At 38.2% G+C, this 71697-nt stretch overlaps 8 protein-coding genes across 8 annotated transcripts; 4 read left to right on the top strand and 4 right to left on the bottom strand.

Moving 5' to 3' along the window:
- Positions 1-2546: 2546 nt before the first annotated feature.
- Positions 2547-7641, top strand: LOC147497625 (UDP-galactose/UDP-glucose transporter 5-like). The gene is made up of 6 exons (XM_086562949.1): positions 2547-2582; positions 2666-2758; positions 2831-2896; positions 4815-4913; positions 6619-6698; positions 7560-7641. Exons 1-6 carry the CDS (start codon positions 2547-2549, stop codon positions 7639-7641), a joined length of 456 nt encoding a protein of 151 aa, XP_086419075.1.
- Positions 7642-19484: 11843 nt separating this feature from the next.
- LOC147497624 (UDP-galactose/UDP-glucose transporter 5-like) lies at positions 19485-22204 on the top strand. Its single transcript, XM_086562948.1, has 5 exons — positions 19485-19628; positions 19721-19834; positions 19918-20010; positions 20095-20160; positions 22079-22204. The coding sequence occupies exons 1-5, from the start codon at positions 19485-19487 to the stop codon at positions 22202-22204; spliced, it is 543 nt and encodes a 180-aa protein (XP_086419074.1).
- A 3861-nt stretch (positions 22205-26065) lies between these two features.
- LOC147497623 (uncharacterized) lies at positions 26066-26749 on the bottom strand. The gene has a single exon (XM_086562947.1). The coding sequence runs from the start codon at positions 26747-26749 to the stop codon at positions 26066-26068; it is 684 nt and encodes a 227-aa protein (XP_086419073.1).
- Positions 26750-29211: 2462 nt separating this feature from the next.
- Positions 29212-32376, bottom strand: LOC147497622 (UDP-galactose/UDP-glucose transporter 5-like). Its single transcript, XM_086562946.1, has 6 exons — positions 32236-32376; positions 32046-32147; positions 31858-31950; positions 31712-31777; positions 29729-29827; positions 29212-29274 (listed from the first exon to the last, which is right to left on the bottom strand). Exons 1-6 carry the CDS (start codon positions 32374-32376, stop codon positions 29212-29214), a joined length of 564 nt encoding a protein of 187 aa, XP_086419072.1.
- A 605-nt stretch (positions 32377-32981) lies between these two features.
- LOC147497621 (cation/H(+) antiporter 15-like) lies at positions 32982-42875 on the bottom strand. The gene is given in 8 exon segments (XM_086562945.1): positions 32982-33552; positions 33709-33863; positions 34142-34360; positions 34527-34748; positions 34750-34968; positions 42532-42597; positions 42680-42772; positions 42840-42875. Coding segments are annotated over 8 exon segments (1581 nt in total).
- Positions 42876-43175: 300 nt separating this feature from the next.
- On the top strand, positions 43176-43946 carry LOC147497620 (uncharacterized). The gene is made up of 2 exons (XM_086562944.1): positions 43176-43479; positions 43576-43946. Exons 1-2 carry the CDS (start codon positions 43176-43178, stop codon positions 43944-43946), a joined length of 675 nt encoding a protein of 224 aa, XP_086419070.1.
- A 1245-nt stretch (positions 43947-45191) lies between these two features.
- Positions 45192-48258, bottom strand: LOC147497619 (cation/H(+) antiporter 15-like). The gene is made up of 5 exons (XM_086562943.1): positions 48196-48258; positions 46927-47353; positions 46435-46817; positions 45875-46117; positions 45192-45761 (listed from the first exon to the last, which is right to left on the bottom strand). The coding sequence occupies exons 1-5, from the start codon at positions 48256-48258 to the stop codon at positions 45192-45194; spliced, it is 1686 nt and encodes a 561-aa protein (XP_086419069.1).
- Positions 48259-67410: 19152 nt separating this feature from the next.
- Positions 67411-68109, top strand: LOC147497618 (uncharacterized). The gene has a single exon (XM_086562942.1). It carries the CDS (start codon positions 67411-67413, stop codon positions 68107-68109), a length of 699 nt encoding a protein of 232 aa, XP_086419068.1.
- Positions 68110-71697: the final 3588 nt, after the last annotated feature.

Raw genomic sequence — 71697 nt, 5'->3', positions numbered from 1 at the left:
TTTTCTATTATATATTTTGTGATGTTCTTTTTTGTATAATTTAATTTTCCACATATAATTTGTTTTGGTTTGGTATATAATTTATTTAAGCCCAACGTCCACTTTAACTAAATCCATAGTTACAAAATCCAAGCATCCTAAATATAGCTATATATGGGTGTCTCACTATAGCCATAGTAGTTGTGGTAGTTATGTTTGCACTGCGGCCAGCGATAAATTGGATGATTACTCGGATACCAGATGAAAAGACAGCGCAGGAAGGATATCGGTTTGTGGTGTTCGCAGCAGTAGGCTTGAAATTTTCAATAAATGGTTGATCATGCCAATTTTCTACACCACGAATGGGATGGCGATGAATGTATATCTGATCGACTTATCTACCGCTGTCATTGTTGGAATGGTTGTTCTCGTTAGTTGCACTGGAAAGTTCTTAGGAGCATTTTTACCTGCTCTTTACTACAACATGTCATCCAAGGATGCTATTTTACTTGGCCTCACGATGAACGCCCAAGGCTTTACGGATCTTTCCTTTTTCCAAGTATTGACGGTCGTTCAGGTATAATATATTACAGGAAATCATGCTCCATATATAATACCTCTTATTATTGGCTTAATGTGTTTATGTTCATGTAACTACGACTACTGGTTCATTTTTTTTTTTTGGTTTCTGTTTTTTTTTAAATGGCAGCTAGTCAATTACGACTACTTTCAAATCATGGTATTGTCGATGGTCATAACGGGGTTTCGCACCCCTAGTAAGATATCTCCACAAGTCGTCAATGAAATATAAGCTACTCAACAGAAGAACCATTGCACACTCTGAACTTAACACTCCACTGTGAATTCTTGCTTGCATCCACAATGAGCCGAATGTACTATCTGCGATCTATCTCATGATGGCCACCAATCCAACAAAAACTAGCCCCATCAACTTGAACATCATTCATTTTGTTGAGATTGTTGGCCACGAAACTCCCCAAATCATTTCTCACAGATCGTACGAAAGATCTTCTTCTTCTCCTAATACAGCATCCCAAAGAATCGTCAGTGTGTTCAGGTCTTATGAAGAAAAAAACAAAAGGAGAGTTTCAGTTGCGCCCTACACTGTGGTAACATCATACACATCTATACACAATGACACGTGTAAGCTTGCGATCGAAAAAATGATTTCTCTCATAATTCTCCCCTTCCACAAACATTTGAATATTGGCTTCGCCCATAGTGGGATAAGGACAATGAACAAGAATCAAGAATGTCCTTGAAAATGCACCTTGCTCTCTTGGCATCATTATTGACCGGGGTGCTTGGTGGTGTTTTAGATAACTCATCATCTTATCATGTGGCAGTGGTTTTCTTGGGCGGCGCGGACGAACGTGAGGCACTAGCATATGCCAAAAGAATGTCCGAACACCCAAACATTAAGGTCACTGTAATTCAATTGCTGAAGAAGAGTTGTGAATATAACTTGAAGAAAATGTCAGCTGAGAACAGATTTGGCGAGGAAACATTAATGGATTTTAAGTTGAGAACTACATACAACAAAAGAGTCACGTATATACAAGAGGAGGTAAACATTAATGGATTTTAAGTTGAGAACTACATACAACAAAAGAGTCACGTATATACAAGAGGAGGTAAACAACGGGGTAGGTGTAGTCAGTGTGATTCGTGAAATAGGAGATAAATACGAATTGATTATACTAGGTAGACGCCATGATGAAAATTCACTGCTTATCATCGAGCTTACAAATTTCGACAAATGCTCAGAATTAGGTACAATTGGTGACATATTCGAGACATCAAATTATGGTGGCAAGGCAACACTCTTGTTAATGCAATAGCAATCAAAATAAAACTAGCGTGCTCAAATTTAGCTTTTAACTTAGTCAATACAGATATTTCACCTAATTTGGATGTTGTAAAATCTAATCTTGTGGATATGCATTTGTTGTCTTTCAAAGTGTTTTAATTTTTTAAGCGTAAAAACATTGGGTAACCGCTGCGGCTGTAGAAGCCCAACCCCGTGGGCCTGTGCTGTGTAAAGCCCAAGCCTCTTTGGAAATGAACCAGTTGGTCCAATAATATTTATATTTATTTCTGTTGTAGGCACAGCAGCAGCATAAGTAAGGTTGACAGTCCGTCCTCGCAAAACAAAAACTAAAATATACAAAAGCCACCACCCGCGCTCTTCTAATACACATTTCCGCCTCTCCACTCACCACGTGTCGGTCTAATAATTAGCATAACGTCTCCTCCTCCATCGAGTGGCTTATTATTATTACAAGAGAATAATAATAATAATAAATTATTATGGAAAGGCATTTTCGCTGTCTCTGGGATCATGACCACTCTCGTCATTTACGGCGTTTTACAGGTTTTTTTTTAAAAAAAATTCAATTCTCGTCTCAAGAGTTTTGTCTTGTGTATATTTTTGACAAAGAAAAGGGAAATTTAATGATGCAGGAAAAGATAATGAGAGTTCCGTATGGGGAAAAGAAAGAGTATTTTAAGTACTCGTTATTTCTTGTTTTCTCGCAAAACCGATTATGACGTTTCTTTGTCTCTGGTACCGCTTTCTTTCGGTACTCAACTATATATGTAACCTTATTATTATTATTTTTTCTTTTCGGAGATGGTGTCATTGCCTAACCAATATCTTTTTTAGGCATGTAAAAAAGCCTTGGACCCTGTTGCTCCAATCTATAAGTATTGCCTCATCTCAGTATCAAACATACTCACAACAACTTGCCAATATGAGGCATGTACCATTTTTTTTTTATAATTAATTTCGCCTGTATATTAACGATGTCACCTGTTTTTTTTTCTCTAGGCCCTCAAGTATGTTAGTTTTCCAGTTCAGACACTTGCAAAATGTGCTAAGATGATACCCGTTATGGTAAGTGACTTATTTATTCTCATCTTTCCAAACTCGTTTTCCGTGATGTTGCTTCCAAAGGTTTTTTAGGTCTTAAGTTTCTTTAATCCTCACTGAACATTGCAAAATAACTTTTAGCTCTATTGGATTTGATAGATGTTTGACTGAATTCAAAATTTTAGTATCCTGCATATATTCCCGCCATAACTTACCTATTGAAGTGTTACCTATAGTAAACAAAAACTTTAAGGGTTAGCTCCGTAGAATTATTTATGTACGTCTTGTATGTTTCCTTGTGGAATTTGCAAGGAGCGATATGTTGTTCCTTAACAATCGCCTGTTTTACTTCAGTGATCTAGTATGTATGCAAGACAGAGTTAAGTATCATTTCCACAGAGAACAGAACTGAGTGACATGGTGGTCGATTGACTCCAAAAGTATGCTCCTACGGTTTTAGGAGCAGACTTTCCAAGCATTAGCTTTTTGCTCCAAAGAAACAACACCTGCTACAATTTTTATTTTATTTTTGGATACATAAAAGAAAATGTAATAATATTAATGAATGGAATTAAATTAACAGTTGAATTATTAGACAGTAGCTAATTTTCAAGCCCAAAACCTGCCCCATAACCCCTAAGACACCAACCCCGATTACAAGAAAGGAAAGAAAAATAGAATGGAAAATAACAAGCAGGTGACCAGTTGGTAATCAAGAACAAAAGCACCCAAAAACACCACCATAACCTAGTTCCTACACCAGATGACCACTATCACTTGACTTAGATGGTCTCTTGTTCCTCGTCCTCTGTTCGTCTTCTCCTTCCACCTCCCTGCTGTAGTATTCCTTCAATAATTCGAGATCCAACATCTCATCCTCAGTGTCATATAGGTCGTCAAAATTATCTTCAACAGACTCTTCTTCCTCCGACAGTATGCTATTCTTTGTCCTGCTACAAGATTTAGAAGTGATCTGACGCTATTAGTGGTCACAACCAAAAGTATTAGCCAATACAATAAATGCATTGGATAGATAATGAATGAAGTATTGTGGTAGTTATTTTGTACAACAACAATTTAAAGAAAATAACCTCTAAAAAATTAGCTTCCTGACTTCATTTGCACGATTACTTGCTGTATGTATGTACATAATATATGTAATATGTTTTCTAGTGTTATGTTTTTGTTGAAAGCTAATATGTAACCATCTTTTTTTTTGATTGGTAAGCCTGTTTTAAATGAGATCAGTAACTCTTTTTATGCTGGCGGGGTTCGAGCCCCAGACCTCTGGTATCATCACCCAAAGGTTTTACCGACTTTGCTAGTCGGCACCTGCAATATGCAACCATCTTTGTAGACAATAGCTTTATTCTTAAGTTTAGCAGTTTATCTTAAGTACTATGCATATTGTAAATGCAATCACAGTTGATAATAGATGTAATACCACTTTAAGGATTGCACTTATTTCTAGAATAATTTTTATTTGCAATATACTATCTAGTGTCTCAGTTTCAGAAGGAATTAAATAATTCATAAGTGTGTGGGCAATAGACGTAAGCACAAAAGGATACGGGGTAGTCGTTCAAGAAGTACCCATGTAAGTGTCGATCGTCGGTGTCCTCGTGTTGGTTTCGGTGTTGGATAACGTGGATACGCATAAGTTGTGTTTATTGAAGTATTACGGTATCATAGATAAATGTTCTAAAGTAAATATTGGCATCGTTTTGAGTTCGGCTCTCCTGTACTCTCATTCTGAACCAAGCTTAGTTGCTTGGAATCCTCCATCCTCATGTTGTGTAATTGTCTACTTTTTTTAATATTGATTGTATAACTTAGTTTAGGATGAAAAAATATTCTACCATTCATCTTAAGCAAGGTTCTGAATCTTCATGTCAAGTGATTATATTTTGTCTCTCAAAAAGATTTCCTTTCTTATTTGCAGGTTTGGGGCACATTAATTATGCAGAAGAGATATAGGGGCCGAGACTACTTGATTGCTGTAGTAGTGACTATAGGATGCTCGGTATTTGTCCTATATCCGGTAATTCTTTCGCTAAGTAGATTCCTATCTTATTTACGGGTGTCAGTACGACTACTATAATTTCTTTGTTTTCAAATCAGATTTACTACTCTTTCGTGGAATGGGCATATTATCCACTAAATGAATGTGTAAAACCGTAAAAGAAGGATCACAAACTATATTACTGGCTATCTTGTACATGAATAGCCACTATAATATTGGAAAGAATAGTTGAACATTATTATCCCTTGTTTTGTCTCCTTTCTCTTGTATAACATGACATTTTGACCATTTGTATTCACTGAAAATATATTTTGTCTCCCACAAAATGAATTTAGAAATGTTTCCATTTGTTACCTGCTTGGCTTTGCCTAAATGTGAGGGGTTTCGTTGGATACACAAGCAAGATCTGTCACTTAGTATCACTTAAGAACTATACGTAAATCGTAAACTAGAGTGTAAAGTATACCAATTTGGAATAGAGTTGAGACCTTTTACCTCGTTTGCTGATAGTATTGGTTGGGGTACTGATGAGAATTTTATAAGGCAAATTAACCAATTGGTTTTAAGGCTTTAAGGTTGGAAAATAGGCATTGACATTTCTCTCCCACAATTCATGGATGACACCGTTGTCGTCGAGGGGAGTTAGGCTGTTAAGTAAGACACCTCGCGACTTGTTACTTTTATTTATAATTTTTTGGTTTGACTTTTTCCTTGAGATCACTTCTTCTAAAAATGTTTTTTGTGGGAACAATAATTTGGGTACTCGACTGGGTGGATACCTCGTCTATTTTTGAAAATTCTTTGAGATCATATCGAGAGATTTGATAGAAACCCAGTGGGTTGAAGAGGTTGGTATGCTTTTGAAGAGTGGTTCTTTCCCTTATTAAGAGCTTCCTTCAAAGTTTTAGAAGTTCTTTTCTCTTATCCTAGTTTATTTGAGTGTTTGACCATTATGTTATTCACTGTCGTGAGGAATTTTATGTGTGAAGCATTTGTGGAACCTAACATGAATGAATACCTTCTATAAAATGTCAACAAAAGGGGCATAGGGCTGCAATGATCATATGTAAAGAACTAGGTACTAGAAAACTGGGTATGAGATGTGGCGGAATAGGAGTACAATCAGATGCTGGTATGGAATAGGAGGTTGAGAAAACATACTACCCAATGTGTTTAAATCTCATTGTTGTAGGGTCTGGAGGTTTACTTGCTCAAACTTGTACACTAAGCCTACTAAGATTGAGATTCTATAATCAATTTTCTCATCTGCATTTAGGATTTTATCTAAAAACAACCCCCCTCCCCCCTCTCTCTGGGGAATCCAAAAACATCATAGTGTCTTGATACTGGAAAGTTTTAAAAGGTTTAGAAGCTGCCAACGCCTGCTATGCTAAATCAAAATTAGAATATTTAGCTATCAATTATATAAGGAGCATGTTGTTTTACTCTTTGGTTGGACCTATCGTAGGAAGACTAGGAACTTAATGGGTTGTCTTTGGAATTACTCGTTTTGTTTATAGGTACCTCAAGTCCTATTTATGTATATTGTTTCATTGTCTATTAGAATTTGTCTTTCTTGTCTAAGATCTACATTATTTACTTCTAAAATATATAATAAAGCAAAATTTGAATATACTTTTGTGGACTTTCATGAAACTTGTGAGATGGAAGTTGATGAATCTACTTTTCTTTTTTCTTTTTTTTTTTGAACTGGTGAAATTAGGCAGCAGCTGACATTAGTCCATATAATAGAGGCAGGGAAAGCACCGTGTGGGGCATTTCTTTAATGATTGGTTACCTTGGGTAAGTATTCGGAATTTGTATCCTATCCTTGTCAACCTTATCTGCAATGGCATGGCAATTAGCTTGTGTTTGAAAATATAGGACTTCTTGTCATACCAACATACCTGACAGTCTGTATTTTCTTTTCTTGAGATTTATAATCGATATCGGATATCATGTTCTACTGTTTGAGACCCAGATTCATACCTTTGTTCTCAATAGGGAGAAGAGGATGTTCCCTTGTATAAGAATCATGGGGCCTCTCCACTCATTGTCAATTGGTTTTGAGTTGGATACCCAAATTTAATATGGTATCAAAGCGAACTATTCTATGGCCCGAAATACCCATGTACTTTACATCACATATGTATGTTTTTTTAAAAAAGTGTCCATGTGTTTGGCTTAAGATACGCGACGCCCCAAATACCCATGTACTTTACATCACTCATTAAAATGTGTCCACATGTTTGGCTCAAGATACATCACATATTAGGGGGCGTCGTGAGATCTATTATCCCATATCGAGTATCTGAAGCCATGCGCCCATGCATATAATACATAAATCTCGGGGACGAGCCACTTATTGCCAATTGATTTTGAGCTGGGTGCCCAGATTTAATGTCTTTTTTGCATGGATATGTATGTAAATACATAATACATGCTGCTTTTGTTTCCTACTGCATTAGAGTCCTAGCCCTTGAATTATATGCCAAATTTAGTTAACATTGATGCATTTTGTTCTGCTTTACCTAAGTACAAGATGTGTTTAATCTCTTCCCAAAAAATGGAACTGGGGTGTTGTGGAAGTGGTCATGTTAGATTTTGTTTAAATACAACTTATGTTACATGGACTTACAATTTTTTTTAAATAATCCGTGTCAGATACGTATCTGATGGGGAACAATTAGATTTAGAAGATAGGATATGGAAATCCTTAATAGAAGAATTGAACGAAGGAGATTGAAGAGTTTAGACGAATAAGAAATTAAGATTAAAGGAGATGAAGAATAATTGGAGAAGGAAAATATTAGGCTTGAGATAATTTTGATAATTGATCTGATTGAATAATTGAATACCTAAAACAACTAACATTGGCCTCCTTATATAGATAAGCCAAACTTGATAACCAAGAAACCTAGACTTCTAAATCTAATTAAACCCAACGTAAGAAACTACTAAATCAACTTAATAATTCTACTAATAGAAATACCTAAAAGTGAACGTTCTCATCCTACATTAGTATCTATGTATCCGTTTTGGTCACACAATCAGGAAGATCTCCAACTGAGTCTATTTATGAAAAGAGAAGTGAAGTTTGCTTTGCCTTGAATGAACGATTCTTTCTTAAGATGCTGTCGATCAAAACACGGACCAAAAACTGACATAAATAGTATAAAATATATCTCGATTCCGTGTTTGACACTTCATATTCGTTCCGGGTATGGACACACATAACCGTATCAATGTAACTTAGAATATAACAGTTTTGCTTTTAAGATGGAGTCATTAGAAATCTCAATATTAACTTCAAAAGCTAATTTGCACAAACTTACTATCTATTAATATATTTATTAAGTTATAACGTTAAAGTAACTGTAAATTGAATGCCTTGCATCTACCTTACTTAGTTTCGTAACTGGCACCCTTCAAGCTAGTGGTGCATGGCCACTGGAAGGGTTGAACTGGGATTTTCTCAAGGGTAAGCAGAAATTCAATGGCAAGTCGGCAACCTTAATAAACCTGTTTATATCAAATAATCATGATGAAGGGTAGATAAAGATATAAAAGCGCCTAGTCATATTTATCTTTGTTTGCCAATTTTTAGTTACAATTTCAAATTCACGATAGATAGATTTGTCCTTATATTGTATATAATGTTATATCCCTATCGTGATAGATATTTGAATTGACTAACTGTATACAAAAGCCAATAAGTTGTTGATGGATTGAGGATCTGAGTAAAATCAAGTCTTGATAGATCATAAAACGGATCACTTTCTATTGCTATTATTCACTTCATCTATTTCCGATGGGAATATGAACTCAATTTGCTAATGTCATCAAATATAACTAGGGGTGTTCACAAAAACCGAAAAACCGAATCGAACCAGCCCGAACCGGTCATTTTTTTCGGTTTACTACATCTCCGGTTCGGTTTTCGATTCCTAATTGTAAAACCGACTTCATTTGGTTTGGCTCACAGTTTTTGCCTTCTTTTAACCAAACCGAACCGATAGCTGTACACTAGTAATAATTGTTATAAACCCTTAGATCTTTAAGTTAATTTATGACCATTGATTTTGAATGGACTATCTAACTTAAGCCACCAAACCCTAACTCTCTCAACCAGCCGCATGTGCCTCTCTTATTCTCTCTCCTCTCTTATATTCTCATCTCCAAAGTTCAAACTAACAACCACTTCAACAAAATATCAGTGACCCTTTCCAAGATAACAACCAGTCAACCACTACCTCTTACCCTCTTCTTTTCTAGTTTAATTTCTAATTTTCTATAAAGGATCGTTGTTCATCGTGAGAAGAATGAACACTGGTTATAGATCAATCGATTGAGAGATCTCACAAATATGTTTTCTGTAAATTAAAGCCAAATGATATCAATTTTCATGTTAGGTTTGATATTCTTTCTATTCATATCTCAAATCTAATTGATTCAATAGATCAAAATTAGTTATCTTATTTGGTATAATTGGTTATTTCCCTTCTTAATGTTGATGTTTTATAAATGCCTGAACCGATAAACTGATTTAAGTTGGAATAGTTGGGCTTTAAGTCAATAGATTCGGTTTTAAACTGAACCGATCCGATTTTATAGTTCGGTTAGAACTCGGTTTTCTTCCGATGCAGTTCGGTTACGGTTTGAAAAGTTAGAAACCGACTCTTGTGATTCGGTTCATATATATGGACTAAACTGACCCGAACCGAACCGTGGACAGCCCTAGTAGAGATGCCATCTTTGTAAAAGATTTATATATTGTCATTATTGTGGAGGAAGACAAGATATATGGTATGTATTTAATATATTACTAGATTAGATTTCTATATTGTGCATATACCTTGAACAAAACAAGATTCTATATATGATTAGGAAAATTTCACACAGGGAAGGAAGAAAACTAGCTTCACGGCTGATATAATAGCAAAACATGCATGGTACTAGTTTAACTATTTTTGAACAAATTTGGTCTGAATGCAAACCACCATGTAATTGGGAGGAGTCTGATATGGTGTACCGAAAGCACGCGTTTGGCAACTTAAAGTGGAAACTAATTAGGAATAGGATGGAGTTGGAAACTATTGGAATGGAATCCACTATAATAGAATTTGATTCAAATTTACGAAATGTGTGTTTGACAAACTTTCATAATTCAATTCCTATTTAGATTTTTATTTTTATTTTTTATGGGTAAGCGGGGTTTTTTAATAAAGAGGTCCCCTACCCCTTCCTCATAGAGGATAAAAAAAAGTTGAATTATTACAATCTTAGATACTGTTTACCACTAGCATCTTCAAATATAATTTTCTTTACATCCTCAGAAAACGAACTAGGAACTAATTCTATGTTTCTCCTAGAAGGAATGTTCTGTGCCAGTGCATCGGCTTGCCTGTTTGTTTCCCTTAACACATGTATGATATTTAAATGCTCTAATTCTTCCTTCATAGCTTTTATTCTTCGCACAAGTTTCTCTGCCTTCCATGGGTACTTACTTCTACTGTTCAAGAAAGATATGACATTGGTAGAGTCCGTCTATACCTCGAGCTGTTTGACGCCATGCCTTAGCGCCATTTGTACTCCTTGCTCAACTGCCTGCAGCTCGATAAGCGAGATGCTCTCCATGTTTGAGCATCCATGACTTGATGCTGTGACTTCGCCATTTCCATTTCTTAGTACCGCTGCCCATTCCCCATCATCTCCCTGCAGTGTATCGTCTGTATTGAGAATGTATACATCCCTTTCTATTGTGCCCCATTTGCATAACTGCCTTCTCTCCTTTATAATCCCCACGTCCATATTCCATGTTTCCATGAAATGCTGTGCTTCAAGCCCTTGTTTCATCACTATATTCATACCCATTAGCTTGGTTCTAGTCGAGCTAATCACTTCCTCATACACCTAATGTGCGTCTGCCATTTTGTTCTTGAAGATGCGTTCATTTCGAGTTTTCCAGATCATATACACAAACCCATTGCATACAAGTCGCAACCCATCTTGGACAAACACTTTTCCTCTTGTTTCTATTTCAACCCATTCCACCTCTCCTTCCCATGTCATCGCACCAACTCTATTGAAACCCAACCTCTGTAGAATTTGATTCCATACCTTTTTTTGCAAAACTGTAGTGATGAAAGAGATGGTGTTCAGTTTCGGTTCCTTGCCAGCATAGAACACAAGTGTCTGATTGGATTTTCTTCCACTCCTTAAGCTTCTTTAGTGTCTTCAGTCCGCAGCTAATAGCCATCCAGGTTATAAATGAATGGCGCGGTATTCTATTTGAATACCACACAATATTGGCCCATTTCACTTTTTGTCTGGAACCTCTTAAACTTTCGTATGTCTCTTTTAAACTGAACTCTCCATGGTTTGATGCCGTCCAAACAATTCTGTCTTCTTGCCCCATTATCTCTATATCATCAATCTCCGGCATAAATTCTCTGAGATGAGTCTGAACATTTTCTGGAAAACTCCATCTCCCTGCTTCTATGAAATCAGCTACCTTGTTCTGGACATTGCATGAGATGTTATATAGTAATGCCTGTGGATATTTCGACCTCAGTATACCTGTTGAGTACCATGGTTCATTCCAGAAGCTTGTATCCTTCCCATCACCAATTTGGTGTTTGACAAAATCAGCTGCCTCTGCTCTGCATTTTAGAATGTTTCTCCAGCTCCATGAGCAGTCTTGTGGAATATTTACAGTCCAAAAACTTTGGTCTTTAATCTTATTCCTGTATATCCATGTAACCCACAAGTTCTCTACCTTTGTTACAATCTTCCATATGTGCCTCATTGTTGCCGCTTGATTAACCTTTTCCAAGTCCCTAATCCCTAGTCCTCCCTCCTCGTAAGGGAAACACACAGCTTCCCACCCAATTAATGCATGTGACTGTATACAATCTGGCCCTGTCCATAAGAAGTTCTGGCATAATCTGTTTATGTCCTCAACAGTTTTTTGTGTGATTTTGAACGAAGTCAGCCAGTAGACACTCAGGTTGTTTAACACTGCTTTTATAAGCTATAGCCTTCCTGCATAAGAAAGTAGCTTTCCCTTCCAGCTTTGTATTCTCCTTACCACTTTTTGCACCAAAGAACTACAATCCACAGATCTTAACCTCGTAGTAATTAAGGGTAGCCCCAGATATCTCACTGGCAACTCTCCTCTTTCAAACTGTAACACTTGCTCTATCTCTGTACTTGTAATCTCATCTACTCCAGCAAAGAAGATATTACTCTTCTGTTGGTTCACCTCTAGTCCTGCCACAACTTTGAAAGTCTCCAGGGTTTGCTTTAGGGTGTTCGCACTTTGTACATCCCCGTACATAAATGCCATTAAGTCATCTGCAAATGACAAATGAGTGATAAGCGGGTCTATGCACTTTTGGTGTAACCTATACCTTCCAGTCCTCACACTCTGATGCATCATATCCGTGAACAGGTCCATTACCATTACAAAGAGATACGGTGAGATTGGATCTCCCTGTCTTATTCCCCTTCTTCCTCTAAAATATGCATAAGATGACCCATTAATCATGATAGAATAGGAAGCTGTCTCCACACAAGCTTTAACCCATGTAATGAACCTGGCTGGTATACCTATTCTTTCCATTGCAAAAACCACCGCTTCCCACCTCACTGAATCATAAGCTTTTTTCAAATCTATTTTCACAGCACATCTGGGTGGTTGCTGATCCCTGTGGTAGTTATGCATTATCTCATGTGATAGTAGAATATTATCCTGTATACTCCTTCCCATTATGAAAGCTAATTGGTTAGAGTTAATAACTCTTGGCATGATATCTTTCATTCTTCTCATCATGACCTTAGTTATGCATTTGTACATCACCCCACAACAAGCAATAGGTCTGTAATCCCCTAATGAAGTAGGTATAAGTACTTTAGGAATAAGTGTGATGCATGTCGAATTTACCTCCTTTAGCATCTGGTTTGACTGAAAGAAGTTCTTTGCTGCTTTTATAAAGTCCTCACCAATAATCTTCCAAGTACATTTATAAAATAGAGAAGAGAAATCATCACTCCCCGGCGCTTTATCATTATCAATATCTACTAGAGCCTTTATAATTTCATCCCTTGTAACATCCTGCTGTAATCTATCCCATTCTCTCATGTCAAGCTGTTGCTGAGCCTCCATATCCTGAAACACTGAGAAATCCACTGGCGTCATGCTACTAGGATTGTAGAGCGCTTTATAGAAAGCCACACACTCATCTCATATAGCTTTTGAGTCTTGTATAACATTTCCAACCACATCTTTCAAACATGATATCTTGTTTACTACCCTTTGTGCTTGCATAGACTTGAAAAAGTATTTGGTATTATTATCTCCCACTACTATCACCTTATCCCTTGATTTCTGTCGTATCATATCCTCCTCAGAGTTAATAGCTTGCACATGTGCTGTAATTGCTTCCCTTTCTTTTCTAATCAGAGCTCGATCCATGGGATGTGCTTGCAGCTGCGTTTGTACTTGATCCATTGAATTTTTGTTTCGCTGACTCTGTTTATCACATTCCCAACTCGTTCTTTATTCCACTGTATTAGTGCCGCCTTTATTAACCTTAGCTTCTTCATAAATACAAACATCGGATTACCAACAACTGCACTCTTCCATGTATCCCCTACTACATCCATGAAACCCTTCTCAGTATACCAGAAATTAAAGAATCTAAAGGCTTTGCATTGCTGATTTTTCTGGGCTATTGAAGTTACTATCATGGTTGAATGATCAGATACTGCTCCTGGGTTCCTAAAATCAGCCTCATGATCCCCATAAGCTCCTACCCATTCTGTATTGGCCATCACTTGATCCAATTTACAGCTAACCCTCACCTCTTGCTTGTTGCTCCAAGTTAGAAAATTCCCTTTACTTTTTATATCCACCAATCCAGCGGCATTAACACAATCTAAGAGATTTGCATAATGATATGGCCTAACCTCGGTTCCTCCTATCTTCTCTTGAGTATTCAAAATTGAATTGAAATCCCCCAAGATAATCCAAGGTTTATGGATGGTACATGATAGTTCTAGAATGCTTCTCCACAGCTGCCTTCTTATCCCCATATCATTACTGCCATAAACCACTGATATGACGAACTCCTCTCCTGATATTGTATCCACTTCCATCCTAATTTGTTGTGAGTCTTTTTGCATCAGTTTTACCCCACTCTCTCGGATTCCAGCAGAACCAAATATTCCCCAATTCAGTTCCATTACTATTCCCTTCCATTATCCACCCTGTAAAAGTCTTATTGAAGATTCTATCTTGATTCTTCTGCTTTACTCTAGTCTCAACAATTCCCATAACACTTATTTCATACTTCCTTATCATTTCTCTGACTTCAACTTGCTTAAAAGCTTGATTGAACCCCCACACATTCCAACAAGAAAGGTTTGTCATCATTTACGTTTGTTTGGGTATACCAAAAGGCTTGGTTTTGCCCCTACTTTACTGCTCACACTCTGCCCTGTCCTTGCTACCTATTTCAGAGGTTGCCCCTCGTCCTTTCTCTGAACCACAGCTGTGTGAGTGTTTTCAGCGAGATGTTTGAACCGGTTATCATCATAGTTTGGTTATTGTACTCTTCTCACTTCTGTCCCCATTGTTTTACCTTCGCTCTTTCTTGTTTGTTCCTTCTCTGTAGGTATATGATTTTGCTTCTCATGTCCCTCGTCTTGCTCTATTGAGTTCTCATTGCTCTCATCGCGTCTGAATTCTTGTTGTTTTCTCTCCTGCTCTTTCTTTCCTATTGCTTTATCTCCATCAGACTTCTCTGCTGCTGTCTCAGTTTCCCTCGAGGTTCCTTCTCCCTTCCCATTATGCCTTCTACATCGATGTTTCTTACTCGGTGACTCCCACCCATCTTCCTCAATCTCATGAATTTCATGCACCTCGGTGTCTACTGCCTTGCCTTTCAGCTTCTGATCTACTTGTGGTTCCTTTCTCAGGTTCACTTCCCCATCTTTGCTTGTAGTATCCGTTTTATGTAGCTAGACCTTGTTTACATCTCTTTCCAGTTTCAACTTCTTGGGACAGCTTTGGTCGGAGTGGCCAAACACTTCACAGCCCATACATCTCTATGGCTTCCAGTTGTATTCAAACAATACTTTTTAGACTCTTCTCTGATCCAGAATCACTGGGATATCAGTTGGATACTGGCCACTTCGCATCTATCTCTACGCATAGCCTTGCATAGGATGTTCGCGTCATATTCTCAGTTAAGCGATCAGTGAACATCGGCACACCTATAGCACTCCCAACTTGGCTAAATCCTTGCTTATTCCACATTTCCATTGGCAGACCTTTCACAACTACCCATATTGGTATTGTTTTAAGTTCTCGGGTTTCTTCCTCGACAAACAGTTTCCATGGTCTAACTAAAAATAGTTGACTCGCAATGTGGAAGGAACCAATATCTAAAACAGCCTTCCTCTCATCATCATTCTGGAACTTGAATGTGAACATGGTATCTCCATATGGTTTCATCACAAAATTCTTTGTTCTCCAAGTGCGACTTACTATATCCTTTACAAAATTGTAGTTCAGCCTTTTTCCAACAAACGACCCCACACTAACGTTTTCAAATTTTTTGTTAAGGTCTGCGAACTGATTGCTGTTAACATGCACTACTGCCTTGCCATTTACCATAGATGGTGGGATGTACTTGAGTACATCTGTACCCACAGTCTTCCCTCCAAGCATCTCTGCCCACGTCCCCTTCATCTCTGATAAATTTTTTCCTTCTGTGAGTGATGTGGTATCTCCAATGGCCATCTCTATTTTCTTTGCTTGGGTTCCTGTATTCTTCTGATCAGTTATATCTTTCTCTCCCAAACCCTTTGGTTCTTTGAAGTATATCTCGACAGCTTGCTTCAACTTTGTGATCGTTTCATTGGTTCCCTGCTGACTCTCTTTTATAGAAGACGAGTTCTTGTTCTGATCCAGTTCAGTGTTTGGAGTCACTATAGCATTCTTTCCCCTCTTAACCTGTGATTCCGATATTTTAGGATCTGATGTTCCTTCTTCCCAATCTTTAGAATTTGTTCCAGTTATTCCCGATTCCATCAGTTCACCTTCTTTTGTCTTTTGTTCAATCACCTCGGTACCAAGCCGCTTGATCAGGGATTCTCCCTCTTCCCCAACTCCCTCACTTCTTGGTATCACACATGTTTCTTCTTCACTGTTACCTAGTGCGTTCCCTTCACTGTTGTCTTCAATTGCTTTAACAGCGTCCAACAGATCTTGAGCCTCTCTGAGCAATGACTCTTTCGATGGCTTAAGCATCTTCAGTTCCCGTGACTCTTCATGGTCTGTTAATGTTTTTAAACTCACAAACTCCTCCAACAATTTTCTTCTATACCGCTCAACAGATCCCTCACCATATTTTGCTCTCATATCAAACTCAAAACTATCCACCTCGAGATCAGATTCATCAGGTGAACTTTTTCCAACACTTCCAGATGGTGTGCTAGGACTTACGACTGCTACAACCCTAATTTTTTTTTGAAATTTGCATTTTTTCCTAATTTTGTGGTTAAATTACTATACTATCCTTGAGTATAAAAATTCACCCTATTTTTGCCACCATTAAAGCAAAAAAACTCCTAATTCCTAAAATGAGCAGGATTTTTGTATTTAGATTTTAGATTTTTGTATTTGAAACACAATGAATATGTTGTCTACGATTGTATGGGATTACCATAGGTCTGTGGAAGACTTCATAAAAGGATTTGGAGTATGTTTAGAATTCAATTCTATTGGATTCTAGGCCTCCCAAGGAGGCTAAAAGTGGGTGGTCTACTAAGAATTTTATTTAATTGAGCTTAGAATTTTATTTAATTGAGCTTGAATGTTGGTAGTTGCATCCACTATAGCAACACCAAAAGAGATGTATAGTGTACATTTCCTTTCATTAACACAATTTTGGACCTTATTATGAGAAATAAATTTTTGAAAAAAAATAGTGTTGAATGTTTTTTTTTTTTATTAATAATTATTTTAATGTTTCTTATCTAACTGGCGGGCATCGTAGTAGGTCCTAGTATTTTGGGTCCTATCACTGGAAACAAACAATTATGGATAATTTTCGTCGAGCCAAGTTTCGCTACATTAGATCTATATTCAGCTTTGGGAATAATTTTCCAAATCTTCTTGATTGGAGTGAAGATGAACCCACCCCAGGATGATATCAAGGACAGGAAGAAAAGCAATAATAACTTGCATTTTGGTAATTTTACTTCCAGCGATACTCTCTACAGCATGTGCTACTCTTTCTCATCAATATTCAGTCAGCACGTAAGCAAAACGTTATACTATCATCTTATAATGGTTGGAGTTGCAGAATCCATTCCGGCTTTCCCTTCGATTGCTAGTTATCTTTCCGAGCTTAATATTTTCAACACGGAGTTCAGCCAATTAGCCTTAAGTTCTTCATTGATCAGTGGTATATTATATATATATATATATATCAGTAATGACAATTTTTCTGACCCATCAACAAAATCCAAGCATCCTAAATATAGCTATATATGGGTGTCTCACTATAGCCATAGTAGTTGCGGTAGTTATGTTTGCACTGTGGCTAGCAATAAATTGGATGATTAATCGGATACCAGATGGAAAGACAGCGCAGGAGGGATATATGTTTGTGGTGTTTGCAGCGGTAGGCTTGAACTTTTCAATAAATGGTTGATCATGCCAATTTTCTACACCACGAATGGGATGGCGATGAATGTATATCTGATCGACTTATCTACCGCTCTCATTGTTGGAATGGTTGTTCTCGTTAGTTGCACTGGAAAGTTCTTAGGAGCATTTTTACCTGCTCTTTACTACAACATGTAGTCCAAGGATGCTATTTTACTTGGCCTCACGATGAACGCCCAAGGCTTTACGGATCTTTCCTTTTTCCAAGTATTGACGGCCGTTCAGGTATAATATATTACAGGAAATCATGCTCCATATACATAATACCTCTTATTGTTGGCTTAATGTGTTTATGTTCATGTAACTACGACTACTAGTTCATTTTTTTTTTTTTTTTTTTTTTTTCAAATGGCAGCTAGTCACTTACGACTACTTTCAAATCATGGTATTGTCGACAGTGGTCATAACCGGGGCTTCTGCACCCCTAGTAAGATATCTCCACAAGTCGTCAATGAAATATAAGCTACTCAACAGAAGAACCATTGCACACTTTGAACTTAACACTCCACTGCGAATTCTTGCTTGCATCCACAATGAGCTGAATGTACTATCTGCGATCTATCTCATGATGGCCACCAATCCGACAAAAACTAGCCCCATCAACTTGAACATCATTCATTTTGTTGAGATTGTTGGCCACGAAACTCCCCAAATCATTTCTCACAGATCGTACGAAAGATCTTCTTCTTCTCCTAATACAACATCCCAAAGAATCGTCAGTGTGTTTAGGTCTTATGAAGAAAAAACAAAGGTAGAGTTTTAGTTGCGCCCTACACTGTGGTAACATCATACACATCTATTACACAATGACGCGTCTAAGCTTGCGATCGAAAAAATGATTTCTCTCATAATTCTCCCTTTCCACAAACATTTGGATACTGGCTTCGCCCACAGTGGGATAAGGATAATGAACAAGAATGTCATTGGAAATGCACCTTGCTCTATTGGCATCATTATTGACCCGGTGCTTGGTGGTGTTTTAGATAACACGTCATCTTATCATGTGGCAGTGGTTTTATTGGGCGGTGCGGACGATCGTGAGGCACTAGCATATGCAGAAAGAATTTCCGAACACCCAAACATTAAGGTCATTGTAATTCGATTGCTGAAGAATAGTTGTGAATATAACTTGAAGAAAATGTCAGCTGAGAACAGATTTGACGAGGAAACATTAATGGATTTTAAGTTGAGAACTACATACAACAAAAGAGTCACGTATATACAAGAGGAGGTAAACAACGGGTAGGTGTAGTCGATTCGGTGATTCGTGAAATGGGAGAAAATACTGAATTGATTATACTAGGCGGGGCATTAACGATGAAAATTCACCGCTTATCATCGAGCTTACAGATTTCGACAAATGCTCGAATTAGGTACAATTGGTGACATATTCGAGACATTAAATTATGGTGGCAAGGCAACACTCTTGCTAATGCAACAACAATCAAAATAAAACTAAGCGTGCTCAAATTTAGCTTTTAACTTAGTCAATACTGGATATTTAAGCCTAATTTGGATGTTGTAAAATCTAATCTTGTGGATATGCACTTGTTGTCTTTCAAAGTGTTTTAATTTTTTAAAGCCGTATAAACATTGGGTAACCACACGGCTGTAGAAGCCCAACCCGTGGGCCTTTGTCTTGTGTAAAAAGCCCAAAGCCTCTTTGGAAATGAACCAGTTGGTCCAATAGTATTTATATTTATTTCTGTTGTAGGCACAACAGCAGCATAAGTAAGGTTGACCGTCCGTCTTCGCAAAACAAAAACTAAAATATACAAAAGCCACCACCCGCGCTCTTCTTATACACATTTCCGCCTCTCCACTCACCACATGTCGGTCTAATAATTAGCATGACGTCTCCTCCTCCATTGAGTGGCTTATTATTATTACAAGAGAATATTAATAATAATAATAATAATAATAAATTATTATGGAAAGGCATTTTCGCTGTCTCTGGGATCATGACCACTCTCGTCATTTACGGCGTTTTACAAGTTTTTTTAAAAAAAAAAAAAATCAATTCTCGTCTCAAGAGTTTTGTCTTGTATATATTTTTGACAAAGAAAAGGGAAATTTAATGATGCAGGAAAAGATAATGAGAGCTCCGTATGGGGAAAAGAAAGAATATTTTAAGTATTCGTTATTTCTTGTTTTCTGCAACCGCATTATGACGTATGTTGTATCTGCAGCTGCTTTACTGGTACTGTACTATATATGTAACCTTATTATTATTATTTTGTCTTTCCGGAGATGGTGTCATTGCCTAACCAATATCTTTTTTAGGCAAGTAAAAAAGCCTTGGACACTGTTGCTCCAATCTATAAGTATTGCCTCATCTCAGTATCAAACATACTCACAACAACTTGCCAATATGAGGTATGTACCATTTCTTCTTTTTCATTTTTTTTTTATAATTAATTTCGCCTGTATATTAACGATGTCACCTGTTTTTTTCTCCAGGCCCTCAAGTATGTTAGATTTCTAGTTCAGACACTTGCAAAATGTGCTAAGATGATACCCGTTATGGTAAGTGACTTATTTATTTTCATCTTTCCAAACTCGTTTTTCGTGATGTTGCTTCCAAAGGTTTTCTAGGTCTTAAGTTTCTTTAATCCTCACTGAACATTGCAAAATAACTTTTAGCTCTATTGGATTTGATAGATGTTTGACGGAATTCAAAATTTTAGTATCCTGCATATATTCCCGCCACAACTTACCTATTGAAGTTTACCTATAGTAAACAAAAACTTTAAGGGTTAGCTCCGTAGAATTATTTATGTACGTCTTGTATGTTTCCTTATGGAATTTGCAAGGAGCTATATGTTGTTCCTTAACAATCGCCTGTTTTACTTCAGTGATCTAGTATGTATGCAAGACAGAGTTAAGTATCATTTCCACAGAGAACAGAACTGACTGACATGTTGGTCGATTGACTCCAAAAGCATGCTCCTACGGTTTTAGGAGCAGACTATCTAAGCATCAGCTTTTTTCTCCAAAGAAACAACTCCTGCTACAATTTTTATTTTATTTTTGGATACATAAAAGAAAATGTAATAATATTAATGAATGGGATTAAATTAGCAATTGAATTATTAGCCAGTAGCTAATTTTCAAGCCCAAAACCTGCCCCATAACCCCTAAGACACCAACCCCTGATTACAAGAAAGGAAAGAAAAACAGAACGGAAAATAACAAGAGGGTGACCAATTGGTAATCAAGAACAAAAGCACCCAAAAACACCACCATAACAAAGTTCCTACACCAGATGACCACTATCACTTGACTTAGATGGTCTCTTGTTCCTCGTCCTCTGTTCGTCTTCTCCTTCCACCTCCCTGCTGTAGTATTCCTTCAATAATTCGAGATCCAACATCTCATCCTTAGTGTCATATAGGCCGTCAAAATTATCTTCAACAGACTATTCTTCCTCTGAGAGTATGCTATTCTTTGTCCTGCTACAAGATGTAGAAGTGATCTGACGCTATTAGTGGTCACAACCAGAAGTATTAGCCAGTACATTAAATGCATTGGATAGATAATGAATGAAGTATTGTGGTAGTTATTTTGTACAACAACAATTTAAAGAAAATAGCCTCTGAAAAATTAGCTTCCTGACTTCATTTGCACGATTACTTGCTGTATGTATGTACATAATATACATAATATGTTTTCTAGTGTTTTGTTTTTGTTTAAAGCTAATATGCAACCATATTTTTTTTTTGATTGGTAAGCCTATTTTAAATGAGATCAGTAACTCTTTGATGCTGGCGGGGTTCGAGCCCCAGACCTCTGGTATCATCACCCAAAGGTTTTACCGACTTTGCTAGTCGGCACCTGCAATATGCAATCATCTTTGTAGACAATAGCTTTATTCTTAAGTTTAGCAGTTTATCTTAAGTATTATGCATATTGTAAATGCAATCACAGTTCATAATAGATGTAATACCACTTTAAGGATTGCACTCCTTTCTAGAATAATTTTTGTTTGCAATATACTATATAATGTCTCAGTTTCGAAAGGAATTAAGTAATTCATAAGTGTGTGGGCAATTGACGTAAGCACGAAAGGATACGGGGTAGTCGTTCAAGAAGTACCTATGTAAGTGTCGATCATCGGTGTCCTCGTGTTGGTTTCGGTGTTGGATAACGTGGATACGCATAAGTTGTGTTTATTGAAGTATCACGGTATCATAGATAAATGTTCTAAGGTAAATATTGGCATCATTTTGAGTTCGGCTCTCCTGTACTCTCATTCTGAACCAAGCTTAGTTGCTTGGAATCCTCCATCCTTATGTTGTGTAATTGTCTACTTTTTTTAATATTGGTTGTATAACTTAGTTTAGGATGAAAAAATATTCTACCAGTCATCTTAAGCAAGGTTCTGAATCTTCATGTCAAGTGATTATATTTTGTCTCTCAAAAAGATTTCCTTTCTTATCTACAGGTTTGGGGCACATTAATTATGCAGAAGAGATATAGGGGCCGAGACTACTTGATTTCTGTAGTTGTGACTATAGGATGCTCGGTATTTGTTTTTTTTTTTTTTCTGAACGGCAAGCAGGGTTTTTGAGAGGTCCCTTACCCCTATTTTATTCATAATAAAATCATAGCTCGGTTACATTCTTACATATTCTTTGCCTGTGGCATCATCATATATAATCTTTTTTACATCCTCTGAAAAAGAACTCAGATTATATTCTATATAACTAACAGTAGGTAAGGTAGATGCTAGGATATATGCTAGTTTATTTGTTTCTCTAAATACATGCATAATTGAAAATTCTTCTAGCTGTTCTATCATGTCATGTATCTCTTTCATCATGTGATGTGCCCTCCATGGGTGCTGCGCTTTATCCTTCATGTACACTGTTGCACAAGTCGAGTCTGTTTGCGCCTCATTCTTTGATTTCCTTTTCGCAATCCAAGTCTCAGCCCTTGTTCAAGCCCTTGCAATTCAATCAGGTCTATTGAATCATAGTCTGCTTTGCCATATGCTGCAGCAACCACAACCCCATTCCCATCCCGAAACACTGCTGCCCATCCTCCTTGACTTCCTTGTAGTGTGCCATCTGTATTCAGGTTGTATATGCCTTCTCCAGCTCTCTCCCAGCAGCAGCGCTTCACCTTCCTTTGCTTCTCTCTCATTTGAATGTCCCATCTCTCCATGAAGCTGTTCCGTTCGGGCCCCTCCTCCATTTCAGTTTTGAGTGACTGTAGTTTGATCTTAACGTCCCTTATGATCTCCTTCCCCACATGCTCTGCCACATTTTCTTTTTGCTGAAAAATTCTCTGATTTCGCTCCTGCCACACTTTGTATATGAAGCCAGTAAACACTAACCAAACTGCATCTTGCTTATAGCCATTTCCCTTCGCCACCTATTGTACCCATGCAATTTCTAGCTGCCATGAAGCAGCTCTCGCCCTCTGATAACCTGCAAATGTGAGTACATATTGCCATATAAACTTTGAGTATTTACAATCAAAGAAAAGGTGTCTCACTGTCTCTCTTTCCCTCCCACAGATAGCACCAGTATCATCTTGTACTATATTCCACTCCTACATCTTGTCTAGAGTCTTTAATCCTTCGCTCAGAGTTAGCCAAGCTGTAAACGAATGCCTCAGAATTCTGTTGGGAAACCAGATGATGCTATGCCATGTATTCAGTCTCTTTGTGTCTCTTACACTCTCATATGTATCTCTGAGTGTGTACTCCCCCTTATCTGACTCATTCCAGATTACTCTGTCCTCGCCTCTGCCCACCTTAACCCTTCTTCCATTTCGCTAATAATGTCTGGCATGTGGACTAAAATGTTCTATGGTATATATTCCAACGCCCATTTTCTATCAAGTTTGCGACTGATGCATTTAGATTACAAGTTGAATCATAAAGAAGAGATAGTGGAAAAAACTCTTTCAGTATGCCCATCGGATGCCATGGATCCAACCAAAACTTGGTATCCCTTCCATCTCTGATCTGATGTTGAGCAATGTGTTTCGCATCCTTCCTGTTCTTCAAGATATGACGCCATACCCTCCTCTCAGACTCTCATAAGTATCCTTCATGCTATACTCGCCATTTGTGGACGCAGACCATACTATATTATCCTCATCACCCATAATCTCCACTTCATTTTCTATTGCTGCAGTAATCTCACCTATATGATTCCTTACATTACTCGTGAACTCCCATGTACCATCTATTATGAAATTCAACACTGTAGCCTACTTGTTGCAGCTCGAATCATATAACAGTCCCTATGGAAACTTCTCTCTTAATATCCCAAATGGATGCCATGGTTCATTCCAGAAGCTCGTTCCTCTACCATTGCCTATCTGGTGGAATACTATAGCTGCGGCTTCCTTTCTAACTTTGAGTATATTCCTCTAACTTGACGAACAATCATTTGGTGTTTTCAGCTGCCAAAAATCTCTCCCTCTGACTAGGTTCTTTTGTACCCACTGTACCCACAGGTTGTCTGTCTTTGTAATGAGCTTCCATAGTGGTTTCATGGTAGTAGGTTGATTAACTTCCTCTATACTTTGAATTCCTAACCCACCTTCCTCATATGGGTAACAGATATCATCCCATCCTATCAATGCATGAGATTGTTTGCAGTCTGGCCCTGTCCATAGGAAATTCCTAAAAATCTTATTGATGTCATCAACTGTCTTTTGGGGTAGTGTGAGTGCAGCCATCCAATACACACTAAGGTTATTCAACACTGCCTTTGCCAGCTGTAATCTTCCCGCATAAGAGAGTAATCTGCCCTTCCAGCTTTGAATACGCTCTGTGATCTTTGAAATTAAAGGACAACAATCTGTGGACTTTAGCCTTGTAGTAATCAACGGAAGCCCTAAGTACTTTACTGGCAGCCACCCCTCGGAAACAACAGTGTTTGCTCTATGGCTGTACTTACACTATTATCCATTTCGGCAAAGAAAACATTGCTTTTTTGCACATTCACTTCCAACCCCGAGACTCTGCTGAAAATTTGGAGGTTTTCCTTGAGTTTAGCGGTTGTTCTATTATCTCCGTACATGAACACCATCAAATCATCTACAAAGGAAAAATGAGTAATAACTGGCTCCGCACACTTAGCATGTAACTGATACTGACCTTCTCTAACACTGTGATGCATGATTTCCGTAAATAAATCCATAACCAGCACAAAAAGATAAGGTGATATTGGGTCACCCTGTCTAATCCCTCTTCTTCCTTTGAAGTAGCCATACGAGGACCCATTAATCATAACAGAGTACGAGGTTGTCTCCACACACAGTTTCACCCATTTAATAAACCTTTCTGGCATCCCAACTCTTCTCATTGCAAACTCAAATGATTCCCATCTCACTGAATCATATGCCTTTCTTAAATCTACCTTTGCCGCACATCTTGGTGGATATTCATTCCTGTGATAATTATGCACTAATTCTTGAGATAAAAGAATATTATCCTGGATACTTCTTCCACTAATAAAGGCTGATTGGTTAAGGTTCACTAACTGCGGCATTACCTCCTTCATTCTTCTTGTCATGACCTTGGTTATGCACTTATATATAACCCCACAACAACCAATAGGTCTATAATCTGATAAAGACAGAGGTACATGTATTTTTGGTATAAGTGTAATACATGTAGCATTTACCTCACTGAGTATCTGACTCGCGGAGAAAAATTTTTGTATGGCCTTAATGAAGTCATCACCAATGACCCTCCATGTGCATTTGAAGAAAAAAGTGGAGAAACCATCACTTCCCGGTGCTTTTTCATCACCAATGTTTGATAGAGCTTCTATTATCTCATCTCTAGTTACATCTCTTTGTAACTCCTCATAGTTCTGTGAGCTTATCTGCTGCCTTGGCCCAATATCTTCAAAAATCATAAAATCCACAGCCCCCATCATATTAGGACTGTAAAGGTCTTTGTAATACTCCACACATTCATTACCAATCTCATTGTAATCCTGTATTACATTACCCCCTGAGTCACGCAGACATGTGATCTTGTTTGTAACTCTCCTTGCTTGCACAGATTTAAAGAAATAAGCTGTATTATTATCACCTCCCCTATCACTTGATCTCCTCGGACTTACGTCTATACATATCTTCCTCGGTTGTAGTTGCTTATGTATATAGGCTGTAATCACTGCTTTTTTCTTCGGAATAATCTCACAGTTTTGCGGCTGATTTTGTAGTTGTGTTTGCACCCTATCCATCTATTGCTTTATTTCTCTTACCCGGTCCACTACACTTCCCACTCTGTCTCTGTTCCACTGTATAAGAGCTGCTTCCGTTAATTTTAACTTCCTTAAAATATATACATAAGATTCCCTACCAGCTCACTTCCCCAAGCTTCTGCCACTGTGTTCATAAACTCCTTCTCTCTATACCAGAAATTAAAGAATTTAAATGCTCTTTTCTTTTGATTCCTTTATACCAGTGATCTCACAATCATGGGTGTATGGTCTGAGACAGCTCCAACATTCAAGAACTCTGCTTCATGGTCCTCATATGCCCCAATCCACTCTGAATTTCCCATTACTCGATCCAATTTACAGCTGATCCGATCTACTTGCCTGTTGTTCCAAGTATACAAATTGCCTTTGAATTTAATATCTACTAGTCCAGCTTGGTTTACACAATCCATAAAATCTTCAAAGTTCTGGTGTCTAACTTCCAGACCACCCACTTTTTCATGAGAGTTCAAGATGGAGTTGAAATCACCCATTAGCATCCATGGCTTCTGAATTTGGCATGATAAATCCACTAAGCTTCTCCATAGTTCTCTCCTCGTGCTCATCTCTGTACTTGCATACACCACTAAGATAACCACCTCCTCTCCTGAAATAGTGGTTACCTCCATTGTTATATGATGCGTGTCCTTCTTTAGTAACTTTGTTGTACAAGTTCTCGGATCCCAGCAACACCATATATTACGACCATCGATATCATTGTAGTTGTCCTCCATCTTCCACTGATTGAATGTTTTCTGTACAATTCTATCTCGATTCTTCTTCTTTACTCTCGTTTCTACCAATCCCATCACACTAATGTCGTACTTCCTCACCATGTCTTTAACTTCAACTTGCTTAAAAGCTTTATTGAACCCCCTCATGTTCCAACATGCGTAATTTATCATTTATAGTGTTGGGTTGGTTTTAAGAGGCTTAGTATAGCCTCTTCTTTTTACTTTTACACTTTGACCTCGATGCGTTACGGCATGTTTCCCTCTGCTCTACTGCATTCGAGTCAGTCCTCATGATCAGATGTTTGAATCGATTATCTCCATGCATCAGCAATAACCTCTTTTTATCAGCCTCAGTTTCTGCATTTCTGCCTACTTCATCATCATTTGCCATTACTCTCTGTTGTCCTGATTCGCTATGGCATCCTCCTTCCTTTCCTTCTTTTCCGTTTTTCATTTTGCATCTCTGTTTCCTCTTTGGACTCTGCCATTCTTTGTCTTCATCAACTGAATGCACTTCTTGCACTTCGGTGTCATATTGCCTAGCTACTTTAGATTTTTTTCCCTTCGCATCAACTACTTCAGAGTTTTTTTCCTTCACATCAACTACTTCAGAGTTTTTTCCATTCGTATCCTCTCCTTCAGAGTCTTTACTAGAGTTTTCTCCCTTCGCATCCTCTCCTCCAGAGTCTTTACTTGCAATTTCTTCGTTTTTCCCTTTTTTCAGCCATACTCTCTATGCCTTCGCTTATGGAATTGGTTGCCTTGGGCAAGTAAGGTCAGTATGCCCAAAAACCTTACAGCCACTACAGCACGGTGGCCTCCAATTGTACTCGAACTCTATCTTGTACGCTCTTCTTTGATCCAAGACCACTGGGATTCCATCTGGATACGGGCATGTGGCATCTATCTCAATACACATTCTTGCATACGACGTTCGCGCCATATTCTCCGTCAGGCGATCTGTGAACATCGGTATTCCAATGGCACTCCCAACTTGGCTGAAGCCATCCTTGTTCCACATTTCCATAGGTAAACCTTTCACCACTACCCATATAGGAATTGTTCTCAACTCTCCCGTTTCTTCCTCCACAAAGAGTCTCCAAGGCCTATCAACAAACAATTTACTTGCAATATGGAACGATCCTATATCCAATACTGCCTTCCGATCATCCTCATTCTCAAACTGGAAAGTGAACATTGTATCTGCATAAGGCTTCATTATGAATTTCTTAACCCTCCATGTCCTACCCACAATCTCCTTAACATAGTTATAATTCAGCCTCTTCCCCACAAACGACCCAACCACCAGATTCTCAAATTTCTTATTGAACGCAATGAATTGTGTGCTCTGTACGTGTATAACTGGTTTGCCATTGACAATAGTGGGTGGTATATAACTCAATTCGTCTCTCCCCGCTGCTCCCTTTCCAATCACATCTGCCCAAGTACTTTTCTTTTCTGACTGTGTTGTTGCTTCAACCTCATCAGCCTTCCTAAGGTTTTCCATTTGCTTGCGTCTCTTTCCCTACTCCTACATCATCTGCTTTACTTTCTCTAGTAGTTTGTTCCCCTCCCAATGACTAGGAGTTTGCATAATATTGCTCATTATGTTGCTGCAACTTCACGAGCGTGTATTGGTTCTCCTTTGCTGTAGTTCCATCTAAGTTATTCTCCTCATTACTTAGGACGAACTCTAGTAACTCCTTCTTAAACTGCAGGCCTCCATGACCAACCTCAGTTTCTGTGGGTTTTTTCCCCTTAGGCCCATTACTGTTTGCATGTTGCACTCCAGTCCTAAGATGATCATCTTCCTGCGCGTTAAGTTTTTTCCTAGTCAGATCCGATATAACCGGATACTCTTCTTTGCTGTTTTCATCTCCCACCGCTTTAGTAACTTTTGCGTATATGAAGTCACCATCTAGAACTTCCTAAGTTGCTAGAGGAGGATACAACTTCCACTCCCGATACCTTCTTTGATTTGAAATACTGTTCTACATCAACTAGAGTTTCGCGATGGTTTCTTTGTCATACATCATTGCTTTATCAGGTGCCTTACATTCAGTGCCCTCCTCGTCATGGATCTTCAGCGCTATATCCAACGCAAATGCATTCATCCTATCAAGGCTTCAATTTCCAGATCCAAACTTTCCTCGGTTTAATCCTTCCCTAAACCTCTCCAATGAACCATCTCCATACCTTTTCCCGAGCACAGATGACATTAGCTCCATGTCCGCTTCCTCACTTTCAGTGGTGTTTCTTGGTCAAAATCATGTCCTTCCATACTGAACCCTAGTCGGTGTGCTAGGGTTTACTGACATCTAAACTATCTAAACAATGTGGTTTTTACATGATTTTTGTTTTTTGGTGTAAAAAATCCTAAAAACCCCTAAGGCTAACAATCACCCCATAGAGGCCACCATTAACAACTCAAGGGCCCAAAAAAAAAAAAAAAAAAAAAAAAAAAAAAAAAAAGGGATTATCCAACCTTACAAGTAATTCATATCCTTCTCACTTCCCCATGCCTGTTCTATATAAACTGGGATTATCCCCCCTTACAAACTCACAACTCACAACACTACCAAGTAGCCATGGCAACTCCAAAGCTTAAATTAATGCTCTTGATAAACGGTGCTTTCCCTGCCTCTATTATACGGACTAATGTCAGCTGCTGCCTAATTTCACCAGTTTAAAAGAAAAAGAAAAGAAAATTAGATTCATCAACTTCCATCTCACAAGTTTCATGAATGTCCACAAAAGTATATTCAAATTTTGCTTTATTATATATTTTAGAAGTAAATAATATAGATCTTAGATAGCAAAGACAAAATCTAATAGACAATGAAACAATATACATAAACAGGACTTGAGGTACCTATAAACAGAACGAGTAATTCCAAAGACAACCCATTAAGTTCCCAGTCTTCCTACGATAGGTCCAACCAAAGAGTAAAACAACATGCCAGTAATATAGTTTGTGATCCTTCTTTTACGGTTTTACACATTCATTAAGTGGATAATATGCTCATTCCACGACAGAGTAGTAAATCTGATTTGAAAACAAAGAAATTATAGTAGTTGTACTGACACCTGTAAATAAGATAGGAATCTACTTAGCGAAAGAATTACCGGATATAGGACAAATACCGAGCATCCTATAGTCACTACTACAGAAATCAAGTAGTCTCGGCCCCTATATCTCTTCTGCATAATTAATATGCCCAAAACCTGCAGATAAGAAAGGAAATCTTTTTGAGAGACAAAATATAATCACTTGACATGAATATTCAGAACCTTGCTTAAGACGAATGGTAGAATATTTTTTCATCTTAAACTAAGTTATACAACCAATATTAAAAAAACTAGACAATTACACAACATGAGGATGGAGGATTCCAAGCAACCAAGCTTGGTTCAGAATGAGAGTACAGGAGAGCCGAACTCAAAACGATGCCAGTATTTACTTTAGAACATTTATCTATGATACCGTGATACTTCAATAAACACAACTTATGCGTACGAGGACACCGACGATCGACACTTACATGGGTACTTCTTGAACGACTACCCCGTATCCTTTCGTGCTTACGTCTATTGCCCACACACTTATGAATTACTTAATTCCTTTTGAAACTGAGACACTGGATAGTATATTGAAAACAAAAATTATTCTAGAAAGGATTGCAATCCTTAAAGTGGTATTACATCTATTATCAACTGTGATTGCATTTACAATATGCATAGTACTTAAGATAAACTGCTAAACTTAAGAATAAAGCTATTGTCTACAAATATGGTTGCATATTGCAGGTGCCGACTAGCAAAGTCGGTAAAACCTTTGGGTGATGATACCAGAGGTCTGGGGCTCGAACCCCGCCAGCATCAAAGAGTTACTGATCTCATTTAAAACAGGTTTACCAATAAAAAAAAAAAAAAGATTGTTGCATATTAGCTTTAAACAAAAACAAAACACTAGAAAACATATTATATATATTATGTACATACATACAGCAAGTAATCGTGCAAATGAAGTCAGGAAACTAATTTTTCATAGGCTATCTTCTTTAAATTGTTGTTGTACAAAATAACTACCACAATACTTCATTCACTATCTATCCAATGCATTTAATGTACTGGCTAATACTTTTGGTTGTGACCACTAATAGCGTCAGATCACTTATAAATCTTGTAGCAGGACAAAGAATAGCATACTCTCGGAGGAAGAACAGTCTGTTGAAGATAATTTTGACGGCCTATATAACATTGAGGATGAGATGTTGGATCTCGAATTATTGAAGGAATACTACAGCAGGGAGGTGGAAGGAGAAGACGAACAGAGGACGAGGAACAAGAGACCATCTAAGTCAAGTGATAGTGGTCATCCGGTGTAGGAACTAGGTTATGGTGGTGTTTTTGGGTGCCTTTGTTCTTGATTACCAACTGGTCACCTGCTTGTTATTTTCCGTTTTGTTTTTCTTTCCTTTCTTGTAATCAGGGGTTGGTGTCTTAGGGGTTATGGGGTAGGTTTTGGGCTTGAAAATTAGCTACTGGCTAATAATTCAACTGTTAATTTAATCCCATTCATTAATATTATTACATTTTCTTTTATGTATCCAAAAATAAAATAAAAATTGTAGCAGGAGTTGTTTCTTTGGAGCAAAAAGCTGATGCTTGGAGAGTCCTCCTAAAACCGTAGGAGCATACTTTTTGGAGTCAATCGACCACCATGTCACTCGGTTCGTTCTCTGTGGAAATGATACTTAACTCTGTCTTGCATACATACTAGATCACTGAAGTAAAACAGGCGATTGTTAAGGAACAACATATAGCTCCTTGCAAATTCCACAAGGAAACATACAAGACGTACATAAATAATTCTACAGAGCTAACCCTTAAAGTTTTTGTTTACTATAGGTAACACTTCAATAGGCAAGTTGTGGCGGGAATATATGTAGGATTTTGAATTCAGTCAAACATCTATCAAATCCAATAGAGCTAAAAGTTATTTTGTAATGTTCAGTGAGGATTAAAGAAACTTAAGACCTAGAAAACCTTTGGAAGCAACATCACGAAAAACGAGTTTGGAAAGATGAGAATAAATAAGTCACTTACCATAACGGGTATCATCTTAGCACATTTTGCAAGTGTCTGAACTGGAAAACTAACATACTTGAGGGCCTGGAGAAAAAAATAGGTGACATCGTTAATATACAGGCGAAATTAATATTAAAAAAAAAAGAAGAAGAAATGGTACGTACCTTATATTGGCAAGTTGTTGTGAGTATGTTTGATACTGAGATGAGGCAGTACTTATAGATTGGAGCAACAGGGTCCAAGGCTTTTTTACTTGCCTAAAAAAGATATTGGTTAGGCAATGACACCATCTCCGAAAGACAAAATAATAATAATAAGGTTACATATATAGTAGAGTACCAAGAAAGCGTACCGCAGATACAACAGACGTCATAATGCGGTTGCAGAAAACAAGAAATAACGAGTACTTAAAATAGTCTTTCTTTTCCCCATATGAAACTCTCATTATCTTTTCCTGCATCATTAAATTTCCCTTTTCTTTGTCAAAAATATACGCAAGACAAAACTCTTGAGACGAGAATTGATTTTTTTTTAAAAAAAACCTGTAAAACGCCGTAAATGACGAGAGTGGTCATGATCCCAGAGATAGCGAAAACGCCTTTCCATAGTAATTTATTATTATTATTATTATTATTATTCTCTTGTAATAATAATAAGCCACTCGATGGAGGAGGAGATGTCATGCTAATTATTAGACCGACACGTGGTGAGTGGAGAGGCAGAAATGTGTATTAGAAGAGCGCGGGTGGTGGCTTTTGTATATTTTAGTTTTTGTTTTGCGAGGACGGACAATCAACCTTACTTATGCTGTTGCTGTGCCTACAACAGAAATAAATATAAATACTATTGGACCAACTGGTTCATTTCCAAAGAGGCTTTGGGCTTTACACAGCACAAGCCCATGGGGTTGGGCTTCTACCGCCGCGGCGGTTACCCAATGTTTATACGCTTAAAAAATTAAAACACTTTGAAAGACAACAAGTGCATATCCACAAGATTAGATTTTACAACATCCCAATTAGGCGAAATATCTATATTGACTAAGTTAAAAGCTAAATTTGAGCACGATAGTTTTATTTTGATTGTTGTTGCATTAGCAAGAGTGTTGCCTTGCCACCATAATTTGATGTCTCGAATATGTCACCAATTGTACCTAATTCTGAGCATTTGTCGAAATCTGTAAGCTCGATGATAAGCGGTGAATTTTCATCGTGGCGTCTGCCTAGTATAGTCAATTCGTATTTATCTCCCATTTCACGAATCACACTGACTACACCTACCCCGTTGTTTACCTCCTCTTATATATACGTGACTTTTTGTTGTATGTAGTTCTCAACTTAAAATCCATTAATGTTTCCTCGTCAAATCTGTTCTCAGCTGACATTTTCTTCAAGTTATATTCACAACTCTTCTTCAGCAATCGAATTACAGTGACCTTAATGTTTGGGTGTTCGGACATTCTTTCTGCATATGCAAGTGCCTCACGATCGTCCGCGCCACCCAAGAAAACCACTGCCACATGATAAGATGACGAGTTATCTAAAACACCACCAAGCACCCCCCGGTCAATAATGATGCCAACAGAGCAAGGTGCATTTTCAAGGACATTCTTGTTCATTGTCCTTATCCCACTGTGGGCGAAGCTAGTATCCAAATGTTTGTGGAAGGGGAGAATTATGAGAGAAATCATTTTTTCGATCGGAAGCTTACACGCGTCATTGTGCATAGATGTGGATGATGTTACCACAGTGTAGGGCGCAACTGAAACTCTCCCTTTGTTTTTTTCTTCATAAGACCTAAACACACTGACGATTCTTTGGGATGCTGTATTAGGAGAAGAAGAAGATCTTTCGTACGATCTGTGAGAAATGATTTGGGGAGTTTTGTGGCCAACAATCTCAACAAAATGAATGATGTTCAAGTTGACGGGGCTAGTTTTTGTTGGATTGGTGGCCATCATGAGATAGATCGCAGATAGTACATTCGGCTCATTGTGGATGCAAGCAAGAATTCACATTGGAGTGTTAAGTTCAGAGTGCGCAATGGTTCTTCTGTTGAGTAGCTTATATTTCATTGACGACTTGTGGAGATATCTTACTAGGGGTGCAGAAGCCCCGGTTATGACCACTGTCGACAATACCATGATTTGAATGTAGTCGTAATTGACTAGCTGCCATTTAAAAAAAACAAAAATGAAAAAAAAAAAATGAACCAGTAGTCGTAGTTACATGAACATAAACACATTAAACTAATAATAAGAGGTATTATATATGGAGCATGATTTCCTGTAATATATTATACGTGAACGGTCGTCAATACTTAGAAAAAGGAAACATCCGTAAAGCCTTGGGCGTTCATCGTGAGGCCAAGTAAAATAGCATCCTTGGACGACATGTTGTAGTAAAGAGCAGGTAAAAATGCTCCTAAGAACTTTCCAGTGCAACTAACGAGAACAACCATTCCAACAATGAGAGCGGTAGATAAGTCGATTAGATATACATTCATCGCCATCCCATTCGTGGTGTAGAAAATTGGCATGATTATCCATTTATTGAAAAGTTCAAGCCTATTAACTAGGGCTGATCCTAGAAGTGGCCCTGGTGGTATCATCAGCCCAAAAATGAATGGCCCAAACATAATATCAATTGATATCCCTCCCAAAGATCGCTAACAATTTTCCATCCGGTATCCGATTAATCATCAAATTTATCATCGTGTCGCAGTCATGGGTAAACATAACTACCACAACTACTATGGCTATAGTGAGACACCCATATATAGCTATATTTAGGATGTGTGGATTTTGTTGATGGGTCAGAAAAATTGTCATCACTGATAAATACAATATACCACTGATCAATGAAGAACTTAAGGCTAACTGGCTGAACTTTGTGTTGAAAATATTAAGCTCAGAAAGATAACTAGCAATGGAAGGGAAAGTCGGAATGGATTCTGCAACTCCAACCATTATAAGATGATAGTATAACGTTTTGTTTACGTCTTGACGAATAATATTGATGAGAAAAGAGTAGCACATCTTTGTAAAGAGTATCATTTGGAAGTAAAATTACCAAAATGCAAGTTATTATTGCTTTTCTTCCTGTCCTTGATATCATCCTGGGGTTCATCTTCACTCCAATCAAGAAGATTTGGAAAATTATTACCAAAGCTGAATATAGATCTAATGTAGCGAAACTTGGCTCGACGAAAATTGTCCATAATTGTTTGTTTCCAGTGATAGGACCCAAAATGCTAGGACCTACTACGATGCCCGCCTGTTAGATAAGAAACATTAAAATAATTATTATTAAAAAAAAAAAAAAATTCAACACTATTTTTTTTCAAAAATTTATTTCCCGTAATAAGGTCCAAAATTGTGTTAATGAAAGGAAATGTACACTATACATCTCTTTTGGTGTTGCTACAGTGGATGCAACTACCAACATTCAAGCTCAATTAAATAAAATTCTAAGCTCAATTAATTAAAATTCTTAGTAGACCACCCACTTTTAGCCTCCTTGGGAGGCCTAGAATCCATTAGAATTGAATTCTAAACATACTCCAAATCCTTTTATGAAGTCTTCCCAGACCTATGGTAATCCCATACAATCGTAGACAACATATTCATTGTGTTTCAAATACAAAAATCTAAATATGAATTGAATTATGAAAGTTTGTCAAACACACATTTCGTAAATTTGAATCAAATTCTATTATAGTGGATTCCATTCCAATAGTTTCCAACTCCATCATATTCCTAATTAGTTTCCAGTTTAAGTTGCCAAACGTATTCAGGTACACCATATCAGACTCCTCCCAATTACATGGTGGTTTGCATTCAGACCAAATTTGTTCAAAAATAGTTAAACTAGTACCATGCATGTTTTGCTATTATATCAGCCGTGAAGCTAGTTTTCTTCCTTCCCTGTGTGAAATTTTCCTAATCATATATAGAATCTTGTTTTGTTCAAGGTATATGCACAATATAGAAATCTAATCTAGTAATATATTAAATACATACCATATATCTTGTCTTCCTCCACAATAATGACAATATATAAATCTTTTACAAAGATGGCATCTCTACTAGGGCTGTCCACGGTTCGGTTCGGGTCGGTTTAGTTTAAATATATGAACCGAATCACAAGAGTCGGTTTCTAACTTTTCAAACCGTAACCGAACCGCATCAGAAGAAAACCGAGTTCTAACCGAACTATAAAATCGGTTCGGTTCGGTTTAAAACCGAATCTATTGACTTAAAGCCCAACTATTCCAACTTAAATCGGTTTATCGGTTCAGGCATTTATAAAACAACAACATTAAGAAGGGAAATAACCAATTATACCAAATAAGATAACTAATTTTGATCTATTGAATCAATTAGATTTGAGATATGAATAGAAAGAATATCAAACCCAACATGAAAATTGATATCATTTGGCTTTAATTTACAGAAAACATATTTGTGAGATCTCTCAATCGATTGATATATAACCAGTGTTCATTCTTCTCATGGTGAACAACGATCCTTGATAGAAAATTAGAAATTAAACTAGAAAAGAAGAAGGTCGAGGTAGTGGTTGACGGGTTGTTATCTTGGAAAGGGTCACCGATATTTTTTGTTGAAGTGGTTGTTAGTTTGAACTTTGGAGATGAGAATATAAGAGAGGAGAGAGAATAAGAGAGGCACATGCGGCTGGTTGAGAGAGTTAGGGTTTGGTGGCTTAAGTTAGATAGTCCATTCAAAATCAATGGTCATAAATTAACTTAAAGATCTAAAGGTTTATAACAATTATTACTAGTGAACAGCTATCGGTTCGGTTCGGTTAACCGAGGGCTAAAACTATGAACCGAACCAAATGAAGTCGGTTTTACAATTAGGAATCGAAAACCGAACCAGACATGTAGTAAACCGAAATAAATGACCGGTTCGGGCTGGTTCGATCCGGTTTTTCGGTTTTTGTGAACACCCCTAGTTATATTTGATGACATGACCAAATTGAGTTCATATTTCCATCGAAAACAGATGAAGTTGATAATAGCAATAGAAAGTGATCCGTTTTATGGTCTATCAAGACTTGATTTTACTCAGATCGTCAATCCATCAACAACTTATTGGCTTTTGTATACAGTTAGTCAATTCAAATATCTATCACGATAGGGATATAACATTATATACAATATAAGGACAAATCTATCTATCGTGAATTTGAAATTGTAACTAAAAATTGGCAAACAAAGATAAATATGATCAAGCTTTTATATCTTTATCCACCCTTCATCATGATTATTTGATATAAACAGTTTATTAAGGTTGCCGACTTGCCATTGAATTTCTGCTTACCCTTGAGAAAATCCCAGTTCAACCCTCGCTGGCATGCACCACCACACTTGAAGGGTGCCGATTTAAACTAAGTAAGGTAGATGCAAGGCATTCACTTTACAGTTAATTTAACGTTATAACTTATTAAATATATTAATAGATAGTAAGTTTGTGCAAATTAGCTTTTGAAGTTAATATTGAGATTTCTAATGACTCCATCTTAAAAGCAAAACTGTTGTATACTAAGTTACATTGATACGGTTATGTGTGCCCATACCCGAAATGAATATGAAGTGTCAAACATGGAATCGAGATATATTTTATACCATTTATGTCAGTTTTTGGTCTGTGTTTTGATCGACAGCATCTTAAGAAAGAATCGTTCATTCAAGGCAAAGCAAACTTCACTTCTCTTTTCATAAATAGACTCAGTTAGAGATCTTCCTGATTGTGTGACCAAAAATGGATACATAGATACTGATGTAGGATGAGAACGTTCACTTTTAGGTATTTCTATTAGTAGAATTATTAAGTTGATTTAGTAGTTTCTTATGTTGGGTTTAATTAGATTTAGAGGTCTAGGTTTCTTGGTTATCATGTTTGGCTTATCTATATAAGGAGGCCAATGTTACTTGTTTTAGGTATTCAATTATTCAATCAGATCAATTATCAAAATTATCTCAAGCCTAATATTTTCCTTCTCCAATTATTCTTCATCTCCTTCAATCTTAATTTCTTATTCGTCTAAACTCTTCAATCTCCTTCGTTGAATTCTTCTATTAAGGATTTCCATATCCTATCTTCTAAATCTAATTGTTCCCCATCAGATACGTATCCGACACGGATTATTTTAAAAAAATTGTAAGTCCATGTAACATAAGTTGTATTTAAACAAAATCTAACATGACCACTTCCACAACACCCCAGTTCCATTTTTTGGGAAGAGATTAAACACATCTTGTACTTAGGTAAAGCAGAACAAAATGCATCAATGTTCACTAAATTTGGCATATAATTCAAGGGCTAGGACTCTAATGCAGTAGGAAACAAAAGCAGCATGTATTATGTATTTACATACATATCCATGCAAAAAAGACATTAAATCTGGTCACCCAGCTCAAAATCAATTTGCAATAAGTGGCTCGTCCCCGAGATTTATGTATTATATGCATGGGCGCATGGCTTCAGATACCCGATATGGGATAATAGATATCACGACGCCCCCTAATGTGTGACGTATCTTGAGCCAAACATGTGGACACATTTTAATGAGTGATGTAAAGTACATGGGTATTTGGGGCGTCGCGTATCTTGAGCCAAACACATGGACACATTTTTAAAAAAACACACATATGTGATGTAAAGTACATGTGTATTTCGGGCCATAGAGTAGTCCGCTTTGATACCATATTAAATTTGGGTATCCAACTCAAAACCAATTCGCAATGAGTGGAGAGGCCCCATGATTCTTATACAAGGGAACATCCCCTTCTCCCTATTGAGAACAAATGTATGAATCTGGGTCTCAAACAGTAGAACATGATATCTGATATCGATTATAAATCTCAAGAAAAGAAAATACAGACTGTCAGGTATGTTGATATGACAAGAAGTCCTATATTCTTAAACACAAGCTGATTGGCATGCCATTGCAGATAAGGTTGACAAGGATAGGATACAAATTCCGAATACCTACCCAAGGTAACCAATCATTAAAGAAACGCCCCACACGGTGTTTTTTTTCCTCTATTATTATACGTGACTAATGTCACCTTTGCCTAATTTCACCACCAAAAAGAAAAAAGAAAAGAAAAGTAGATTCATCAACTTCCATCTCACAAGTTTCATGAAAGTCCACAAAAGTATATTCAAATTTTGCTTTATTATATATTTTAGAAGTAAATAATGTAGATCTTAGACAAAGAAAGACAAAATCTAATAGGCAATGAAACAATATACATAAACAAGACTTGAGGTACCTATAAACAGAACAAGTAATTCCAAAGACAACCCATTAAGTACCTAGTCTTCCTACGATAGGTCCAACCAAAGAGTAAAACAACATGCTCCTTATATAATTGATAGCTAAATATTCTGATTTTGATTTAGCATAGCGGTTTGACACCTTCTAAACCATTTAAAACTTTCCAAAGATCAAGACACTATGATGTTTTTGGATTCCCGCAGAGAGGGGAGGGGGGTTGTTTTTAGATAAAATCCTATATGCAGATGAGAAAATTGATTATTGAATCCCAATCTTAGTAGGCTTAGTGTACAAGTTTGAGCAAGTAAACCTCCAGACCCTACAACAATGAGATTTAAACACATTGGGTAGTATGTTTTATCAACCTCCTATTCCATACCAAAGATCCGATTGTACTCTATTCCGCCACATCTCATACCCAGTTTCTAGTACCTAGTTCTTTACATATGATCATTGCAGCCCTACGCCCCTTTTGTTGTACATTTTATAGAAGGTATTCATTCATGTTGGGGTTCCACAAACGCTTCACACATAAAATTCCTCACGACAGTGAATAACATAATGGTTAAACACTCAAATAAACTAGGATAAGAGAAAAGAACTTCTAAAACTTAGAAGGAAGCTCTTAATAAGGGAAAGAACCACTCTTCAAAAGCATACCAACCTCTTCAACCCACTAGGTTTCTATCAAATCTCTCGATATGATCTCAAACAATTTGCGCCAAAGAATTTTCAAAAATATACGAGGTATCCACCCAGTCGAGTACCCAAATTATTGTTCCCACAAAAAACATTTTTAGAAGAAGTGATCTCAAGGAAAAAGTCAAACCAAAAAATTATAAATAAAAGTAACAAGTCGTGAGGTGTCTTACTTAACAACCTAACTCCCCTCGACGACAACGGTGTCATCCATGAATTGTGGGAGAGAAATGTCAATGCCTATCTTCCAACCTTAAAGCCTTAAAACCAATTGGTTAATTTGCCTTATAAAATTCTTATCAGTACCCCAACCAGTACTATCAGCAAACGAGGGAAAAGGTCTCAACTCTGTTCCAAATTGGTATACTTTACACTCTAGTTTACGATTTACGCATAGTTCTTAAGGGATACTAAGTGGCAGATTTTGCTTGTGTATCCAACGAAACCGCTCACATTCAGGCAAAGCCAAGCAGGTAACAAATGGAAACATTTCTAAATTCATTTTGTGGGAGACAAAATACATTTTCAGTGAATACAAATGGTCAAAATGTCATGTTATACAAGAGAAAGGAGACAAAACAAAGGATAATAATGTTCAACTATTCTTTCCAATATTATTGTGGCTATTCATGTACAAGATAGCCAGTAATATAGTTTGTGATCCTTCTTTTACGGTTTTACACATTCATTAAGTTGATAATATGCCCATTCCACGACAGAGTAGTAAATCTGATTTGAAAACAAAGAAATTATAGTAGTCGTACTGACACCCGTAAATAAGATAGGAATCTACTTAGCGAAAGAATTACCAGATATAGGACAAATACCAAGCATCCTATAGTCACTACTACAAAGAATCAAGTAGTCTCACCCTATATCTCTTCTCTGCATAATTAATGTGCCCCAAACCAGAGATAAGAAAGGAAATCTTTTTGAGAGACAAAATATAATCACTTGACATGAAGATTTAGAACCTTGCTTAAGATGAATGGTAGAATATTTTTTCATCCTAAACTAAGTTATACAACCAATATTAAAAAAAGTAGACAATTACACAACATGAGGATGGAGGATTCCAAGCAACTAAGCTTTGTTCAGAATGAGAGTACAGGAGAGCCGAACTCAAAACGATGCCAATATTTACTTTAGAACATTTATCTATGATACCGTAATACTTCAATAAACACAACTTATGCGTATCCACATTATCTAACACCGAAACCAACACGAGGACACCGACGATCGACACTTACATGGGTACTTCTTGAACAACTACCCCGTATCCTTTCGTGCTTACGTCTATTGTCCACACACTTATGAATTACTTAATTTCTTCCGAAACTGAGACACTAGATAGTATATTGCAAACAAAAATTATTCTAGAAAGGAGTGCAATCCTTAAAGTGGTATTACATCTATTATCAACTGTGATTGCATTTACAATATGCATAGTACTTAAGATAAACTGCTAAACTTAAGAATAAAGCTATTGTCTACAAAGATGGTTGCATATTGCAGGTGCCGACTAGCAAAGTCGGTAAAACCATTGGGTGATGACACCAGAGGTCTGGGGCTCGAACCCCGCCAGCATCAAAGAGTTACTGATCTCATTTAAAATAGGCTTACCAATAAAAAAAAAAAAAAAAAACGGTTTCATATTAGCTTTAAACAAAAACAAAACACTAGAAAACATATTATGTATATTATGTACATACATATAGCAAGTAATCGTGCAAATGAAGTCAGGAAGCTAATTTTTCAGAGGCTATTTTCTTTAAATTGTTGTTGTACAAAATAACTACCACAATACTTCATTCATTATCTATCCAATACATTTAATGTACTGGCTAATACTTCTGGTTATGACCACTAATAGTGTCAGATCACTTCTAAATCTTGTAGCAGGACAAAGAATAACATACTGTCGGAGGAAGAAGAGTTTGTTGAAGATAATTTTGACGGCCTATATGACACTTAGGATGAGATGTTGGATCTCGAATTATTGAAGGAATACTACAACAGGGAGGTGGAAGGAGAAGACGAACAGAGGACGAGGAACAAGAGACCATCTAAGTCAAGTGATAGTGGTCATCTAGTGTAGGAACTAGGTTATGGTGGTGTTTTTGGGTGCTTTTGTTCTTGATTACCAACTGGTCACCTGCTTGTTATTTTCCGTTCTATTTTTCTTTCCTTTCTTGTAATCAGGGGTTGGTGTCTTAGGGGTTATGGGGCAGGTTTTGGGCTTGAAAATTAGCTACTAGCTAATAATTCAACTATTAATTTAATCCCATTCATTAATATTATTACATTTTCTTTTATGTATCCAAAAATAAAATAAAAATTGTAGCAGGAGTTGTTTCTTTGGAGCAAAAAGCTGATGCTTGGAGAGTCTGCTCCTAAAACCGTAGGAGCATGCTTTTGGAGTCAATCGACCACCATGTCACTCAGTTCTGTTCTCTGTGGAAATGATACTTAACTCTGTCTTGCATACATACTAGATCACTGACGTAAAACAGGCGATTGTTAAGGAACAACATATAGCTCCTTGCAAATTCCACAAGGAAACATACAAGACGTACATAAATAATTCTACGGAGCTAACCCTTAAAGTTTTTGTTTACTATAGGTAACACTTCAATAGGTAAGTTGTGGCGGGAATATATGTAGGATACTAAAATTTTGAATTCAGTCAAACATCTATCAAATCCAATAGAGCTAAAAGTTATTTTGAAATGTTCAGTGAGGATTAAAGAAACTTAAGACCTAGAAAACCTTTGGAAGCAACATCACGAAAAACGAGTTTGGAAAGATGAGAATACATAAGTCACTTACCATAACGGGTATCATCTTAGCACATTTTGCAAGTGTCTGAACTGGAAAACTAACATACTTGAGGGCCTAGAGAAAAAAAAACAGGTGACATCGTTAATATACAGGCGAAATTAATTATTAAAAAAAAAAAAAAAAAGAAATGACATACCTCATATTGACAAGTTGTTGTGAGTATGTTTGATACTGAGATAAGGCAATACTTATAGATTGGAGCAACAGGGTCCAAGGCTTTTTTACTTGCCTAAAAAAGATATTGGTTAGGCAATGACACCATCTCCGGAAAGACAAAATAATAATAATAAGGTTACATATATAGTAGAGTACCAGTAAAGCATATATGGCATATTATTAGTAATAAAGACACACTATGGGTGGAGTGGATACACAAGAATCTGATCAGAGGAAGGAACTTTTGGCAAATTAGTATTCCTCAAGATGTATCATGGAGTTGGAGGAACATTTTGAAGGGCAGAGTGGATGCAAAACTTATTGCTCATCATCAGATTGGTGATGGAAAATCCACTAAGTTTTGGTTGGACCCTTGGCACCCAAGAGGTATATTGAAACCTTCTTTTCCTCAAGCCTTGCTTTATGACTCTACAGCTAACATTAATGTAAAGGTGGGGCAGCTTATCTCAGATGGAATGTGGAGTATTCCTCAACACACTAGGAATCACTTCCCTGACATTGCCATTGAGATTGAAGAGGAAGTTCAGATTGGTGGAGGAGAAGACTTAATTGTATGGGCTGATTCTTTACATGGGGAGTTTCAACTTAAAGATACATATCAAAGCTTAAGGAAGAAAGGGCAAGTTAGGGATTGGCATGGGATCTGTTGGTTCACTAATAGAATCCCTAGACACTCTTTTATAGGGTGGATGGTTCTTATTGAAGGATTGAAAACTCTTAAGAAAGTCAAAGAATGGAAGGTGATACAATCTGATTTATGTGTGTTATGTTGGAGGGATGTGGAAACAGAGAAACATTTGTTCTTTTCTTGTGTGTATTCCCAATACGTTTGGAATACTATTTTACTATTTGCAGGCTTTAACAAGAGGAGAGCAGCTACATGGGAAGATGAATTGCATTGGATTATTAACAAGTCCAAAGGCAAAGGTGGAAGGCAAGATGCAATCCGGTTGGTGACTAATGCATTCTTTTATCATGTGTGGCAGCAAAGAAATGCAAGAATCTTTAAGAACCAATACAAAATAGGAAGGCAGGTTGCAAATCAGATCATTCATGATGTGAATGTCAAGATGAACTCACTTGACATCAAGATTGATGAAGGACCAGCAAGGCAAAGCTTCATGGAGAGATGGTTAGTTCAAGTTGTAGAAGTATTCAATGTAAATATGTTAAATCAGATCAAGGGAATAGCACACTTAACACAGATGGCACATTACAAGGTTTAGTGGGAGGTTAGGCAGCAACAATAAGAGATAGTGAAGGAGTAGTGGTAGCAGCAGCTAAGGGAAAGTCAAGCTTCACATCAATTGCAATGATTGAATTGCAAGGAGTGCAACAAGGACTCAAGATAGCAGAAAGGTACAATGTGAAGAGGATACAAGCACAAACAGATTCGACCAATGTAATTTCTTTCTTAAGGAATGGAGGGCATCATCCATGGTAGGCTAACAAGATCATTGAAGACATTAGAAGAGTGATTGATAGACTAGAGTTCTTTTCTATTATTCATGTATATAGAGAAACAAATAGACTTGCAGATGCACTTGCAAAAAATGTACCTAGTCATAGGTTTGTAGATATTGTTCCTAGCTCCTTTGCAGAGGATGTTAAATAGATTGTATATGAGGACTCTATAGGAACAGTCTATCAACGAATGTACTAAGCTCTTTTTATTAACGAAAAGGGGTAGGGGACCTCTAAACAACCCCGCTTGATTAACAAAAAAAAGAGTACCAGTAAAGCAGCTGCAGATACAGTAGACGTCATAATGCGGTTACAGAAAACAAGAAATAACGAGTACTTAAAATATTCTTTCTTTTCCCCATACGGAACTCTCATTATCTTTTCCTGCATCATTAAATTTCCCTTTTCTTTGTCAAAAATATACACAAGACAAAACTCTTGAGACGAGAATTGAATTTTTTTTAAAAAACACGTGAAAAACGCGTATGACGAGTGGTCATGATCCCGAGACAGTAAAACGCCTTTCCATAGTAATTTATTATTATTATTATTATTATTATTATTATTATTATTCTCTTGTAATAATAATAAGCCACTCGATGGAGGAGGAGACGTCATGCTAATTATTAGATCGACACGTGGTGAGTGGAGAGGTGGAAATGTGTATTAGAAGAGCGCGGGTGGTGGCTTTTGTATATTTTAGTTTTTGTTTTGCGAGGATAGACGGTCAACCTTACTTATGCTATGCTTTGTGCCTACAAAAAATAAATATAAATACTATTGGACCAACTGGTTCATTTCCAAAGAGGCTTTGGGCTTTACACAGCACAGGCCCACGGGGTTGGGCTTCTACAGCCGCGGCAGTTACCCAATGTTTATACGCTTAAAAAATTAAAACACTTTGAAAGACAACAAGTGCATATCCACAAGATTAGATTTTACAACATCCAAATTAGGCGAAATATCTGTATTGACTAAGTTAAAAGCTAAATTTGAGCACGATAGTTTTATTTTGATTGTTGTTGCATTAGCAAGAGTGTTGCCTTGCCACCATAATTTGATGTCTCGAATATGTCACCAATTGTACCTAATTCTGAGCATTTGTCGAAATCTGTAAGCTCGATGATAAGCGGTGAATTTTCATCGTGGTGTCTGCCTAGTATAATCAATTCGTATTTATCTCCCATTTCACAAATCACACTGACTACACCTACCCCGTTGTTTACCTCCTCATATATATACGTGACTCTTTTGTTGTATGTAGTTCTCAACTTAAAATCCATTAATGTTTCCTCGTCAAATATGTTCTCAGCTGACATTTTCTTCAAGTTATATTCACAACTCTTCTTCAGCAATCGAATTACAGTGACCTTAATGTTTGGGTGTTTGGAAATTCTTTCTGCATATGCTAGTGCCTCACGATCGTCCGCGCCGCCCAAGAAAACCACTGCCACATGATAAGATGACGAGTTATCAAAAACACCACCAAGCCCCCCCCCCCCCCCCCCTCGGTCAATAATGATGCCAACAGAGAAAGGTGCATTTTCAAGGACATTCTTGTTCATTGTCTTATCCCACTGTGGGCGAAGCCAGTATCCAAATGTTTGTGGAAGGGGAGAATTTTGAGAGAAATCATTTTTTTGATCGCAAGCTTACACGTGTCATTGTGCATAGATGTGTATGATGTTACCACAGTGTAGGGCACAACTGAAACTCTCCCTTTGTTTTTCTCTTCATAAGACCTGAACACACTGACGATTCTTTGGGATGCTATATTAGGAGAAGAAGAAGATCTTTCGTACGATCTGTGAGAAATGATTTGGGGAGTTTCGTGGCCAACAATCTCAACAAAATGAATGATGTTCAAGTTGATGGGGCTAGTTTTTGTCGGATTGGTGTCCATCATGAGATAGATCGCAGATAGTACATTCGGCTCATTGTGGATGCAAGCAAGAATTCACAGTGGAGTGTTAAGTTCAGAGTGTGCAATGGTTCTTCTGTTGAGTAGGTTATATTTCATTGACGACTTGTGGAGATATCCTACTAGGGGTGCAAAAGCCCCGGTTATGACCACTGTCGACAATACCATGATTTGAAAGTAGTCGTAATTGACTAGCTGCCATTTAAAAAAAACAAAAAAAAAAAAAAAAAAAAAATGAACCAGTAGTCGTAGTTACATGAACATAAACACATTAAGCCAACAATAAGAGGTATTATATATGGAGCACGATTTCTTGTAATATATTATACCTGAACGACTGTCAATACTTGGAAAAAGGAAACATCCGTAAAGCCTTGGGCGTTCATCGTGAGGCCAAGTAAAATAGCATCCTTAAATGACATGTTGTAGTAAAGAGCAGGTAAAAATGCTCCTAAGAACTTTCCAGTGCAACTTGCGAGAGCAACCATTCCAACAATGAGAGCGGTAGATAAGTCGATCAGATATACATTCATCGCCATCCCATTCGTGGTGTAGAAAATTAGCATTATTATCCATTTATTGAAAAGTTCAAGCCTATTAACTAGGGCTGATCCTAGAGGTGGCCCTGGTGGTATCATCAGCCCAAAAATGAATGGCCCAAACATAATATCAAGGTCGAGAAGTATAGAAAAATATGCTAACAATACTACCGCTGCAAAAACCACAAATAGATATTCCATCTGGTATCCGATTAATCATCTAATTTATCGCAGGCCGCAGTGCAAACATAAATACCACAACTACTATGGCTATAGTGAGACACCCATATATAGCTATATTTAGGATGCTTGGATTTTGTTGATGGGTTAGAAAAATTGTCATTACTGATATATACAATATACCACTGATCAATGAAGAACTTAAGGCTAACTGGCTGAACTCTGTGTTGAAAATATTAAGCTCAGAAAGATAACTAGCAATGGAAGGGAAAGCCGAAATGGATTCTGCAACTCCAACCATTATAAGATGATAGTATAACGTTTTGTTTACGTGATGACTGAATATTGATGAGAAAAGAGTAGCACATGCTGTAGAGAGTATCGCTGGAAGTAAAATTACAAAAATGCAAGTTATTATTGCTTTTCTTCCTGTCCTTGATATCATCCTGGGGTTCATCTTCACTCCAATCAAGAAGATTTGGAAAATTATTCCCAAAGCTGAATATAGATCTAATGTAGCGAAACTTGGCTAGACGAAAATTGTCCGTAATTGTTTGTTTCCAGTGATAGGACCCAAAATGCTAGGACCTACTACGATGCCCATCTGTTAGATAAGAAACATTAAAATAGTTATTATTAAAAAAAAAAACATTCAACACTATTTTTTTTCAAAAATTTATTTCCCGTAATAAGGTCCAAAATTGTGTTAATGAAAGGAAATGTACACTATACATCTCTTTTGGTGTTGCTATAGTGGATGCAACCATAGTACAAAATATCAGGATATGGGTATTTATCGATATTCAATTTCTGGATATGTATCGTGGATATATCTTCCTCTTTGGGGATATTTAACATTGTTTCACATGCAAATATCGTGGATATATCCAAAATATCGAAAAATATCGTGGATATTGTGGATATTTCTTGATATATCATGATATATTATTTATATTTATTTGAAATATAATAGTAAATATTAAATAAAATTATTATATACACAAAATATCCCCAAATATCGTAAAATATCCCCAAATATCGTAAAATATCTCCAAATATTGTAAAATATCACAAATACCGTTGAATTATCACTGATATTTGCAGTCGTATATATCTCTGAATATATCGTGATATTTATATATCTTTTTCTGGAATATGGATAGATATCCCCAAATATCGGGATATATTGGGATATTTTGTACTCTGGATGCAACTACCAACATTCAAGCTCAATTAAATAAAATTCTTAGTAAACCACCCACTTTTAGCCTCCTTGGGAGGCCTAGAATCCAATAGAATTGAATTCTAAACATACTCCAAATCCTTTTATGAAGTCTTCCACAGACCTATGGTAATCCCATACAAACAGACCAACGGTAATCCCATACAAACAGACCTATGGTAATCCCATACAATCGTAGACAACATATTCATTGTGTTTCAAATACAAAAATCTAAATAGGAATTGAATTATGAAAGTTTGTCAAACACACATTTCGTAAATTTGAATCAAATTCTATTATAGTGGATTCCATTCCAATAGTTTCCAACTCCATCCTATTCCTAATTAGTTTCCACTTTAAGTTGCCAAACGTACTCAGGTACACCATATCAGACTCCTCCCAATTACATGGTGGTTTGCATTCAGACCAAATTTGTTCAAAAATAGTTAAACTAGTACCATGCATGTTTTGCTATTATATCAGCCATGAAGCTAGTTTTCTTCCTTCCCTGTGTGAAATTTTCCTAATCATATATAGAATCTTGTTTTGTTCAAGGTATATGCACAATATAGAAATCTAATCTAGTAATATATTAAATACATACCATACATCTTGTCTTCCTCCACAATAATGACAATATATAAATCCTTTACAAAGATGGCATCTCTACTAGGGTTGTCCATGGTTCGGTTCGGGTCTGTTTAGTCCAAATATATGAACCGAATCACAAGAGTCGGTTTCTAACTTTTCAAACCGTAACCGAACCGCATCGGAAGAAAACCGAGTTCTAACCGAACTATAAAATCGGTTCGGTTCGGTTTAAAACCGAATCTATTGACTTAAAGCCCAACTATTCCAACTTAAATCGGTTTATCGGTTCAGGCATTTATAAATCAACAATATTAAGAAGGGAAAAAACCAATTATACCAAATAAGATAACTAATTTTGATCTATTGAATCAATTAGATTTGAGATATGAATAGAAAGAATATCAAACCCAACATGAAAATTGATATCATTTGGCTTTAATTTACAGAAAACATATTTGTGAGATCTCTCAATCGATTGATCTATAACCAGTTTTCATTCTTCTCACGGTGAACAACGATCCTTGATAGAAAATTAGAAATTAAACTAGAAAAGAAGAAGATCAGAGGTAGTGGTTGACTGGTTGTTATCTTGGAAAGGGTCACTGATATTTTGTTGAAGTGGTTGTTAGTTTGAACTTTGGAGATGAGAATATAAGAGAGGAGAGAGAATAAGAGAGGCACATTTGGTTGGTTGAGAGAGTTAAGGTTTGGTGGCTTAAGTTAGATAGTCCATTCAAAATCAATGGTCATAAATTAACTTAAAGATCTAAGGGTTTATAACAATTATTACTAGTGTACAACTATCGGTTCGGTTCGGTTAACCGAGGGCAAAAACTGTGAGCTAAACCAATTGAAGTCGGTTTTACAATTAGGGATTGAAAACCGAACCGGACATGTAGTAAATCGAAAAAATGACCGGTTTGGGCTGGTTTGATTCTGTTTTTTGGTTTTTCGGTTTTTGTGAACCTCCCTAGTTATATTTGATGACATTAGCAAATTGACTTCATATTTCCATATAAAACAGATGAAGTGGATAATAGCAATAGAAAGTGATCCGTTTTATGATCTATCAAGACTTGATTTTACTCAGATCCTCAATCCATCAACAACGTATTGACTTTTGTATACAGTTAGTCAATTCAAATATCTATCACGATAGGCATATAACATTATATACAATATAAAAACAAATCTATCTATCGTGAATTTGAAATTGTAACTAACAATTGGCAAACAAAGATAAATATGACTAGGTGCTTTTATATCTTTATCCACCCTTCATCATGATTATTTGATATAAACAGGTTTATTAAGGTTGCCGACATGCCATTGAATTTATGCTTACCCTTGAGAAAATCCAAGTTCAACCCTGCCAGTGGCCATGCACCACTAGCTTGAAGGGTGCTAGTTACGAAACTAAGTAAGGTAGATGCAAGGCATTCACTTTACAGTTAAATTAATGTTATAACTTATTAAATATATTAATAGATAGTAAGTTTGTGCAAATTAGCTTTTGAAGTTAATATTGAGATTTCTAATGACTCCATCTTAAAAGCAAAACTGTTGTATTCTAAGTTACATTGATACGGTTATGTGTCTCCATACCCGAAACGAATATGAAGTGTCAAACACGGAATCGAGATATATTTTATACCATTTATGTCAGTTTTTGGTCCTTGTTTTGATCGACATCATCTTAAGAAAGAATCGTTCATTCAAGGCAAAGCAAACTTCGCTTCTCTTTTCATAAATAGACTCAGTTAGAGATCTTCCTGATTGTGTGACCAAAACGGATGAGAACGTTCACTTTTAGGTATTTCTATTAGTTGAATTATTAAGTTGATTTAGTAGTTTCTTACGTTGGGTTTAATTAGATTTAGAAGTCTAGGTTTCTTGGTTACCAAGTTTGGCTTATCTATATAAGGAGGCCAATGTTAGTTGTTTTAGGTATTCAATTATTCAATCAGATCAATTATCAAAATTATCTCAAGCCTAATATTTTCCTTCTCCAATTATTCTTCATCTCCTTCAATCTTAATTTCTTATTCGTCTAAGCTCTTCAATCTCCTTCGTTCAACTCTTCTATTAAGGATTTCCATATCCTATCTTCTAAATCCAATTGTTCCCTATCAGATACGTATCCGACACAGATTGTTTTAAAAAAATTGTAAGTCCATGTAACATAAGTTGTATTTAAACAAAATCTAACATGACCACTTCCACAACACCCCAGTTCAAATTTTTGGGAAGAGATTAAACACATCTTGTACTTAGGTAAAGCAGAACAAAATGCATCAATGTTCACTAAATTTGGCATATAATTCAAGGGCTAGGACTCTAATGTGGTAGGAAACAAAAGCAGCATGTATTATGTATTTACATACATATCCATGCAAAAAAGACATTAAATCTGGGCACCCAGCTCAAAATCAATTGGCAATAAGTGGCTGGTCCCCGAGATTTATGTATTATATACATGGGCGCATGGCTTCAGATACCCGATATAGGATAATAGATCTCACGACGCCCCCTAATGTGTGACGTATCTTGAGCCAAACAGGTGGACACATTTTAATGAGTGATGTAAAGTACATGGGTATTTGGGGCGTCGCGTATCTTGAGCCAAACACATGGACACTTTTGAAAAAAAACACACATATGTGATGTAAAGTACATGGGTATTTCGGGCCATAGAATAGTCCGCTTTGATACCATATTAAATTTGGGTATCTAACTCAAAACCAATTGGCAATGAGTGGAGAGGCCCCATGATTCTTATACAAGGGAACATCCTCTTCTCCCTATTGAGAACAAAGGTATGAATCTGGTCTCAAACAAGAAACATGATATCCGATATCGATTATAAATCTCAAGAAAAGAAAATACGACCGGTATGTTGATATGACAAGAAGTCCTATATTCTCAAACACAAGCTGATTGGCATGCCATTGCAGATAAGGTTGACAAGGATAGGATACAAATTCCGAATACTTCCCAATTTCCCAGGCTAATATTAAAACAAGCTATCTTTTAATAATAATTTAGAAAAACCTTTCTAATGTAACTTAAATAACATAATTATACCCTATTAAAAAAATAAATGAGCCTTTCCTACATAATTACAATTTCCAATTACAATTAGAATCCAAAAAAATTATGTTAACTATTTTTTTTTTTGACACTCTAAACTCCTCTGAATGATGATAAGACTAGGATGCTGGAACATGCGGGGGTTTAACATGGGTTTTAAGCACTATGAAGTGAAGGAATTGATTCGAAAGTTTGAATTAGGAATTATGGGACTGCTGGAAACAAGAGTGAAAGAAGAGAATATGGAGGGGATACTTAATAAAGTATGTAGTGGATGGGAACGGATACATAACTACAGTGAAGATAGGCTGGGCAGAATATGGGTGGTCTGGGATCCTCAGCTCTGTAAAATGCAGGTGATTCTAAAGGATAGACAAAGCATTACGATGGAGGGCATTTTGTCTAATGGTAAGAAATTCATAATCACTATAGTATATGCCTCGAATGATAGGAATGAAAGAAGGGAACTGTGGAATAATCTTGTCAATATCTCTGCTACTACACTCCTGTGGATAACAATGGGAGATTACAATTCAGTGCTAAATGAACAAGAAAGGATTGGAGGAACTGAAACAAGAACGATTCATTTCCAAGATTTACTTGAATGTGTAACAATGGCAGGGCTGGTTGATATAAGATACAAAGGGCACCGGTTTACGTGGAATAACAAGTAGCGCATAAGAGTTTGGAGAAAGCTGTACAGGGTGTTAGTGAATGGAGAATGGATCAGTGAGTTTGAGGACACTGAGGCAGAATTCATAAATCCTAGCGCCACATCTGACCACTCATCTATGGTGGTATACCCATGCACTCAAAGAAATCAGAAGAAGAAAACATTCAGATTCTTCAATTTCTGGGTGGAGGAGGAGGGGTTTAAGGAAGTTGTAAAAAATGCTTGGGCTATGGAAGCAGTAGGAAACCCCATGTACACCTTCATGAGGAGGTTGAAACATGTCAAAGCTGAGTTGATTGGGTGGAACAGAGAACGAGTGGGTAATGTGCAATCAAGAGCTGATGACACAAAGAAAGTAATGGATAGGGTTCAAACTGACTTGCAAATGGACCCTACAAATCATGATCTAGGACTGGAGGAGAGGAGAGCTATTGGAGAGTATGTGAAAGCTGCCATGTCAGAAGAATCAATGCATAAGCAAAAGTCGAGAGATCAGGTAATTGTTTTGGGAGATAATAATACAAAATATTTCTTTAAGTCTATCAAGGCTAGAAGAAGTACAAATAGGATCACTTGCTTGAAAGATGGAAGTGGGAATGTCATAGAAGACTTATGCGACATAGGGGAGGAGTGTGTTAAGTACTATAAACTGCTGTTTAGTCCTGCTGATTTGCCAGATGTTAGCTTTGCTGATTTTGCAAATGCACAGCCTACACAAAGGATTACACAACATGAGCAAGAGCAGATGTAAAAGCAAGTGACCAAAGATGAGATCATTGAAGCATTGGCTGATATTGATAATGATAAAGCTCCGGGAATAGATGGGTTTAGTGCCTTGTTCTTTAAGGCATGTTGGAGAATTGTGGGGGATGACTTCACTAAAGCTATCCAAAATTTCTTCGGTCGGGCCGAATGCTCTCTGAGGTAAATACTACATGTATTACTTTAGTTCCTAAAACACAAAGCTCTTTATCCCTTAGTGATTATAGGCCTATTGCATGCTGCTCTGTTGTTTACAAGTGCATAACGAAGATTCTTACTAGTAGAATGAAAGCTTTTATGCCAAGGGTTATACACCATAACCAATCAGCTTTTATCACTGGAAGAAGTATACAAGACAACATTCTATTGTCTCATGAGCTGGTTCATAATTACCACAGAGACACAGGCCCACCAAGATGTATGGCTAAGATCGATTTAAGAAAGGCTTATGACTGTGTAAGATGGGAAGCTGTTCTGTTTGCTCTACAAAGGATTGGGGTACCAGGCATTTTTATTGAGTGGGTAAAGGAATGTATGAAGACTGCAAGCTACTCTATCATGCTAAATGGCTCACCATATGGGCACTTCAAAGGAACTAGAGGAATAAGACAACGAGACCCCATGTCACCATACTTGTTTGTGCTGGTTATGGATCTGTTCACTGATATTATGATGCAGAGTGTAGAGGATGGAAGGTACAAGTTACACTATAAATGTCATGATCCTATCATCACTCATCTCTCATTTGCAGATGACTTACTAGCCTTTATGCATGGAGAAAAGGAGACAGCTATTTGCTTACAGCAGAACCTGATAAAATTCAAAGCGAAGGCGGGGCTAGAAGTGAATGTCAACAAAAGTCAAGTATTTTATGCAGGCCTGGGGCAGTCAGAATGTAATGAAATCCAAAATGCTTTGCAGTTCCCAGTGGGGGACTTGCCAGTGAAGTACTTAGGACTGCCTCTTATAACTACAAGGCTGAGAGCAACAGATTGTGTGGGTGGAGAAAAGAATACAAAGCTGGAGAGGGAAATCTCTGTCTTATGCAGGCAGATTGCAATTGGTAAAGGCAGTGCTGAATAATCTTAGCATCTATTGGACTGCTTCTTTCATGCTGCCAATGAAGACTATTGAAGATATAAACAGACTGTGCAAGAACTTTCTTTGGAAAGGACCAGACATGCAAACATCTCATGCACTAATTAGCTGGGATGATATGTGCTACCCCTATGAAGAGGGAGGGCTTGGGATCCGAGACCTCAGAACTGCTAACAAAGTTGCAACACTTAAGCAGGTATGGCAAATAGTAAGTGACAAGAAGACTTTATGGGTGGATTGGGTAAAGAAGAATCACATCAGAAACAAGGAATTCTGGCACATGACAATACCAGCTGATTGCTCAAGTAAATTTGGAGGAATATACTTAAGCTAAGAACTGAAGCAACCACATTCATTCTTTATCGATTAGGGAATGGGGAAAGAACAAAGATGTGGCATGAACCGTGGCATCTATCGTACATTAAAGGATAAGTTCCCTCAAGCACTTCGATATAACTCCACATGTAACATCTCATTACCGATGAGCTTAATCTTATTGAGAATGGGTTTGGGCTGTGCCCTCAAAGACATTAGACATCATATCATGGATATAGCATAACAAATGGAGGAGGAAGTACCAATAGAAGGGGGTGAGGATGAAGTATTTTGGGCTGTTGCACAGAGCGGTGAATTTTTCGTTGAAGGAAACCTATGAAGGAATGAGGAGCATCAGACAGGCCACGGCATGGAATGGGTTAGTTTGGTTTACTAATAAAATTCCTTGACACTCATTTATAAGATGGATGTTCTTCTCTGAGGGGCTGAAAATGAGGGATAATATGAAACAATGGAAGGTGACGAACTCAGATGTCTGCGTGCTTTGTTAGAGAGAAGTGGAGACGGTGACGCATCTGTTTTTTAAGTGTAGTTATTCTTTGAATATTTGGGTGTCGATTATGGCATATGCAGGTTATGTTAGGAGGAGACAAACAACATGGCAGGATGAAGTGGAATGGTTGGTGCAGAAATCGAGTGGGAAAGGTATTAAGCAAGATGCTCTGACGTTGACGATGAATGCATTCATATATTGGATTTGGCGGGAAGGATGCAGTAGAATTTTCAAATGCGAAACTCGATATTTGGATCAGGTGGGTTATCAAATCATAAGAGATGTCAGAACTAAGTTGAGATCAATCACAACAAAGATGCCAGCAGGCATGGAAAGAGATGATTTCATGGGAAGATGGAATTTGTTTGTGGGAACAAATGGAATCAACAGACTAAGAAGGTAAAAGTGGGAGCCGCGGGACCGGACATAGTGAACTTAAGCACGATGGAACGCCGAGGGATAGAAGGTGGGTGGTCGGCAGCACTCAGAGATAATCAAGGTATGGTCATGGCGGCAGCAAGAGGCAAATCACACTTTACTACAATTGCGTTCATTAAACTTGAAGGGCTGCAACAAGGGTTAGAACTAGCAAAGAGGAATAATATAAGGAGAGTGAAAGCCCAAACAGACTCTACAAATGTTATGAGCTACCTAAAAAACACTGGACAGCAGCCATGGAGGATAAAGAACCTACTGGAAGACATCAGGAAGAGGATTTAGAATATTTTTCTATAATGCATGTGTTTAGAGAATGTAATAGGTTAGCGGATAGCTTAGCTGCCGCTATCCCAGCTGTTTATTTCATTGAACTCACCCCTAGCTCTTTTTCCAAAGATATAAAGAAAATTATGTTTGAAGATGCTAGTGGGAAAGAGTATTTAAGATTGTAATAATTCAAAATATTTTTCCTCCTCTATGAGGAAGGGGTAGGGGACCTCTTAATTAAAAAAGCCCACTTACCAACCAAAAAAATAAAAATAAAATTATGTTAACTATCCAACTCTAATGACGGGGACTTTAAGACTTTAGAAAAAAAGAAAACCAATGCGCAGCATGGTTTTCATACTTGTATATACTTCCAAAACATACAAGCAGAACAAGGATCTTACGATGATTTGAGAAACCATTATAGGTATACCAAGACGCTTAAGAAGAACCCAGATGATGATCGACGCAAATGTAGCTATAAAGATTTGAAATTCCATTAGTGGCAATGAGTATTTGAGATGTCGCATAAAATCAGATATTTTACCAGATGAAATGGTCGAAAATATGTAATCACATTCCTCTGTAATATGGTCATGGTAGGTGAAGTTTGTCATGGTTTCAGAGCCTCACCGTGAGTACCCGTTAGCTATTTCTTCTTGTTTCATGCAGTTTAAGAACAACATGTCAAGAAAGAAGAAACTCAAAAACAGTTCCTAGCCGTAAGTGAAACTAAAAAGAAATAAAAAAGGAAAAAGAATCTAACCAACTATTATCTTGGGGTATTTAGCTATTGTCTCTCCTTTCGAAGAGGGTACCTGTATCTTGTTCGACTCGAGAGATTTTTCCTCCCATACACCTTTGAAAAACAACATGCCAGTTGGACACTTGCTTCTCAAACATGATGTGTACTATTAACTTTTGGGATTAAAGGTGACACAAGATCCCAAGAACCCCTATGTTTATGTTCATGGCATGCAAATTCTTTAGGGAATTTTTTAAATACAGATCAGGAAGGTTGTAAGAAAAATTACATAGTACACATCGATCATAAGCCAACTGTTCATAACTTGCAAATTAACTATCAAGATCACAACATCCACGAGCCAAAATATAGTAAATGAAATAGCTACAAACGATCTGACTAACATTTTTCAAATTCTAGAATAAACTTATTCAACTTAAACAAAGCAAACAAACTCCAATCTAAAAGAAAACTCCAAAATGCAAAGAAAACAAAACACGCCGCAATAATTTCCACAAAAATCATATATTTTAGATAGCTTATTTCTTGCCAAGAAAAACATCGAAAGTGCCATCTTGAATTTGCGAGGTCTTCAATAATTCCAGGCCCTACAAGAATCGTATATGTGTACACAAAAAAACACAAGAATAAGAAACGAAATTTGCATCGAATATATACTAGCGCGTGCTTGTGTACCAAACAAAAATATTTGGTACACATATAGAAGAAAGAATATAATTAGCACTCACCTCCATCCGTACCCATATCAACAACCTTCTCCGGCGTAAGTTAACATTCTCGACATTGAACGCGTCTTGAGGAGAGTTATACTGAAATGGTGGACATGGGCATCACAAAGTGAGATTATCCATCACCATATAGGTTACGACCCCTTCACATATCCTCCCTCGAGCCATTAGTTCCCACATTACCGGTGCCATGAGGAACGTAGGTTATTGGAGCTGACATCTTATGATTACATTGTGGACATATAGCAAGTGGTTGTCAGTTACATTACGATGATAGCTACTACACATGTAGTACCCTCCTGATGTCCTTGCCTCTTGCCCAAGTAACAAAGGAACACTAACAGAAGAGACTGCTGGTTTTGGATTCAAGAGCAAGTCCTTGTTTTCAATTGGGTTGAGAATATAGGTGTCATTGAGGTTTTCCACACTCTCACAAAGATTTCCAATACAACCTACCATCTTACTCTTGTTTAGAAGTTTTATAACAGATCCAACTATTAGTAACAGTAAACTAAAAAGAAAGTCAACAAAGTCTTTTCCAACCTTAACAAAAAGAACTCTTTTCGTCTTCCTATCTATCAAAAGCTTTAATTTAAGCTTTGGAGTTGCCATGGCTACCTTGGTAGTGTTGTGACTTTTGACTTTGTAAGGGGGGATAATCCCAGTTTTTTTTTTTTTTTTTTTTTTTTTTTTTTTTTTTAAGTGGAAATTTTATTGATAATGATAACGAGGATTACAAATAATTAGGACAAGCGTGCAACAAGCTGCGCCGCAAGTCCTTTCTGAATAGCAAATCCTATCCTTCTAAACACAAACTCGTTGGAACCAGCTGTCATAACGTTACTGTCCATAACCTTCTGAAGTCTCTTGAGAAGCTCAACCGACTGTTGTTCCAAGAAACCGAAAGTGTCAAAACTAAACGGAATGAAACAATGTTGGTTAGCTATACAAGCTTCCTCATGCTTCTCTATCTTCCCTGCCGCTGCTCTCTTAGCTGCTTCTCCCACCTCAAAGACTCCATTCCCAAGCCCTACCAACGGAGAGGCTCCAGTTACATCAACACACGCATGTCTCCCCTCAGACCAACTGTAGATCAATACATCCGCAGGCCGAAGTGTAGATCTTCCCTCATTCGGATCAGTGAGAAAATTAACGGGAGCCTCCTTTTTCACTTGTACCCCAGCCCTCCAGAATGCATCACATAAAATATCTCTGACATGATCATGTCGGTATTTGAAACCTGGAAAATGTCTGCAATGTGCTGCATGGTCCCCGAAAGCATCTAGTCTACTCTTTTTGCAAACAGGGCATAGACCACCATCAGAGTACAAAGGAATCATGAGACGGTACCGGAGAATAGAACGATACTCCACCGGCGACATATGCTGTCCAAGTCCCTCCATCGGAATAGCAAGTAGAAAATCCTTTGCGTGTTCGGACTGCAAGCATCCAATGACTGCTTTCTGACGAGCAGATAACACAAACTCCCTCTCAAGACCAGCAACAATCTTACCATAGAATGCTTCCGCCAAAACTTTTTGTGGTTTTGAGGGGACGGTAGCATTCACAGCCATAGAACTGAGGTCAAAATCGGGCAGACACATACTCAATGCACTGCTAGCAACATCAAGAATCTCATCCAAAGGCACTGGCCCACAACTCCGAAGAATGGGGTTCTGAAGCTCAGAAGTCTGACAACGAGAGGCCACAAAATCAAAAGTAGAGACATCAGTGGCACAATAAATACCTAGCCCACCAAGACGCGTCTTTGGGGTGTCGATAAACGCCACGCAAATCACCGAAAGCAAGGACCATCGAAACCACAATACCCTGCAGAACACTGCGGAGATGCCGATCAAAAGTCTTGGCTGCCTTTCTAAAAAGGGATGGTGGACAAGTGCGAATCATAAAGACCAACTTAGAGAGCCCAGCACAAGCACGTAAGAGAGCTAACTCACACTGTGGATATTCTAAACTAGCTAAACGGTCCATCAAAGTCACAACCTTTTCAACACGCTTGCGAGCAAGGCCCATGACAAAGGATGAATCAGTGCTGACCGCACCTCCAAGCAATCTGACTCCCTGCTGAGGACGAGATAAATCTGAAGGAAAGAGACCAGGAGTGGAGCGTCGTGGATCCAGTGATGGCCAAAATATCTCAGTTTTAGCCACATTAAGAACCAGCCCGTAAGAAGGTCCTTCTTCCTGTATCATACCCAAAGCTGTCGCCACCTGTTCTGTTTCTCCGATCAGAGTCCCATCATCTAGATACCAAGCCTGTAGCATCAACTGACAACTGGACTGGATCCGCAGAATCAGGGGATGCAACACCAGTGCAAAGAGAAGGGGACCCAAAGGGTCGCCTTTGTGACCCCAAGATTTCCACCATATGTAGCCATCCCCATATATAACCTCGCAGGTTGACAATACAAGTACTCAACCCAAGGGGCAATAGTCAAGCAACGGATCTGAACCTCTCTCAACATGGTAGTCCGATCAACCATGTTAAAAGCATTCTGAAAATCTACAAGCAAAGATCGAAAGAGAGGTACTATCATCGTTAGCATACTACACTATCGCGGTTGACAAATAAGTGCAAAATCGCCTCGCTCCACCGTAAACACCAACCCCATATTGAAAATCTTGTAAGTATCCTACCATATCTTTGGAAACTCCTCTCATCGCAATCTTGGAGACCAAACGACGCCAAACCATCCCCTACGGCTATAGGGCCTAATACTATTATCCGGCGAAGCGAGTAAGCGGAGCACTCGCAATGAATTCTGCTAATCGGTACGTGGACATCGACCACAGAACCAAAGATTCACCACGAGGGTCAATGCATCTAGCAAATCAGACGATATAGCTGCTGCAGCCCCACTCATGGCATCCAACAAATGCTGAGCTCGAAGACCATCCCAACCACAAGAAGTACCTTTCGGAAATGACCTAATACATGACAATAGGCCGTCTCTCTCTACCACTAAAGGGGGCTCAGCAAAGGGAATAGTCGGTCTTACAGGTGGTTGTCGCATTGGGTGCTTCTCCTCTAATGCACATATAGTCTCCGCAGTATTAGATGCAACTCCTGATGATGATAACACTTTAACCGCTGCAGCAAAATGTCCATCAGCAACTTTCTGTAGGCATCGACGCACATTCTGAGTGGAGGCAGATTTCCGAGTTGGTTGGAATGAAGGAGGCTCTATGACAGACTCTAAAAGACGAAACATCCCGCTAGGCTCATTCCATGTCGTCAAAGCATGGAGAATCTGTTTTTGCTGAAAGTTTTTCCTAGTGCCAGAACGACGTTCCTGACGATTCTGTGGTCGAAAAACTTGCAGGGTGCAACGTGGCAAAAGGAGGAGACGAACCCAAGGCATAACTGAACTAGGATCAGTTGTAATATCCCAGAGAGCCGATTTCAGTGCACCAGAAAAAGCCAATCGACAAGCACGTGGTATACTTTTCACGGTTCGGAAAGGTATACGAAATGCATCATCCAGTAATTTCTCATTAAGAGAAGAAGGAACAACAAGCGGGTCAGGGGTATCACCACCACCCCTCTGTGTCGTGGATGCAAGATCTATAGTGCCGGGCTTAGGAGGCGGCTGTGGTATGCCCACAATGAAACATGGGGATTCCCCGTTCTCCATCAAAACAGGTGGTGATATGATAACATCTGGATGACGACACGGTATACCAAGTGCGTGGATACCAAGACAACGACCACACATCCATTTGTCAATAGACTTTAAAGAATTCTCCAATAACAAATACAAATCACAATCATCCTTAAGTTCATCCCGTACCCTATCAATACTCAACTGACAACCTACGTGTTGTTTATCAAAATGCGTGAGAAAGTAGGGAATAGTAAAACCATTACCGCTTACCCCATTAGTGCATCCATGACGATCTCGGAAAGCGCAATGAACACGTTTCTTAAGAGGCAGGGCAATAGAACTAGAAGATACAACATTCTTCTTTCTCATATCCCAAACCTGTCGATAAGTTAGCAAAATCCAAATCCAATCACACAAAACCCAAAATAAGGAAATCCCAAATCCTGTCCGCAAGACTACAAACCCCAAACCTCATTTAACCAACAAACAAAACCTAAACCAAAACCCTTCCAGCAGAACAAGGTACCAACCTAAAAAAGTTTATCTCCGACAACCACAAAAACCAAACAAATGAGTTCACCAAACCAACCCAAACCTAACGAACCTAATACAAGTCATTTCCTACTCCCAAACTAACCCAAAACAGTTGCGGGAGGTAGTGGTTGGGCCTTATGGCGGAGAGTGCGGGTGCGGGTTTTATAGCGGCGAAGACGAAGGTAAGAGATGGTGGTGGTGGGATGTGAGAATAGATTAGGGAATTAGAGATGGTGGTGTGCCAAAGGTCGCGCGAACAGGTGAAGAAAATGGCGCGGTGGTGGGATTGGGGAAAAGATAAAAGGATGGTGGTGGTGTAGTGGTGGTGGTGCCGTGTGGTGGACGAGGTGGTGTTGGATTACGGTGGCAGTGGGAAGTGGGGTGTTGGGCGACGTGAGAAATGCATTTGAAGATGGTGGTGGCAGTAGGGGGTGGACGGTGGTGGTGCCGCGCGAGTGGTGCAGAGGCAGATCTGTGCGGTGGATGGAATTTTTTCGGTCTTTGGTGGAGGGTCGGGAGAGAGAGAAGGTTGGTGGAGGTGGGTCGGATTTTGAGAGCGGTGGGTGGTGCAGCGGGGAGAAGAAGGTGGGGAGAAGAAGTCGCGCAGAGAAGGTGGATGGAATTTTGAAAGGCGGTGGGGTCTTTGGTGGAGGTGCGTGCGAGGGTTTTTTGAGAGGCGGTGGGTGGTGGCGAGGGTGTAGGGGCAAAGACAAGCGGTTGTTAGTCATGGGGAAGAAGAAGGTCGGGGGAGAAGAAGGTCTGAGTTGTTAATGGTGGCCTCTAAGGGGGTGATTGTTAGCCTTAGGGGTATTTAGGATTTTTACACCAAAAACAAAATCATGCAAAACCACACGGTTTAGGTAGTTTAGAGGTTGTAAACCCTAGCACACCAACTAGGGTTCCTATGGAAGGAGATGATTCTGACCAAGAAACACCACCGAAAGTGAGGAAGCGCATACATGAGAGCTAATGTCATCCGCTTTCGGGAAAAGGTATGGAGATGGTTCATTGGAGAGGTTTAGGGAAGGATTAAACCGAGGAAAGTTTGGATCCGGAAATTGAACGCAGAGGATGAATGCATTTGCGTTGGATATAGCAATGATGTATGACAAAGAAACCATTCTAAACTCCAAAGATGATGTAGAACAAGATTTCAAATCAAAGAGGGTATCGGGAGTGGAAGTTGTATCCTCCTCTAGCAACTTGGGAAGTTCGTGGAGGAAACGAGGCAAAATGAGTTGGTACAACCAATAAAACCGAGGAACAAATAAAGCGGGAATACAAGGAGTCGAGAGAATATCGGGGAGATGGAGAAGATGGTGACTTCATATACGCCGAAAGTTACTAAAGCGGTGGGAGATGAAAACAACAAAGAAGAGAGTATCCGGTTATATCGGATCCGACTAGGAAAAAACTTAAAGCCGCAGGATGATGATCATCTTAGGACCCGAGTGCAACAGCAAACAAACAATAATGGGCCTAAGGGGGGAAAAACCCACGAAACCGAGGTTGGTCATGAAGGCCCGCAGCTTTAAGAAGAGCTGCTTTGGAGTTCGCGCTAAGTAATGAGGAGAATAACTTAGATGGAACTACAAAAAAGGAGAACCAAGACACGCCGTGAAGTTGCAGCAACATAATGAGCAATATTATGCAAACTCCAAGTCATTGGGAGGAGAACAGACTACTAGAGAAAGTAAAGCAGATGATGTAGGAGTAGGGAAAGAGACGCAAGCAGATGGAAACCTTAGGAAGGCTGATGAGGTTGAAGCAACAACACAGTCAGAAAAGAAAAGTACTTGGGTAGATGTTATTGGAAAGGGAGCAGTGGGGAGAGACGAATTGAGTTATATACCACCCACTATTGTCAATGGAAAACCAGTTATACACGTACAGAGCACACAATTCACTGCGTTCAATAAGAAATTTGAGAATCTGGTGGTTGGGTCGTTTGTGGGGAAGAGGCTGAATTATAACTATGTTAAGGAGATTGTGGGTAGGACATGGAGGGTTAAGAAATTCATTATGAAGTCTTATGCAGATACAATGTTCACTTTCCAGTTTGAGAATGAGGATGATCGGAAGGCAGTATTGGATATAGGATCGTTCCATATTGCAAGTAAACTGTTTGTTGTTAGGCCTTGGAGACTCTTTGTGGAGGTAGAAATGCGAGAGTTGAGAACAATTCCTATATGGGTAGTGGTAAAAGGTTTACCTATGGAAATGTGGAACAAGGATGGCTTCAGCCAAGTTGGGAGTGCCATTGGAATACCAATGTTCACAGATCGACTGACGGAGAATATGGCGTGAACGTCATATGCAAGAATGTGTATTGAGATAGATGCCACATGCCCGTATCCAGATGGAATCCCAGTGGTCTTGGATCAAAGAAGAGGGTACAAGATAAAGTTCGAGTACAATTGGAGGCCACCGTGCTGTAGTGGTTGTAAGGTTTTTGGGCATACTGACCTTACTTGCCCAAGGCGCAATTCCAGAAGTGAAGGCACAAAGAGTATGGCTGAAAAAAGGGAAAAACGAAGAAATATAAAGTAAAGACTCGAGAGAGGGATCGGAAGGGAAAAACTCTAGAAAACTCTAGAGGATAAAGGGAAAAACTCGAAGGAGTTGATCTGAAGGGAAAAACTCTCGAAGTAGTTGATCACGAAAGGAAAAAATCTGAAGTAGCTAGGCAATATGACAATCGGCGTGCAAGAAGTGCATTCAGTTGATGAAGACAAAGAATGGCGAGAGTCCAAAGAGGAAACATAGATGCAAAATGAAAAACGGAAAAGAAGGAAAGGAAGGAGGATGCCATAGCGAATCAGGACAACAACAGTAATGACAAAGAAAGCAGGATGAAGAAAAGTAAAATGCGAAACCGAGGCCGATAAAAAAGAGGTTTTTGCCGATGCATGGAGACAATCGATTCAAACATCTGATCGTGAGGGATCGATTCAATGCAGCAGAGCAGCAGGGGAACATGCAATTTAACGCATGAGGGTCGGGCGTGGCGATAAAGAAGAGGCTATACTAAGCCTCTTAAAACCAACCCAACACTGTCAATGATAAATTACGCGTGTTGGAACATGAGGGGGTTCAATAAAGCTTTTAAAGCAAGTTGAAGTTAAAGACATGGTGAGGAAGTACGACATTAGTGTGATGGGATTGGTAGAAACGAGAGTAAAGAAGAAGAATTGAGATAGAATCGTACAGAAAACATTCAATCAGTGGAAGACGGAGGACAACTACAATGGTATCGATGGTGGTAATATATGGTGTTGCTGGGATCCGAGAACTTGTACAGCAAAGTTACTAAAGAAGGACACACGAAATATAATAATGGAGGTAACCACTATTTCAGGAGAGAGGAGGTGGTTATCTTAGTGGTGTATGCAAATGCAAGAGAGATGAGCACGAGGAGAGAACTATGGAGAAGCTTAGTGGATTTATCATGCCAAATTCGGCCATGGATGCTAATGGGTGATTTCAACTCCATCTTGAACTCTCATGAAAAGTGGGTGGTCCGGAAGTTAGACACCGTAACTTTGAAGATTTTATGGATTGTGTAAAACCAAGCCGGACTAGTAGATATTAAATTCAAAGGCAATTTGTATACTTGGAACAACAGCAAGTAGATCGGATCACCAGAAACCGGATCGAAAGTAATGGGAAATTCAGAGTGGATTGGGGCATATGAGGACCATGAAGTAGAGTTCTTGAATCTTTGGCTGTCTCGCACCATACACCCATGATTGTGAGATCACCGGTACAAAGGAATCAAAAAGAAAAGAGCATTTAAATTCTTTAATTTCTGGTATAGAGAGAAGGAGTTTATGAACATAGTGGCAGAAGCTTGGGGAAGTGAGGTGGTAGGGAATCTTATGTATATATTCATGAGGAAGTTAAAATTAACGAAAAGCAGCTTATATCTGAAAGGAAGTGGAGGAGTGGGAAGTAGTGGTGGACCGTAAGAGAAATAAAGCAAAGAGATGGATAGGGTGCAAACACAACTACAAAATCACCGCAAAAAGCGAGATTATTCCTCGAAGAAAAAGAAGTGATTACAGCACGTACACAAGCAACTACAACCGAGGAAGATATGTATAGACAGAAGTCCAGAGATCAAGTGATAGGGGGAGGTGATAATAATACAACTTATTTCTTTAAATGCATTGCAAGCAAGGAGAGTTACAAACAAGATCACATGTTTGTGACTCGGGGGTAATGTAATCTGATTACAATAAGATTGGTAATGAATGTGTGGAGTATTACAAATACCTTTCCAGTCCTAATATGATGGGGGCTGTGGATTTTACGATTTTTGAAGATATTGGGCCAAGGCAGCAGATAAGCTCACAGAACTATGAGGAGTTACAGAGAGATGTAACTAGAGATGAGATAATAGAAGCTCTATCAAACATTGGTGATGAAAATGCACCGGGAAGTGATGGTTTCTCTGCTTTTTTCTTCAAATGCACATGGAGGGTCATTGGTGATGACTTCATTAAGGCCATACAAAATTTTTTCTCCGCGAGTCAGATACTCAGTGAGGTAAATGCTACGTGTATTACAGTTATACCAAAAATACATGTACCTCTATCTTTATCAGATTATAAACCTATTGCTTGTTGTGGGGTTATATATAAGTGCATAACCAAGGTCATGACAAGAAGAATGAAGGAGGTAATGTCGCAGTTAGTGAACCTTAACCAATCAGCCTTTATTAGTGGAAGAAGTATCCAGGATAATATTCTTTTATCTCAAGAATTAGTGCATAATTATCACAAGAATGAATATCCACCAAGATGTGCGGTAAAGGTGGATTTAAGAAAGGCATATGATTCAGTGAGATGGGAATCAATTGAGTTTGCAATGAGAAGAGTTGGGATGCCAGACAGGTTTATTAAATGGGTGAAACTATGTGTGGAGACAGCCTCGTACTCTGTTATGATTAATGGGTCCTCGTGATGGCTACTTCAAGGAAGAAGAGGGATTAGACAGGTGACCCAATATCACCTTATCTTTTGTGCTTTGGTTATGGATTTATTTATGGAAATCATGAATCACGTTGTTAGAGAAGGTCAATGATCGCTTACATGCTAAGTGTCGCGGAGCCGCTTATTACTCATTTATCCTTTGCGCGTATTGATTTGATGGTGTTCATATGGGAGATAATAAAACAGCCGCTAAACTCAAGGAAAACCTCCAAATTTTCAGCAGAGTCTCGGGTTGGAAGTGAATGTTCAAAAAGCAATGTTTTCTTTGCGGAATGGATAATAGTGTAAGTATGTTTACCATAGAGCAAACAAACGTTGTTTCCGAGGGTGAGCTTCCAAGAAAGTACTTAGGGCTTCCGTTGATTACTTACAAGGCTGAAGTCCACAGTTGTTGTCCTTTAATTTCAAAGATCACAGAGCGTATTCAAAGCTGGAAGGGCAGATTACTCTCTTATGCGGGAAGATTACAGTTGGTAAAGGCAGTGTTGAATAACCTTAGTGTGTATTGGATGGTTGCACTCGCACTACCCCAAAAGACAGTTGATGACATCAATAAGATTTTTAGGAATTTCCTCGTGGACGGGGCGGACCGCAAACAATCTCATGCATTGATAGGATGGGATGATATCCATTACCCATATGAGGAAGGTGGGTTAGGAATTCAAGCATAGAGAAAGTTAATCAAGCCGCTACCATGAAACCACTATGGAAGCTCATTACAAAGACATAACCCGCTGGGTACAAGTGGTACGTAAGAACCTAGTCGAGGGAGAGATTTTTGGCATCTGAAAACACCAAATGATTGTTCGTCAAGTTGGAGGAATATACTCCGCAGCTAGAAAGGAAGCCGCAGCCTATAGTATTCCACCGATAGGCAATGGGTAGAGGAACGAGCTTACGAATTAACCATGGCATCCATTTGGGATATTAAGAGAGAAGTTTCCACAGGGGATCAATATGATTCGAAATGCAACAAGCGTGCTATAGTGTCAATTTCATAATAGATGGTACATGGGAGTTCACGAGTAATGTAAGGAATCATATAGGTGAGATTACTGCAGCAATAGAAAATGAAGTGGAGATTATGGGTGATGAGGATAATATAGTATGGTCTGCGTCCACAAATGGCGAGTATAGCATGAAGGATACTTATGAGAGTCTGAGAGGAGTGAGGCAAGAAGTTCAGTGGCATAAGCTGGTTTGGTATACAAATAAAATACCCAGACATTCCTTCATCAGCTGGATGGCGCTAAGTGGGGGACTGAAAATGTTGGAAAAAATGAGACAACAAAAGGTCGTAGACTTATATACTTGTATATTCTACTGGAGAGAAACTGAGATGGAGGAGCATTTATTTCATGATTGCTTTATACCACAGTCCTTATGGGAAATAGCTCTACAGAAAATGGGGTACAACAGAAGAATAGAACCTACATGGCAACAGGAAGTATCATGGGTTGAAGTTGTGTCGCAGGGGAAAGGAATTAAGAATGATGTGATGAGGCTAATGTGGAATGGGTTCAATTACTGGATTTGGAAAGCAAGGAACGATAGGATATTTGAAAACAAGGCGGTGAATGTTAAGCGGATGTCTCAACCGCTTATTGGTGATGTAAGAGCAAAGCTGAAGGCGAGAGAGATAAAAATGGAATATGGACCAGATTGAAAGGTTCACCGATAAGTGGAATGTGGGGGATAGTAATAAAGCAAAGGAAGATTCAATTTGTGCGGTGGTAGAAATCGAAGTGGGAATTTATGTTCTCAACACGGATGGCACACTTAAAGGTCAACTAGAGGGGATGGGCAAGCAGATTGATTAGAGATTATGAAGGGAATGTTTTAGCCGCTAGCCATGGTAGAGCAAGTAAGCCATCGATCGACCTCATTGAAATGGGAAGCAAGGAGCGGGGCTGAAAATGGCGCTAAGCAAAGGAACAACGACTTCAAGTACAGATCGACTCAATGACCGTAATAGCCTTCTTAAAGAAAGGGCCAAAGACACCGCGGCAGGCCAAAAAGATGGTACGGGCTATTTTGCCGAATGAAGGCCCAATTTGAACAAATTACCATTATCCACGCTTTGGAGTCAAATCGGTTAGAATTTGCTATTGCACTAATATTCCATCATGTAATTTTTAGAATTAGTACCAACATTGCTTATAGAGGGATGTAAAAAGAATTATATATGATGATGCTTTAGGTAAGCAATACTTGAGAGAGTGAGAATGTAACAAGCTTTTGACAATTTTTATTTCTAATAAAAGGGGTAGGGGACCTCTATAAAACCTCGCTTACCAACCCAAAAAAAAAAAAAAAAAGGTTAGGGGAGATATGTTCAAAGCCCATGGGTTATGGTGTTGATTGAGTGTTGTTCCCGTGCCAACAATTTAAACCATGCTCAATTCCCATGAAATAAATTTCTTTTACCGGTGAACACGCCAAATACTTATGTACATACTTGTTTGGTACTTTAGCGCCTAAATTCAGTTAACAAATTAAACTAATTAACTTCCCGAGTCGTAAATAATTGAAACTGAAAGTGTGAAAAAAGCTCCATCAAATTAAAAATAAAATAAAAATAGCATTGGTAGTTTTGGTACCAAGAAAAAGAAAATAAAAATAATGAAAAGAGTGTCTAGCTTGCTTACGAAGAGCCACCCACAAAGACCACAAAGAGTGTCTTGCTCACGAAGAGCCACCCACGAAGAGTGTCTTGCTCACAAAGAGCCACCCACAAAGAGCACGCCATGCCCACAAAGAGCTATCTTCATAGAAAATCATGCTCACAAAGAGCAATCACGCCCCACAAAGGGCCATGCATACGAAAGACATCAATCAACAATGCATGAGTCTCCACCATTTGTGGAGTACCTCCAACCAATGTTGGAACTCAACTCCATAGAGAACCTTCTACAACCCAAAGCCTTTTTGCCCGTAGGCAATGAAACAAATTCCCAAGTACAAAACTTGTTACGAGCCTCCACCATTTCATGCATATCCACCAACCAATCTATGCAATGACCATCTCTAACTACTTCGTGAAGTCGCTTTGGTTCTTCACCCTCGATATTCAAAGTCGTAGGCAACCGAGTCCGTTGACCATAATGCTTCACCGGGCTTATCATGCCCATATTTCATAACTTGTTTCACACTTCTCTTTGGCTATGATCTAGCCAAAGATTGCTGCTTCAAAGTTATTGTAGCTCTACTTCTTGTTGAATAGTTCTTTCACTAAGAACCTCACTCTCTTTAGCATCCTCGACGCTTCTATCTTAATCACTTGAGATTTTATAGAATCACCACTATTTCCAGCCTTCTCCCGCCCGCTAAAAATATAACAACCAAGTCTTATCAAAGGTAACCTCCTTGGCTGACCCGGGGAACTTGTGGTTCTCTAGACACCACAATTCAGATCCCTTTCCTCCCTTTGCATAACCCAAGAATATTGCTTTCTTTAGCTTTAGAATCGCTTTACTATCCTTCGATGGTAGTAAACACTAGATGCAAACACGCAAAGTACCATAATCACCGGTTTTCTCCCACACCTCATAAGGTGTCTTGCGCCTATCGCGAACTAGTGATCTATTATACAAGTAACACGCCATGGCCAATGCATCTGCCCAAAACTCTTTTGCCAAGATTGGCATTGAAATCAAACACCTAGCTTTCTCAACGCACGTGCGATTCATTCTCTCTTAACCCATTCTCACGCTGGGCGTGCCCCTCAATCGCTTAGTGTCCGGCAATTCCCTTCCACAAGCACAAAACTCTTAGGAAGGCCTATAGGTATACTCAAGCACCATTGTCGGGCCGTAGAAGTCTTCACCTTCCTATATGTCGCGATTCTCAACCCTTTGCCTTCCACTTTTAAATGTCTCAAAACTTCATCCTTAGATTTCAAGATATATACCCACACATAGCGGTATAATCATCGATGAAAGAGACATAATACCGGTTACCTCCCTTAAGCCACTCTCTAGGGTCACCAAACATCCGTGATGCACATAATCCGTGATGCTTCATCTTGTGCTTTAGGTAATACCGAACTTGACTCTCAGACCGCTTTGCCATAAACACAATGCTCGCAGAAATTTCATACTTGGTTTCTCCAAGTCTTTCAAGAACCTTCGCTGCACAACTCGCACAATCCCTTTTGGCTCATATGCCCAAGACGATATGCCACAATTTTGTGCACTTTTCGTATCATCACTACATCTACCCACCGCTACATCACCTATCATTGTACTACCCAACAAAATATACAAGTTTCCATGTCTTTGACCGCTTCATAATGACTAAAGAGCCACTAAGGATCTTTAGGAGTCCACCATTTCCCACAAACTTGTGGCCTTTGGAATCCAAGGTACCAAGAGAAATGAGGTTCTTCTTTAACTCGAACATGCCTCACATCGGTTAAAAATCCTCACTACACCATCATGCATCCCTCGACCGTGATAATTTCAATTCCTACCATCTTACAAGCAACATCATTACTTATCAAAACGGAACCTCCACTCAAGTTCTCATAAGTAGCAAACCACTTCCTATTTGGACACATGTGGTAGGAACACTTGGAATCAAGAATCCAAATATCGATCATGTGGTCGCCTTGTGTGTGTATTAATCCGAAAGACTTACATCAGCCCCATCGAAGCCAAAAGCAAGACTTGCTTCACTAACATCCTCATTCTCAAACTTACCACTCATCTTGTTATTCTTTTTCAGGCCCTAATCACATAGATAATTCCCCTTTTTCTTGCAATTGTAGCACCGTACATATTTTAAAGGCTTCTTCGAACTACCCTTCCACTTGCTTCGAAGTCATCTCATTCGACATCACCATCGCCATCTTTTCTTTTGGTTATTTATCAATCAAAGATTTATTCTACTCTCAACCAATTGAGATATAGGGGAGTAGATAGAGTTCGCTCCACTCCTAGTTCCCTAGCATGGATTGTTTTCTAAGTCTAACTAGTCACTCTTAAGTCAATGAGAGCTTTACTTAAATATTATACTACGATACTTAATTAAGATGATTACTAGAAATTAACTACAAATGCTATGGAAATACTATTGTTGACTCTAGATAAAGAATTGTAGGGAATTGAATCCACCTCGAATCCAACTTAACAACCTAGCTGAGATTTTGTATCTCAATTCTCACGCTTTCACGGCAAGAATTTGAGTTCTAATCCCTAGTGTTCATGGCATTACTACCAATACTAACTAGCATGTGAGGTCAGCCCACCCATTC

This window comes from Coptis chinensis, chromosome 5, assembly GCF_015680905.1.
Source record: "Coptis chinensis isolate HL-2020 chromosome 5, ASM1568090v1, whole genome shotgun sequence".
Classification (NCBI taxonomy): domain Eukaryota; kingdom Viridiplantae; phylum Streptophyta; class Magnoliopsida; order Ranunculales; family Ranunculaceae; genus Coptis; species Coptis chinensis.
This window is presented reverse-complemented; position numbering and strand designations above follow the sequence as displayed.

Excerpts from the sequence above, each read along its gene's own strand:
- LOC147497622 (XM_086562946.1), bottom strand. The coding sequence starts at position 32,376 with ATGACATCTCCTCCTCCATCGAGTGGCTTATTATTATTACAAGAGAAT. Across the intron at positions 31,778-31,857 it reads CAACAACTTGCCAATATAAG|GCCCTCAAGTATGTTAGTTT; the intron begins GTACGTACCATT and ends TTTTTTCTCCAG. Across the intron at positions 29,828-31,711 it reads CTAAGATGATACCCGTTATG|GTTTTGGGCATATTAATTAT; the intron begins GTAAGTGACTTA and ends TCTTATCTGCAG.
- LOC147497625 (XM_086562949.1), top strand. The coding sequence starts at position 2,547 with ATGACGTTTCTTTGTCTCTGGTACCGCTTTCTTTCG. Across the intron at positions 2,759-2,830 it reads CAACAACTTGCCAATATGAG|GCCCTCAAGTATGTTAGTTT; the intron begins GCATGTACCATT and ends TTTTTTCTCTAG. Across the intron at positions 2,897-4,814 it reads CTAAGATGATACCCGTTATG|GTTTGGGGCACATTAATTAT; the intron begins GTAAGTGACTTA and ends TCTTATTTGCAG.
- LOC147497618 (XM_086562942.1), top strand. The coding sequence starts at position 67,411 with ATGCAACAAGCGTGCTATAGTGTCAATTTCATAATAGATGGTACATGG.
- LOC147497619 (XM_086562943.1), bottom strand. The coding sequence starts at position 48,258 with ATGAATATGTTGTCTACGATTGTATGGGATTACCATAGGTCTGTTTGT. Across the intron at positions 46,818-46,926 it reads AAATATAGCTATATATGGGT|CGGTAGTATTGTTAGCATAT; the intron begins GTCTCACTATAG and ends TGGTTTTTGCAG. Across the intron at positions 45,762-45,874 it reads CAGTTGTGCCCTACACTGTG|TGGGATAAGACAATGAACAA; the intron begins GTAACATCATAC and ends CTTCGCCCACAG.
- LOC147497623 (XM_086562947.1), bottom strand. The coding sequence starts at position 26,749 with ATGAGGGGGTTCAATAAAGCTTTTAAGCAAGTTGAAGTTAAAGACATG.
- LOC147497620 (XM_086562944.1), top strand. The coding sequence starts at position 43,176 with ATGTGGAGTATTCCTCAACACACTAGGAATCACTTCCCTGACATTGCC. Across the intron at positions 43,480-43,575 it reads GGTGATACAATCTGATTTAT|GCTTTAACAAGAGGAGAGCA; the intron begins GTGTGTTATGTT and ends TACTATTTGCAG.
- LOC147497624 (XM_086562948.1), top strand. The coding sequence starts at position 19,485 with ATGACGTCTCCTCCTCCATTGAGTGGCTTATTATTATTACAAGAGAAT. Across the intron at positions 19,835-19,917 it reads TATCTGCAGCTGCTTTACTG|GCAAGTAAAAAAGCCTTGGA; the intron begins GTACTGTACTAT and ends TATCTTTTTTAG. Across the intron at positions 20,011-20,094 it reads CAACAACTTGCCAATATGAG|GCCCTCAAGTATGTTAGATT; the intron begins GTATGTACCATT and ends TTTTTTCTCCAG.